This window comes from Pleurodeles waltl, chromosome 1_2, assembly GCF_031143425.1.
Source record: "Pleurodeles waltl isolate 20211129_DDA chromosome 1_2, aPleWal1.hap1.20221129, whole genome shotgun sequence".
NCBI lineage: Eukaryota > Metazoa > Chordata > Amphibia > Caudata > Salamandridae > Pleurodeles > Pleurodeles waltl.
Genome location: NC_090437.1, coordinates 156,849,837 through 156,921,925, shown reverse-complemented (window position 1 = coordinate 156,921,925; position 72,089 = coordinate 156,849,837). Strand labels below are relative to the sequence as shown.

The window sequence follows — 72,089 nt, the reverse complement described above, 5'->3', positions numbered from 1 at the left end:
TGGAGATGGGTTGAACAATTGACATTTTGGACAGTCAGAACAGTGTCTACGTATGTCCCCCAAAACTCCAGGCCAATAGAACCGCCGGAGTATTGCCTCCTCAGTTTTTTCCCTTCCAAGATGTCCCTCTCCAGTATCCCCGTGAGTTAGGTGTAAGACCTGCTGTCTGTGACTTCTGGGAACTACCAATTGTTTCTGCCGCCCTTTCTCTGTATTAAGCATTCTATATAAGAGGTGGTTCTGTATGAGAAAGTGTGCGCCTACTGCATGCTCCTCTGGGTTCAGGGCTTGTTGCCACGCGTTTTTCAGGGAGGGGTCATCTTGTTGATTCTGTCGGAAGTCCCCTGGAACGGTACACACCCTACATGCTACTTCTGGGTTAGGACTTGGCAAAATATTGCGGTTTTGCTTATAGTATTGCCGCTGGTCCCTTTTTTGTTGTCTACTGAGGGTTACCTTTGGGTTTCGGCTTACTCCCTCGCCCCCCCTAAAGGGTACTTCCTCCCACCAAGTCTTAAGGGTGTGCTCCTGACCTGCTTTTGTTAACAAGGTGGAAAAGTCCTTGTAGTCAGTTCCGATGATGATCTCTTCCTCCAGGCGATTTGTATCAGAGCGATCGGGTAATATCTTTGATCCCCATGTACACATGCGATCAAAACTTGTGCCTGGGTTATTACTTGTCCATGTCCTACTAACTCTTGTCGTATTACACTCTGGCTACACCCAGAATCGATCAACGCTGTCCTTTCTACTCCATTGATAATGATAGGGAGAGGGTAAGTAGGTTTGCCTCCACCAGCCCAGAAGACTCTCCCTTTTGCTACTCCGATCTCCATGGGTTCCTCTGTATCCTTTCTATGTGGGCAATATCTGGCTATATGACCCCACTCGGATCAGTGGTAGCACTGAGGACCCGTGGTTGGATAGGTGGGGTTAGAAGGGTTGTTTGATAGAGGACGGTCTTGTCCCTGCAATAACATTGGCCTTTGAGTTGTTCCTCTCCCTACAGTCGGGCGTACGGGGGAAGGGGCTGGATGACTACTGGAGGTGGCCCTGTAATCAGGGCCCCTGTGATACGCACAGGCGAGATCAATAGCTGATTCATTGATCAGACCTGGCTGCTGTCTCACCCAGTTACGGGTGGTACTGGGTACTGCATCCAAATACTGTTCCAAAACTATGATATCGAACATTTCTTCTTGGGTTTTTTCAGTTGGATGCAACCATCTCCCTGCTGCATGTTGAACCCTATAGTAGAGGGTGCGAGGATTCTCTTGTTGTTGCCACTTGGTTTGGCGGAACCTGGAACGATAGCTTTCGCTGTCCAGCCCTACCCGTTCCATATTGTTTTCTTAATATCCTTATAGGGAAGAGTACCACTGGGGTTGATAGCCTGATAGGTGGCTTGTAGGTGCCCTGTAATCAGTGGTGCGATATATTGTCCCCATTTCTCTTCTGACCAACTCGCAGTGCTTGCAACTCTCTCAAAGTTGGTAAAAAAGGAGTCCGGGTCCTCATGTTCCTGATACCTTTGCAGTACGCTGCTGGGCACATTCGGATGAACCTTTGTGTGTGCACTGGTGTCTGTGAGCTTACCCAGGGCTGTTTCATGTACCAGTTGATTGTTTGCCATTATTGTGGCTTAGCTCTTGAGAGCGGTCTGTAGGGCTTCTCATTCTTCTCGGGCTTCCTTCATTTGCTGTTCCCACATCAGTTGCAGGTGGCGCTGACCCTCTACCAGTTGAGCAATTACATTTGCCATGGTGGGTTTCTCCTCCATTATGTTGTGTTCCAAATCCCACTTCTGACACCACTTGTTGCTGGATTGGCGCAAGTAATTTCGCAAGACTCGTCGGATACACAGGTAAGTGTTATTTTATTGGTTGAGCATAGCAGTAGTTTGTAATGGATGGCTTTCTTGTGCTGTTCTTTCACTCTCCGTATATGTGCTCCACGCAGTGGTTCATGGTCTCTTCCTCCTTTCTTTCTGTTCTTTCAGGTCTCTCGGGAAGCACATGTGGGAAGAAGAAGAACAGTCTCGGTAAGTGTTTGTTTTTTCCCCTTTTTGTTTTTTCTTCCTGTTTCTGACTTTCCCTTTTTTTAGCTGTTGTCTCTTTTCTTGTCTTTGGGGTTTGTATCGCTTTCTCTCTGCCTGCACCTCTCCTTTCCCTTTCTGTTCTGAGGTGGCTTTTCTTTTGTCTTTCTGGTTTCTTTTCTTTTCTTTACCACTGGGTGCTTTCTCCTATGTTTCTGGCGCACTGTTACTGCATCGATCACTTCTCGTTATCTTTTCCTATACAGTACCATAACTCCTGTTTCATCACCAGCACACCCCTCTCTTGCAGTCCCGCTCACCCTTCCCTGTGAATTGGATCTTGAAATACTTGCCCGCCAAGTATCGCACTATAATTACCATCCCATCCTCCCTACCCTTGCCCAGGCCACTTCCACGCACCTGACTCTGCCACACTTCTCCCGAAGCGTGGCGGGCGGTCGTGCTCTGCTTCCCGGAGTCTGCTCCTTTTGTCCCCGATTGGGACCACCGACATCCTGGTCTCTTCCCTCCTCCCTTCCCCGAGTGGGACGGACTGCTCCGTGGCCTCCCTGAGTCCTCCGCTCGCGTCTTCGGTTGCTCCGTCTTTTTCCTCCTCGTTTGTCTCCTCCTCGCTCGCCTTCTCTCCGTTCGCCTTCTCTTTGTTCGCCTTTTTCCGTTGCCGGGCTATTTAACTCTCCGTTTTCCTGCTGGTGCTGACGTCGGACGCCCTGATTGGTGTGACATTCAAACACTTCCGGGACAGCAGGGAAAGCGCCAGCACAAGTAGGGGAAAGGTGCAGGCCGGCCCAGTTCGGCCCATCACAGGTGGTCAAAACCTAGGCAAGCACCTCAGCCACCCAGTCCACAGGCACAGTAGTGTCTCCAACTACTCCAGGTGGGCAGCTGTCCGAGGATGCAGGGCATGGGCTGGAGCCTCCCCCCTCCACTGCCAGAACCGCCACCAGCACCGCTACCAGCACCACCACCAGCATCAGCAGCAGTCCCAGTGGGCAGCCATCCGAGGATGCAGGGGATGGGCTGGAGCCTCCCTCCACCACTGCCAGCACTGCTACCAGCACCGCTACCAGCAGCAGCAGCCCCAGTGGGCAGCCATCCGAGGATGCAGGGGATGAGCTGGAGCCTCCCCCCACCACTGCCAGCACCGCCACCAGCACCGCCACCAGCAGTAGCAGCCCCAGTGGGCAGCCATCCGAGGCTGCAGGGAAAGGGCAGGAGCCTCCCCCACCACTGCCACCTCCACCATTAGCAGCACCACTGCCACCACTGAGCATCCGTCACCGCCGGCGGACAGTGTGTAGTCCTGCATCCATGGGCTGCTGTGCGGCCTGGCCCCTGCAAATCCTGTGGGTCTGACACACAGGTGAGAGACTGTGACCTTGCACTCCCCAGGATCTGCATCACTGGGCACAAAGCCCCCTCCAGAAACAGTGGAGAAGCCATCCACTCACCCCATCTTCCCGAGGATGAAGCTCACTGCCACAATGCCCCTTCCAAAACAAGTGGAGAAGCCATCCACTCACCCCATCCTCCCCAGGATGAAGCTCACAGGGCACAATGCCCCCTCCAGAACCAGTGGAGAAGCCATCCACTCACCCTATCCTCCCCAGGATGAAGCTCACAGGGCACAATGCCCCCTACAGAACCAGTGGGCAAGTCACCCACTTGAGGGCCTGTGGCCTTGCACTCCCCAAGACCAAGCACAGGGCATGTTGCCCCCTCCAGAGCATGTGGGCAAGTCACCCACTTGAGAGACTGTGGCCTTGCACTCCCCAGGATCAAGCACAGGGCATGTTGGCCCCTTCATGACCAGTGGCGTTGTACCATCTTCTGGCTGAGGTGCCCCCCCCGTTTGCCGTCCCCTTGAGGTGCCTGGATATTTTCAACCTGATGCCCTTGCAGTGTTCTCTCTGTGTTGTTGCAGGAGTGAGGTGGGGCCTTGAACTATGTGATGAGGCCCGGTGGCCCACGGACATCGAGGTCTGGGCAGTGTCCCTACATTTGTAAATATGTATATACTTGTTGATTTGGATGCACGTAATTTTACTATTTTATCTTATTACACTCACTTTAATCTATTTATTTTGTTCTTTCATTATTCCTGATGGGGTACGGGGTGAATATGTAATGTTACTGCATCTGGTTATGTGCATGGTGTTGGGGGTGGGGGTGTTGCATGTTGCGTGTGGGTGTCACTCTCTTTCCCTCCCTCCCCCTGGGTGCTAGGCGGCAGTACTCACCGTGGTCATCTTTGCCGGCATTGGTGTTCGTAGTGGAGCAGAACGTAGAAGAGCATGGGGAACACATGCAACTCGGGCTCCATGGCAGCGTGGTTCTTCCTTGATTGTCCAGAGGTGAGTCATTTCCCTTGTGTGCAGTGTTTCCGCCAGGCTTTTGATGTCGTTGGTAATGCCCCGGAAAAGGTAGAGGATTGGTGTGTCATTATACAGTGGACGGAACATTGTCTTCCGCGTGGCTGTAGGCGGTTGCCGCCGTGGTGCCTGTTGATTTCACCCTGGTGGTCGGTGTGTTAAAGTGGCTGTCTGTCTGAGCAGTTCAGCCGTGGTCATAGTTTCATATTTATTGCCGCTGGCCTGTTGGCAGTATTACTGTCACTATATCACCGACCGCCAGTGTTGTAATGAGAGCCTATGTTCCGTAGACCAGTCAATGTGCGTGCAGTGATAATCAAATTAGACAAGTATTGATCACATCAGGGACATTGTCGTGCACCTCTCCTGGGCATCGGTCCTTCGTTTTAGTCCCATTTAGCTTTAACTCAATTTTAGGGAATGCAAAGTGAACAGTTTTAACAGATATCAGGAATTGAATGAGAAGAACTGCCAGGAACCTCTCTAACAAGCATCGGAAAGAAAATAGATCCAACTTAAATGTGGTCATGTATACAAACACATGCTTGCATAAAACTGTGCATGACTATTTGTGTCATGTCTCTGTGCTACCTGGTTCTTATGTCCGTGCCCTACATTTTATTCTCCAAGCAGGTTATGCTAGAAATAAAAAAGCAATTATCTGCACACGTTAGAGCTACAAAAAGCTGAGTACAGACATAGAAAGCACAGAAAGAGAAAAGTTGCACAGAATCAGGGCCCAAAAAGTCGGTTCATATTTGTGCATGCCTCTGTTTGCAACTGTAAACACATTAAAGCAAAATATGTTGGCTTTGCCAATGCATGTTGAGGCCTGGGTTGACAGAGCAATTGTCAAACAGACATTGTGCTTTAGAAGTGCATAGAGGGGACTTTGGGTCCACCTTCTTCAATCAATGGTATTTTTGACCAGCCTCTTTCAGTCCTTGGCCTGAGACTGTCATTCACATCTTAGCTCAACCCAGAAGAGTATTTCTCACTCACCTGATGTTTTTGGCTGCTAGGTGTATATTTTTCACATCCAAGGCAGTGTATGGATTGAAGGCATGTCTTTACAATTGTTGCTCTCCCTGTCAGACCCTACTGTCTCCCCCCTCCCCCTCGTTTTATGAGTCTCACTCTTTGTTTATACGCACCCCCACCAATCATTCGGCAAAGAAACAAAATCAGGTCTCTATTAAAGGAAAGAAAGACTTCAGTGTAAACAGGCTTGTGTTTCTTTGTCTGGCTTTAATAAACGTACATAACATGGATTAGCACATTAATTCCTGACATGTTGGCTGTTAGACCAAACAGCCTTAGGGTGGTCACCCCTAACTTTTTGCCTGCCTCCCTCCACTTTTTGGATACTGTTTTTGCTGGTTTTAAGACTTTGTGCACTTCACCACTTCTAACCAGTGCTTAAGTGCATATGCTCTCTCCCTTTAAATATGATAAAATTGGATCATACCCAATTGGATTATTTAATTTACTTATAAGTCTCTAGCAAAGTGCACCATATGTGCCCAGGGCCTGTATATTAAATGCTACCAGTGGTCCTGCAACAATGATTGTGTCACCCACTTAAGTTGCTCCTTAACCATGTCTCAGGCCTGCCATTGCAAGGCCAGTGTGTGCAGTTTCACTGCCAAGTCGACTTGGCTTTTAAAAGTATGTGCCAAGACTAAAACTCCCCTTTTGCTACATATAAGTCACCCCTGCCCTAGGTAACCCATAGGGCAGGGTGCTGTGTGGGCAAAAGGCAGGACATGTACCTGTGTAGTTTACATGTGCTGGTAGTGTAAAACTCCTAAATTTGTTTTTACCCTGCTGTGAGGTCTGCTCCTTTCATAGGTTAACATTGGGGCTACCCTCATATATTGTTTGAGTGGCAGCTGCTGATCTGAAAGTAGTAGGAAGGTCAAATTTAGTATGGCTAGAATGGTAATACAAAATCCTGCTGACTGGTGAAGTTGGATTTAATATTATTAATTTAGAAATGCCACTTTTAGAAAGTTAGCATTTCTCTGCACTTAAATCCTTCTGTGCCTTACAATCCACATCTAGCTGGATTCCGTTGACAGCTCCCTTGTGCTTTCACTCAGACAAACCCCAAACTCAGGATGCTCAGCCTCACTTGCATACATCTGCATTTTGAATGGGTCTTCCTGAGCTGGGAGGGTGGAGGGCCTGACACTTACATGTCAAAGGACAGTAGCCTGCCCTCACACAAAGGACTGCCACACCCCCTACCAGGACCCTGGTAGACAGGATTGAACTGAAAGGGGACCTTGTGCACTTCTAAGCCACTCTTTGAAGTCTCCCCCATTTCAAAGGCATATTTGGGTATTTAAACAGGGCCTCTGCCTCTACCAACTCAGCCCCTTCCTGGAGAAAAAAACCTGAACCAGAATCTGCAACCTGCCCAAAAGAACTGCCTGGATGCCCAAAGGACTCACCTGACTGCTTTCTGTGAAGAACTGCTGCCTTGCTGTTGCCCTCCTGCCTTGCTGCTCTCTGGCTGTGGTGAGAAGTGCTCTCCAAGGGCTTGGATATAGCTTGTCTCCTTCTCCCTGAAGTCTCAGGACAAAAAAGACTTCATTCCTGCAAGAAGAACTCCTTGTGCGACACATCCTGCCAGAAACGACGCACAGCCTGCATCGTGGTGGAAAATTCACTGCACGCCAAACTGGAATGACGCAGCCTGACTTCGCAATGAGAAGATTGACGCAGCGCCAGCGTAACGACCAGAAATTCGATGCGCGGCCCACTGGATCAATGCACAGCCGAGCCGAAACGGCGCAGCCCAACTTACAGAGAGGAATTGACGCAGCGCCTGCCGTGCAGTAGAAATTTCCACGCAACGCCCACCGGATCGACACAGCCCCTGTGACTTCGTCTTGTCAGTGTCGGAAATCCATGCATCGTCCCCGGGGAGTCTGAAAACCCCCGCAACCTTAAGAGGATCCATGACCAAGTGCTGGAAATCGACACAAAGCCTTCCCTGCGTGAAAAGTAAACGACGCATCGCTGTGTTCGGCCCGAGAAATTGACGCACACCTCTCTGTTTTCCACCCATCTCCTCCTCTGTGGTTCTTTGCAGAGATTTTGAATGCAAACCAGGTACTTTGTGCTTGCAAGAGACATTTGTTGCCTTTAAGAGGCTAAAGACACTTTATATCATTTTTGCAGTGATATTTCAAAATATACTCATTGCATCTTAATCATTTTGACCTGCATCTTACCAGCTAAATATTATATATTTTTCTAAACACTGTGTGGTGTATTTTTGTGGTGTTCTACTGTGTTATTGCATGATTTGTTGCACAAATACTTTACACATTGCCTTCTAAGTTAAGCCTGACTGCTCAGTGCCAAGCTACCAGAGGGTGGGCCCAGGATAATTTGGATTGTGTGTGACTTACCCTGACTAGAGTGAGGGTCCTTGCTTGGGCAGGGGGTAACCTGACTGCCAACCAAAGACCCCATTTCTAACATTGGCTTTGCCAATACTTTTAAATTCCTTCCTTCCAAGCCCCTGAAACCAGAGGTAGCAAGGAAGTGACATGCCAGGGAAAACAATAGCTATACCTGGCAAACCCTAATTGAGGTCCATAAATGAATTATTTTGTATGTCCACAATGAGAAACCAAATAGCCTATACTATTCTGCTCTATTGTAGCCGTACCGGCTACCAGTCCTCGATGGAAGGAAGAATAAAAAGAGTTAAGAGATAAAGATGAATTTTTAAGTGTTTCCTGAAACTGGTTAAATTGCCGTTTAACCTCAAACTAGGCGGCAAAGAGTTCCAGAGTTTGGGGGACTCACATGAGAGTAGAAGATGCTTCGAGGGAAAGCACAACACATCAGTGATGTGAAGAACAAATACATGTTTACAAGCTTTTGAAAAGCCACTGCGTCTGGCTCGTACTGTCCGAAAAGATCTGTGGAGAGTCCATGCGTAGCGCCACCTTCGGCGGTGGGGCACAGCGCAGGTCGTGACCAATTAGCTAGGCTGAGAGCCTCAGAGCGAAGCCCCTGGCAGGACAGAGCAACTGCTTCTGCTGCTGACAGAGCTGCTCTGCCTGTGTGCGGTAAGGAACTATTAAACAAATATCCGAGTAATGTAAAGTCAATGGCAGCAAATTAACTTCAGGGGTGCATCACACTCAATACATACAATTCTGCATACACACTTTTTTGCATGTCTTCTATTTAAATGTCGGGTTACCGCAAGTTTGTAATAAGGTGGCAAGATTAATGTATATTGTACATTAAAATATTTAGAATTAAAAAACATATATAAAGTTCATCACATTTCCCCCCAACCTTTCCAAAAGGATGCTTTCCCACAGGGAGACCTCCTCTCAGGTGATGGTGGTCTTCACCAACAGGTGAAAAGTTGCTATTAGTAGCCTCGAATTACAAATATTCTGTTATAGGAGGCTTCACCCACTCATTTAAGGGGTGAAGACCTGTAAACCTGATCCTAGGTGAAAATCTCCATTCAGAAATTGTGATAAGCAAAAATTTAAATAATGACGCGTATGTATAGCCTTAGCTCTACACATGATTAAATATACACATATATATTTTTATCTTTGTAAAAACCATTTATTTATGACACTTTTGTTTTGTGACTTTGTCATACTTATCAAGGATATTATAATCATAGCAGTAACCATGCTTTCCAGAATTATGTTAGCTACTGGTGCAATGTTTTTTTTTTCTTCACAGCGCTAGACAATTGCAATATCTCGTGTCTCGGCACTTCGTGCTTTGATGGAACAAATCGGTTACAGATGTAGAATGTGGCGTTTATAACTGTAGTGGCTAGTATCGTTATTGATTCTTGAAAACTCCCTCAAGGTTGTGGTCAAAATAAATCAAGGAAAAGCTATAGCTTTTCTTGTAATTAACGCTTCACTTCTGACTTATAAACGGAAATGCACAGAGAGCTGGAGTTTTAGGGGATGATATGTTACTTCTTTAAAGTCGGTGTGTCATGCTTCCCTTTTCCCATCTGCTTATTGACAGGAACAAGCTTCTTTCTCAACTGTTTTAGTCACTTCAGTGTAACCCTTGTAAGCTTTGCAGCAGGGTCATATTTTTGGAAGCTATTTGACACTGGACACATTGTTATTTTCAGCTGGGTCTCAGTATCTTTTCACTTCAGATGCCTGACTGTTTTGTCTCGAGAAGTATATGGAACAGGAGTGTTTCCTTTTCTCTTTGAGAATCTGTGAAGAGAGTTTCACGAAGGAAAAGTTGCGGTATCAGGCAAAGCTAAAGAGAGTCTCGGCTTTTATTACAGGATGTCGAGGCTGATGCTGAGAGAGAGGTGTGTGAGAAAGTTGGTAGGAAAGATGTGTCTGATCTAGGAGGGCCTGATGGCTAGGGCAGCTTCTCTCCAGAGGCCAGACGTATGAAGCAGTTCTGCCGATCGCCGTTTGCGACCCGTAAAAGGTTTCTGGCAATGTACCATCCCTATTTTGCGAGTTAGTAACTTGTCACCGACTTGCAAAATAGGGATTGTGAGTCACGACTAGGAAGGGGTGTGCCAAGGGCGTCCCTTCCTAATAGCGAGTCGCAGAGCCATGTAAGAATGTTTTGTGATTAGGAATGTGGTCGCAAAACATTCTCAGTTGCCACTAACTCCAAGTTGGTGGTAACCTATTCGCAAAGGGGAAGGAGTACCAAAGGGTCCCTTTGCCAATGGGGCTGCAAACCTGTTTGAAGAGCGGCCAGTGTTCCACTTTTCATTTTTCTTTTTGTAATGCATGCCATTTTCCTTTAAGGAAAGTGGGGTGCATTATAAACAAAAATGACTGCTTTATTGAAAAGCAATGACAGACGTGATTGTCTGCTGCCCCCAGCAGGCCACCATCCCTGTGATTGTGGCCATTCCCATATGGGTCGCAAATAGCAATCGCCCTCATGAATATACACAAGCCATGTAGCATAGATAGTTTCCAGACACAGCATTGCTATATTTTCTTTATGTCTTAGAAGGCATTGTATAGGTTGGGCTGCTATTATTCTTTTATTATGTGTGAGGCTTAGTTTTCTGGGATGGAATGATATATTGTCGCCATATGGTTGTTTAATGGTATACACATAGGTTGGGCTATTAACAATGTTTGCCACTATTGCATGTCAGACACGCATGGTCTGCTGCTAGATGAGCAGGTTGGTATATTTGTAGTAGTGATTGCATGTTAGACCATTGGCTTGGCTGTCATCTTCCCACAGTCCATATTTCAGCACATTTTCTGTGTTACATCTTCAACCCATCGCTGGACTGCCAACAGCCCAACAGGCTGTGTGGTCTTGGAGCCAGAACCCAGCATGGATTATTGGTCTCAATTTGGATGCAGGACTAATATGCTGGTCAGGCGCCTTACAGAGACCTCCCGCTACATGTTCAAGATACAGATTGGTGTTTGTCCTTCCATTTGCCTGTTAGATAGTGACCCAAAGTATGACAGAAAATTAGCCGATCTCTGTGACATGTTAATCCCCCAGTTGGCAGGCGTCTTTCCCACACCTTGTGTTACACATTACAGGCTGTGCTCTTTCTCACAGCCTGTGTTGCATTTTAGACCCACAGGGTCTCCAGCATCTTTCACACTTCCTGTGTTACACTTTGTTGGCTGCGCTCTTTCACACAGCGTCTGTTGCGTGTTAGACCGGCAGGTTGGCCACTGTCTTTCAAACAGCTTCTACATGTTGTCTGATTTCTTTCCCACCACCTGTGTTACATTTTACACACACACACACAGAACAGCTGCTGTCCTTCCTGCACCCTGTGTTATTGACTAGTTCACATGTTAGTGTTTCACGTTAGACACAAAGCTGGCTTTTAATTTTCCAAAGCTTGTGTTGTCACGTGTTCGACACAGGTTTGCTGACATCTCTACCACAGTCTGTGATAAATGCATGACTCTCAGGTTGGACGGTACATTTCCCACAACCTGTGTTACAAATAATTCATTAACTGCTCTCTTTTTCACATCATGGTTTATGTGGAAGACCCACTGGGTGGGTGATTTCTTTCACACAGTTCGTGGCAAATACTAGGCATATGGGGTGGCTGTTTCTTTCCTGCAGCCTGTATTACATGCTAGGCACGCAGCTTGGTTGGTATTTTTCTCACAGCCTGTGGTAAATGTTAGATTTGCAGGTTTGGTGAAGTCTTTTTCATTGCACATGTTACATGTTAGACCCGTATAATGGTTTGTCTCTTTCCCACAGCCTGTACATATCCTGTTGTAAACTTTCAAGTTGGGTGCCATGTCTCCAACAGCCTTTGTTACTTTAAACCCACAGGTTCTCTGATGTTTTTGGTGTCTTTTTCACAGCTTGCGCGATATGCCCACTGGTCGGCTCAGTCTATTAAATATTAGATCATGGTGTTAGACTTGAAAATGCGTCACTGTGTGAAATGTTAGGCACCTACGGCTGTTTAGCCATAGGCTGCCGTGGCACAATTCCTTGTCAGTTTTACACTTTTAAGCCATAAGGTGGGCCCTCCACCTTCCCACAGTTTGTGATGTCTATCAGCCCACAGGCTCATCTGACATCTTTCCACAGTCTGCATTGTATGTTAGAGTTATATGTTGGGCTGGCATCTTTTTCACTTTCTGTGTCGCATGACACGAGGCTGGCATATATCCCTTAATTTGCATTACATGTGAGACAGACTGGCCTGGCCTTTTCCCACATTCTTTGTTACATCTCAGACTCATTGTGTGGGCTTGCATCTTTCGTACATCCTGCACTGAATTAGAGCTATGTAAATTGAGCTGTATCTTTGCCTCTGTCTGCTACTCCTTGGATCTTTAGGCACCACAGAACGTGCTACATATAGAATATTTGCCTGGGACGGCATCTTTCTCAAAGTCTGTGCCATATTGCATACCCAGAAGCTGGGCTGAGATCTTCCCCATGATCGGTGGAATCTCAGACTTGCAGGTTGGACAGGCATCTATCATTATGGCTGACTTATACGTAGGATCATAGACAGGTCTGGCATTGTTCCCCCAGTTTGGTGTACACAACAAATCAATACATTTGGCATGTATAATTCCTCACAATCGGTGCTGCTTATTAGATCTAGGGGCTGGCCTGGTATTTCTCTCACAGTCTGTGTTTTACCTCTCTGCCTCATTGCTTGGGCTGTCATCTTTCCCCCAATTGGCACTACAAATCTGCACTATATGGCAGCCAACACCCCCTGATCCCCTTATTTCCCCCAAACACCCTGTGCACAATTTCTTGAGTACTCAAAGCTTCATGGCTTCAAGGAGTATTGTCGGCACAAGTGACTGAATTGGTGGCTTTTACTAGAGCATTCTGTATATCAGTACAACTTAAAGTTACAATTTTTACTGACAGCCATTATGGATTTAGAGAAGTGCACGTCTTTGGGCAATTGTGGTCGCAGAGAGGTTTCATGACCTCCTCTGGTTCACCAATTAGAAATCGTGATAGAATTCATGATTTGTTGCAAGCCGTACATTTACCTGAGAAAACTGCTGTGGTTAAATGCAGCGCACACTAGAGATCAAATGATTTTGTTTTAATGGGAAACGCTTGTGCAGATCACGTCGCAAGGTTCTGCACATTAAACTGCATTTCTTTTAATAAGGAATGGAAAAATGGAATTGGAGAATCAAATGTAAATGGGTAAATTAGAATTATTTGCTAACAGTAATTGACACTTGGGGGGCAATCAAATGTTTGCAATAAAACGTACCTGAAGACGAAAAAGAAAGCTGGATAAAATTGAAATGTTTTCAGACAGCAAAAGATGAAATTTGGGTTTCAAATGAATGAGAAGTGTTGAACTGTCTACTGATGCAAATGGCAAGATACCATCATGATCAGACACACATTGCAAGGGATGCAATGATTCGTACATTCAAACAGTCCTGGTTCACTCAGAAATTTAGACAGGTTGCTGAAGCAATTTGTCACAGATGTGTTACTTACCAACAAATGAATGTAGGGAAAAGAATTGTTAATATGAGGCACATTGGAAGAGCAGGAGGTCCATTTAACAGAATGCAGATGGATTTCATTGAGATGCCTGTGTGTGGTGGTTTGAGATACGTGTTTGTGATTGCGTGTATTGTTAGTCACTGGATTGAAGCTTACCGTACACGTAGAAATGATAGTCTCACAATAGAAAAGCTGTAGCTTAGGAAGTTAACTCCTCGTTTTGGGTTCCCAGTCTCTTTAGAATACATGGGCAGTAAGAATCATTGTTCTGAGTACAAATTATCTCATCCCAGGAAGGACAAGAGTAAATAAAGTTACAACAGAGGAACATAACTTTTCCACACTATGCGAACTGCACAGGCTATTGAAAATGTATTTACAAAAAATTTCAAATATTATGTGAGGTCAGCAAGTGTTAACAATGGACAGTGAGCGTTTAAAAAATGCTGAGATGGAAACATATTGCACAAGCTTTTTAAAACGAAGAATTAGCTTTAGTCCTCTTCATGTAGGCCCACATTTAATAAAACATGTATTTTCAAATTTAAACCAAATAATCATTTAATTCATTACATTAGTGTTCATATTAATCTCTATTAATATATAATAAAACTATTCTACAATAATCATCATTGTTCATTGTTAAACATGTTTTGTTTATGGTGTTCACCATCTTTGCCACTTTACACGTTGCACATTTTAAACACACATTTACTTCAAAACAGACTTTTAATACATATTTTACTCCTTCAATTAGTACTTTAATTTTTCCAACTTTTATTAATTGACATGCTCTCAAACACCTCCAGAATACATAGTTTAACGTCAGAACAAAAGACTAAGTCAGCATCTTTAGCACACTCTGCCTCATTAGAGTTATGCTGGACTATTTCCCAAATTCTATGTTACATTTCGATTTGCTGGGCTGAGCTCTTTCCATAATATGAACTACATGTAGGATCTATATTCTGGGCTTGCATCTTTTCCACAGTACCTATTACTTATTACTAAAAACCAGTCAAACAAAAGAAAAACAATAGGTTAAAAAATCACTCTCTCCAATGCTTTACTCTATCTCACCCTGTATCTCTATCAATCTAACCTCTATCCCACTCTCTGACTCGTCCCAAACCGCATTCTACTACTGACTCACTGTAAGGAAATGCCTCCTTGGCATGGTTACCCCCTGAATTTTTGCCTTTGCTGATGCTAAGTTTTGATTAGGGTGCCATGCCAACCTCACACTGCCTATGCAGTATAGATAAGTCCCCCCTCTAGCAGGTCTTACAGCCCTAAGGCAGGGTTCACTATACCATAGGTGAGGGCACCAGTGCATGAGCACTGTGCCCCTATAGTGTCTAAGCAAAACCTTAGACACTGTAAGTGCAGGGTAGCCATAAGAGTATATGGTCTGGGAGTCTGTCAAACACGAACTCCACTGCACCATAATGGCTACACTGAAAACTGGGAAGTTTGGTATCAAACTTCTCAGCACAATAAATGCACACTGATGCCAGTGTACATTTTATTGTAACATACACCCCAAAGGGCACCTTAGAGGTGCCCCCTAAAACCTTAACCAACTACCCGTGTAGGCTGACTGGTTTTAGCAGCCTGCCACACTCGAGACATGTTGCTGGCCACATGGGGAGAGTGCCTTTGTCACTCTGTGGTTAGTAACAAAGCCTGCACTGGGTGGAGATGCTTATCACCTCCCCCTTGCAGGAGCTGTAACACCTGGCGGTGAGCCTCAAAGGCTCACCCCCTTTGTTACAGCACCACAGGGCATTCTAGCTAGTGGAGTTGCCCGCCCCCTCCGGCCACGGCCCCACTTTTGGCGGCAAGGAGATAATGAGAAAAACAAGGAGGAGTCACTGACCAGTCAGGACAGCCCCTAAGGCAACCTGAGCTGAAGTGACTCTGACTTTTAGAAATCCTCCATCTTGCAGATGGAGGATTCCCCCAATAGGGATAGGAATGTGACCCCCTCCCCTTGGGAGGAGGCACAAAGAGGGTGTACCCACCCTCAGGGCTAGTAGCCATTGGCTACTAACCCCCCAGACCTAAACACGCCCTTAAATTTAGTATTTAAGGGCTCCCATGAACCTAGGAACTCAGATTCCTGCAACCTAAGAAGAAGAGGACTGCTAAGCTGAAAAACCCTGCAGAGAAGACGGAGACACCAACTGCTTTGGCCCCAGCTCTACCGGCCTGACTCCCCACTTCTAAAAGACACTGCTCCAGCGACGCTTTCCCCAGGACCAGCGACCTCTGAATCCTCAGAGGACTGCCCTGCTCTAGAAGGACCAAGAAACTCCCGAGGACAGCGGTTCTGTTCACCCAAGACTGCAACTTTGTTTCCAAAGAAGCAACTTCAAGACAACTGCGTTTCCCGCCGGAAGCGTGAGACTTGCTACTCTGCACCCGATGCCCCCGGCTCGACTTGTGGAGAAACAACACTTCAGGGAGGACTCCCTGGCGACTACGAGACCGTGAGTAGCCAGAGTTGCCCCCCCATGAGCCCCCACAGCGACGCCTGCAGAGGGAATCCCGAGGCTCCCCCTGACCGCGACTGCCTGACTCCCAGATCCCGACGCCTGGAAAAGACTCTGCACCCTCAGCCCCCAGGACCTGAAAGATTGGAACGCCAGTGCAGGAGTGACCCCCAGGAGGCCCTTTCCCTTGCCCAGGTGGTGGATACCCGGCGGGGCCCCCCCCTTGCCTGCCTGCATCGCTGAAGAGACCCCTAGGTCTCCTATTGATTTACATTGGAAACCCAACGTGTGTTCGAAGACAATTCCATCCTGGACCCCTCACAATCCGGATTCAGACGAAACCACAGCACTGAGACTGCTCTCCTCGCCGCCACAGATGACATCAGACATCAAATGGACAACGGCGAAACCTCAGCCCTCATCCTCCTCGACCTATCAGCCGCCTTTGACACCGTCTGCCACCGCACCCTACTGACCCGCCTCCAGGAAGCCGGCATCCAAGACAAAGCCCTCCACTGGATCTCATCCTTCCTCTCCGACAGAACGCAGAGAGTCCGTCTCTCCCCTTTCCGCTCCAAAGCCACCAACCTCATCTGCGGCGTCCCCCAAGGATCCTCCCTCAGCCCTACGTTGTTCAACGTCTACATGGCCCCCCTCGCTCAACTGGCCCGCCAACATCATCTCAGCATCATCTCCTACGCCGACGACACCCAGCTCGTCCTCTCCCTGACCAAAGACCCGCTCACCGCCAAAACAAACCTCCACGAGGGACTAAAATCCATCGCCGATTGGATGAACAACAGTCGCCTGAAACTCAACTCCGACAAGACGGAAGTCCTCATCCTCGGGCGCACTCCCTCGGCCTGGAACGACTCATGGTGGCCCTCCGTCCTCGGACCCCCGCCCACCCCTGCCAGCCACGCAAGAAACCTCGGCTTCATCCTGGACTCCGCCCTCACCATGTCCAAACAGGTCAGCGCCGTCTCCTCCTCCTGTTTCAACACCCTTCGAATGCTCCGCAGAATCTTCAAGTGGATTCCAACAGAAACCAGAAAGACGGTGACCCAGGCCCTTGTCAGCAGCAGACTTGACTACGGCAACGCACTCTACACAGGCATCCCAACCAAAGACATCAAACGACTCCAACGTATCCAAAATGCCTCCGCCCGACTGATCCTCGACATACCCTGCCGAAGTCACATCTCCCCTCACCTAAAGGAACTCCACTGGCTCCCGGTAGACAAGAGGATCACCTTTAAACTCCTGACCCACGCTCACAAGGCACTTCACAACACCGGACCCTCCTACCTCAACACCAGACTTAACTTCTACACTCCAACGCGTCAACTCCGATCCGCCAACCTCGCCCTCGCCATCGTACCCCGAATCCAGCGCAAGACATCCGGCGGCAGATCCTTTTCCTTCCTCGCCGCCAAGACCTGGAACTCTCTCCCCACATCTCTTCGCCAGACCCAGGACCTCCTCGCATTCAGAAGGCTCCTCAAGACCTGGCTCTTCGACCGCTAAATCAGCAGCGCTCCCCCCCCCCCCTCAGCGCCTCGAAACCCTGACGGGTACATAGCCGCGCTTTATAAATACTATGATTGATTGATTGATTGATTTGCACACTGCACCCGGCCGCCCCCGTGTTGCTGATGGTGTACTTCCTGTGCTAACTTGTGTCCCCCCCGGTGCCCTACAAAACCCCCCTGGTCTGCCCTCCGAAGACGCGGGTACTTACCTTCTGGCAGACTGGAACCGGGGCACCCCCTTCTCCATTGAAGCCTATGCGTTTTGGGCACCAATTTGAACTCTGCACCTGACCGGCCCTGAGCAGCTGGTGTGGTAACTTTGGGTTTGCTCTGAACCCCCAACGGTGGGCTACCTTGGACCCAAACTTGAACCCCGTAGGTGGTTTACTTACCTACAAAAACTAACAAATACTTACCTCCCCCAGGAACTGTTGAAAATTGCACTAATTGCACTGTGTCTAGTTTTAAAATAGCTATATGTGATTTATTTGAAAAGTATATATGCTATTGTGATTATTCACAGTTCCTAAAGTACTTACCTGCAATACCTTTCATTCAAAGTATTACATGTCAAATTTGAACCTGTGGTTCTTAAAATAAACTAAGAATATATATTTTTCTATACAAAAACCTATTGGCCTGGAATTGTCTCTGAGTGTGTGTTCCTCATTTATTGCTTGTGTGTGTACAACAAATGCTTAACACTACTCCTTTGATAAGCTTACTGCTCGACCACACTACCACAAAATAGAGCATTAGTATTATCTCTTTTTGCCACTATCTTACCTCTAAGGGGAACCCTTGGACTCTGTGCATACTATTCCTTACTTTGAAATAGTGCATACAGAGCCAACTTCCTACATTGGTGGATCAGCGGTGGGGTACAAGACTTTGGATTTGCTGGACTATCAGCCAATACCTGATCACACGACAAAGTCCCAAAATTGTCATTAGAAATTGATTTTTGCAATTTGTGCTATTTTTCTAAATTTTTAAAAGTCCTGCTAGGGCCTTGTGTTAGTCCCTGTTAGCATTTCTTTTAGAGTTTAAAAGTTTTGTGAAAGTTTGAATTAGGTTCTAGAACTAGTTTTAGATTCTTAAAAAGTATTCCAGCTTTTAGAAACATAATGCCTGGTGCAGATGAGAATGTGGTGGAACTCGACCTCACACCTTACCTCCATCTTAAGATGAGGGAGCTAAGGTCTCTCTGCAAAATAAAGAAAATCCCAATTGGCTTAAGACCCTCCAAACAACAGCTCCAGGAGCTTTTGGCAGAGTTTGAAAAAGCCAACCCCTCTGAGGATGACAACCCAGAGGATGATGATAGTGACTTGGAGGAGACTTCCCGCCTTCCAGTCCTAATTAGGGAGATCAGGGACCCTCAATCCCTGATTCCAAATGTGACAGTCAGAGATGCTGCTTCCCTCACAGGAGGGACCAGCACCTCTGAAATCACTGAGGATAGCCTCAGTGAAGATGACCTCCTGTTAGCCAGGATGGCCAAAAGATTGGCTTTAGAGAGACAGCTCCTAGCCATAGAAAGGGAAAGTCAAGAGATGGGTTTTGGTCCCATCCATGGTGGCAGCAACTTAAATAGGGTCAGAGATTCTCCTGACATGTTAAAAATCCCAAAAGGGATTGTAATTAAATATGAAGATGGTGATGACATCACCAAATGGTTCACAGCTTTTGAGATGGCTTGTGCAACCAGAAAAGTAAACAGATCTCACTGGGGTGCTCTCCTTTGGGAAATGTTCACTGGAAAGTGTAGGGATAGACTCCTCACACTCTCTGGAAAAGATGCAGAATCTTATGACCTCATGAAGGGAACCCTGATTGAGGGCTTTCGATTCTACACTGAGGAGTATAGAATTAGATTCAGGGGGGCTCAAAAAACCTCGAGCCAGACCTGGGTTGATTTTGTGGACTACTCAGTAAAAACACTGGATGGTTGGATTCAAGGCAGTGGTGTAAATGATTATGATGGGCTGTACAATTTATTTGTGAAAGAACACCTGTTCAGTAATTGTTCAAATGATAAACTGCATCAGCATCTGGTAGACCTAGGACCAATTTCTCCCCAAGAATTGGGAAAGAAGGCGGACCATTGGGTCAAGACTAGGGTGACCAAGACTTCAATAGGGGGTGACCAAAAAAAAGGGGTCACAAAGCCTCCCCAGGGGAAGAGTGTTGAGACATCCAAAAACAAAAATAGTAAAGAGTCTTCTTCAGGCCCCCAAAAACCTGCACAGGAGGGTGGGCCCAGAGCCTCTTCACAAAACAATTTTGGGTACAAGGGTAAAAACTTTGATCCCAAAAAGGCCTGGTGTCGTAGCTGTAATCAGCCTGGACAACAAACTGGAGACAAGGCCTGTCCCAAGAAAAGTACCACTTCTAACTCCACTCCAGCTAACACTGGAATGGCCAGTCTCCAAGTGGGATCAACAGTGTGCCCAGAGCAAATCAGGTGTCACACTGAAGCTACATTAGTCTCTGAGGGTGGGGTGGATTTAGCCACACTGGCTGCCTGGCCTCCTAACATGCAAACATACAGGCAGCAGCTCTTAATTAATGGGACAAGTGTAGAAGGCCTGAGGGATACAGGTGCCAGTGTCACCATGGTGACAGAGAAACTGGTTTCCCCTGGTCAAACGTATCCAGTCAACGCTGTCAATCAGACTAAAGTACATCCCATGGCTATGGTAACTTTAGAGTGGGGAGGGGTCAATGGCCTGAAACAGGTGGTGGTCTCCTCAAATATCTCAGTAGACTGTTTGCTTGGAAATGACCTGGAGTACTCAGCATGGGCTGAGGTAGAACTGAAAACCCATGCAGCCATGCTGGGTATCCCTGAACTGGTGTGTGTCAAGACAAGGGCACAGTGCAAGGCTCAGTGTGAAAAAGTAGAGCTGGAGCCTGGAAAAAGGGCCCAGCCTACCAAGAGAAAAGGAAAGACAACTGGGAAACCAGCTGCAACACAACAACAAAAAGAGAACCTCTCTTCTCAGGAAGACGTTCTTCCATCTGAGGGAACTGAGCCTATGGAGTTAGAACCTTATCAGGTTGAGCTCTTAGGCCCAGGGGGACCCTCAAGGGAGCAGTTGTGTAAGGGGCAAGAAACCTGTCCCTCTCTTGAAGGCCTTAGGCAGCAAGCTGCTGAAGAGTCCAATGGCAAGAAAACTGGAACACATAGGGTCTATTGGGAAGATGGACTCCTTTACACTGAGGCAAGAGATCCCAAACCTGGTGCCACTAGGAGAATGGTAGTGCCTCAGGAGTTTAGGGAGTTCATACTGACCTAAGCCCATGATATTCCTCTTGCTGGGCATTTGGGACAAACCAAGACGTGGGAGAGACTAGTCAACCACTTCTACTGGCCCAACATGTCCCAGAAAGTCAAGGAGTTTTGTGTCTCCTGTACCACCTGTCAAGCCAGTGGTAAGACAGGTGGACATCCAAAGGCCCCCCTCATTCCACTTCCAGTGGTGGGGGTCCCCTTTGAAAGAGTGGGTGTGGACATAGTGGGTCCACTTGAACCTCCCACAGCCTCAGGGAATATGTGCAAACTAGTAGTAGAGGATCATGCTACTAGGTACCCTGAAGCTATTCCCCTTAGGTCGACTACTGCCCCTGCAGTAGCCAAGGCCCTCATTGGCATTTTTACCAGAGTGGGTTTTCCTAACGAGGTGGTGTCTGACAGAGGTACCAACTTCATGTCAGCATACCTGAAACACATGTGGAATGAGTGTGGAGTGACTTATAAATTCACTACACCCTACCATCCACAAACTAATGGCCTTGTTGAGAGATTCAACAAGCCATTAAAAGGCATGATCATGGGGCTCCCTGAAAAACTCAAAAGGAGATGGGATGTCCTCTTGCCATGTCTGCTTTTCGCTTACAGAGAGGTGCCTCAGAAGGGAGTAGGGTTCTCACCCTTTGAACTTCTGTTTGGCCACCCTGTAAGGGGACCACTGGCTCTTGTGAAAGAAGGCTGGGAGAGACCTCTCCATGAGCCTAAACAAGACATAGTGGACTATGTACTTGGCCTACGTTCAAGAATGGCAGAGTACAAGGAAAAGGCAAGTAAAAACCTTGAGGCCAGCCAACAGCTCCAGACGTTTTGGTATGACCAAAAGGCTGCAATGGTTGAATTTCAACCAGGGCAGAAAGTCTGGGTTCTGGAGCCTGTGGCTCCCAGGGCACTTCAGGACAAATAGAGTGGCCCTTACCCAGTGCTAGAAAAAAAGAGTCAGGTCACCTACCTGGTGGACCTAGGCACTAGCAGGAGCCCCAAGAGGGTGATCCATGTGAACCGCCTTAAGCTCTTCCATGATAGGGCTGATGTGAATCTGTTGATGGTAACAGATGAGGACCAGGAAGCTGAGAGTGAACCTCTCCCTGATCTCCTCTCATCAAACCCTAAAGATGGCTCAGTTGATGGAGTGATCTATTCAGACACCCTCTCTCGCCAACAGCAATCTGACTGTAGGAAGGTCCTGCAACAGTTTGCTGAGCTCTTTTCCCTAACCCCTGGTCAGACACACCTGTGTACCCATGATGTGGACACAGGAGACAGCATGCCTGTCAAAAACAAAATATTCAGACAGTCTGACCAAGTTAAAGAAAGCATCAAGGTGGAAGTCCACAAGATGCTGGAATTGGGAGTCATTGAGCACTCTGACAGCCCCTGGGCTAGCCCAGTTGTCTTAGTCCCCAAACCTCACACCAAAGATGGAAAGAGAGAGATGAGGTTTTGTGTGGACTACAGAGGACTTAATTCTGTCACCAAGACAGATGCCCATCCCATTCCAAGGGCTGATGAGCTGATTGATAAATTAGGTGCTGCCAAATTCTTAAGTACCTTTGACTTAACAGCAGGGTACTGGCAAATGGCACCTGAAGCAGAAGAAAAGACAGTATTCTCCACACCTGATGGGCATTATCAGTTTACTGTTATGCCCTTTGGTTTACAGAATGCCCCTGCCACCTTCCAAAGGTTGTTGAATAAAGTCCTTGCTGGCTTGGAGTCCTTTAGTGCAGCTTATCTTGACGATATTGCTGTCTTTACCTCCAACTGGCAGGATCACCTGGTCCACCTGAAGAAGGTTTTGAAGGCTCTGCAATCAGCAGGCGTCTCTATCAAGGCATCCGAATGCCAGATAGGGCAGGGAACTGTGGTTTACTTGGGACACCTTGTAGGTGGAGGCCAAGTTCAGCCACTCCAGCCTAAGATCCAGTCTATTCTGGACTGGGCAGCTCCAAAAACCCAGACTCAAGTCAGGGCATTCCTTGGCTTGACTGGGTACTACAGGAGGTTTGTGAAGGGATATGGATCCATAGTGACAGCCCTCACAGAACTTACCTCCAAAAAAATGCCCAAGAAAGTGAACTGGACTGTAGAATGCCAACAGGCCTTTGACACCCTGAAACAAGCAATGTGCACAGCACCAGTTCTAAAAGCTCCAGATTACTCCAAGCAGTTCATTGTGCAGACAGATGCCTCTGAACATGGGATAGGGGCAGTTTTGTCCCAAACAAATGATGATGGCCTTGACCGGCCTGTTGCTTTCATTAGCAGGAGGTTACTCCCCAGGGAGCAGCGTTGGAGTGCCATTGAGAGGGAGGCCTTTGCTGTGGTTTGGGCCCTGAAGAAGCTGAGACCATACCTCTTTGGTACTCACTTTGTAGTTCAAACTGACCACAGACCTCTCAGATGGCTGATGCAAATGAAAGGTGAAAATCCAAAACTGTTGAGGTGGTCCATCTCCCTACAGGGAATGGACTTTATAGTGGAACACAGACCTGGGACTGCCCATGCCAATGAAGATGGCCTTTCCAGGTTCTTCCACTTAGAAAATGAGGACTCTCTTGGGAAAGGTTAGTCTCATCCTCTTTCGTTTGGGGGGGGGGGGTTGTGTAAGGAAATGCCTCCTTGGCATGGTTACCCCCTGACTTTTTGCCTTTGCTGATGCTAAGTTTTGATTTGAAAGTGTGCTGAGGCCTGCTAACCAGGCCCCAGCACCAGTGTTCTTTCCCTAACCTGTACTTTTGTTTTCACAATTGGCACACCCTGGCATCCAGGTAAGTCCCTTGTAACTGGTACCCCTGGTACCAAGGGCCCTGATGCCAGGGAAGGTCTCTAAGGGCTGCAGCATGTCTTATGCCACCCTAGGGACCCCTCACTCAGCACAGACACACTGCTTTCCAGCTTCTGTGTGCTGGTGAGGACAAAATGAGTAAGTCGACATGGCACTCCCCTCAGGGTGCCATGCCAACCTCACACTGCCTATGCAGTATAGATAAGTCACCCCTCTAGCAGGCCTTACAGCCCTAAGGCAGGGTGCACTATACCATAGGTGAGGGCACCAGTGCATGAGCACTGTGCCCCTACAGTGTCTAAGCAAAACCTTAGACATTGTAAGTGCAGGGTAGCCATAAGAGTATATGGTCTGGGAGTCTGTCAAACACGAACTCCACTGCACCATAATGGCTACACTGAAAACTGGGAAGTTTGGTATCAAACTTCTCAGCACAATAAATGCACACTGATGCCAGTGTACATTTTATTGTAACATACACCCCAGAGGGCACCTTAGAGGTGCCCCCTGAAACCTTAACCAACTACCCGTGTAGGCTGACTGGTTTTAGCAGCCTGCCACACTCGAGACATGTTGCTGGCCACATGGGGAGAGTGCCTTTGTCACTCTGTGGCTAGTAACAAAGCCTGCACTGGGTGGAGATGCTTATCACCTCCCCCTTGCAGGAGCTGTAACACCTGGCGGTGAGCCTCAAAGGCTCACCCCCTTTGTTACAGCACCACAGGGCATTCCAGCTAGTGGAGTTGCCCGCCCCCTCCGGCCACGGCCCCACTTTTGGCGGCAAGGAGATAATGAGAAAAACAAGGAGTCACTGACCAGTCAGGACAGCCCCTAAGGCAGCCTGAGCTGAAGTGACTCTGACTTTTAGAAATCCTCCATCTTGCAGATGGAGGATCCCCCCAATAGGGATAGGAATGTGACCCCCTCCCCTTGGGAGGAGGCACAAAGAGGGTGTATCCACCCTCAGGGCTAGTAGCCATTGGCTACTAACCCCCCAGACCTAAACACCCCCCTAAATTCAGTATTAAGGGGCTCCCCAGAACCTAGGAACTCAGATTCCTGCAACCTAAGAAGAAGAGGACTGCTAAGCTGAAAAACCCTGCAGAGAAGACGGAGACACCAACTGCTTTGGCCCCAGCTCTACCGGCCTGTCTCCCCACTTCTAAAAGACACTGCTCCAGCGACGCTTTCCCCAGGTCCAGCGACCTCTGAATCCTCAGAGGACTGCCCTGCTCTAGAAGGACCAAGAAACTCCCGAGGACAGCGGTTCTGTTCACCCAAGACTGCAACTTTGTTTCCAAAGAAGCAACTTCAAGACAACTGCGTTTCCCGCCGGAAGCGTGAGTCTTGCTACTCTGCACCCAACGCCCCCGGCTCGACTTGTGGAGAAACAACACTTCAGGGAGGACTCCCCGGCGACTACGAGACCGTGAGTAGCCAGAGTTGCCCCCCCTGAGCCCCCACAGCGACGCCTGCATAGGGAATCCCGAGGCTCCCCCTGACCGCGACTGCCTGACTCCCAGATCCCGACGCCTGGAAAAGACTCTGCACCAGCAGCCCCCAGGACCTGAAAGATCAGAACTCCAGTGCAGGAGTGACCCCCAGGAGGCCCTCTCCCTTGCCCAGGTGGTGGCTACCCCGAGGAGCCCCCCCCTTGCCTGCCTGCATCGCTGAAGAGACCCCTTGGTCTCCCATTGATTTATTTTGGAAACCCGACGTGTGTTTGCACACTGCACCCGGCCGCCCCCGTGCTGCTGAGGGTGTACTTCCTGTGCTAACTTGTGTCCCCCCCGGTGCCCTACAAACCCCCCCTGGTCTGCCCTCAGAAGACGCGGGTACTTACCTGCTGGCAGACTGGAACCAGGACACCCCCTTCTCCATTGAAGCGTATGCGTTTTGGGCACCACTTTGAACTCTGCACCTGACCGGCCCTGAGCTGCTGGTGTGGTAACTTTGGGGTTGCTCTGAACCCCCAACGGTGGGCTACCTTGGACCCAAACTTGAACCCCGTAGGTGGTTTACTTACCTACAAAAACTAACAAATACTTACCTCCCCCAGGAACTGTTGAAAATTGCACTGTGTCTAGTTTTAAAATAGCTACATGTGATTTATTTGAAAAGTATATATGCTATTGTGATCATTCACAGTTCCTAAAGTACTTACCTGCAATACCTTTCATTCGAAGTATTACATGTAAAATTTGAACCTGTGGTTCTTAAAATAAACTAAGAAAATATATTTTTCTATACAAAAACCTATTGGCCTGGAATTGTCTCTGAGTGTGTGTTCCTCATTTATTGCTTGTGTGTGTACAGCAAGTGCTTAACACTACTCCTTTGATAAGCCTACTGCTCGACCACACTACCACAAAATAGAGCATTAGTATTATCTCTTTTTGCCACTATCTTACCTCTAAGGGGAACCCTTGGACTCTGTGCATACTATTCCTTACTTTGAAATAGTGCATACAGAGCCAACTTCCTACACTCACCCCAAACCTCAGTTTACTACTCTGATCTCCCAAACAACCATACTAAATCCCCCCTCATGTATCTCCTCTTTGCCTCATCCCAAACCTCATTTTACTACTATGATCTCCCTAATCCTTTTCTACAGACTCTTCCCTCATCCACCTCTCCTTTACTCATCCCAAACATCATCTTACTACTATGATCTCTCAATTAACACTTCTAGGTTCTTTTCTCTTCTACCCCTCAATTATTCTGTTCAATCCAACTAAAATGTTCACAGGCCCATCACTCAAAATAATTCATATTTCTTTATACTAATACTGCACTCTTATTTCTCTTTACTAATCCACCAATAATCCTTTTGGGGTCTGGAATAGCGTGCTACTCACCAAAAAGCAATTTGTGTCTTGTCAGGGGTAGTAAGTGCTATAGAAATACAATTACAATTACAATAATGAGGGATCCAATCAGGAGTATCCAGTCAAGGGCACAGTGAAGTGTCAGATCTCTTCACCTAGCTGTCACCATTCTTTCTGAATCAGTAATCAGAGACAGGCAAAGGGTAGGCCTTTCCTAGAAACTTCCTCACCATGAACAACAGACAATGCAGCCCCACTAGAACGACACAATGTTCCAAATGTTAGTGGTCAGGAAGAAGTAATCAATAGTCGTCTGCTAACTGTAGGCAAGTAAGGAACTTTGAGGAACCAACAGGGAAAATTGGCCCCACTGCTGACCCTTGGCCCTGGAGTTAGCACCTACACACAGGACTGATACAAAGACTACAGGAGTCAAGGATTCCGGGAAAACAGAGAAAGAAACAAAGGAGGAATTTGGGTAATTACATGCTTGCTACCCCCACAGATCATGCTAGCTCCAAGCAGGAGTATCCAAAACAAAGTGTGGGATCTCTGCACATGGCTGCCATTAGACTTTCTGAAGTAGCAACCAGGGATGGAAAAGGGGCAGTGCCTCCATAGAAATTACACACCTTGAACAAACAGTGCAGCCTCACCCTATACGTTCTACCAAATGGCAGTGATCAGGAAGAACTAATCCGTAGTGCTCTGCTGTCAGGTAACAAGTGAACCAAGAAGGCAAATAGGCTCCATTGGTGACCAGTTGCCCCAGATTTATCTTCTATGCACATGATTGTTACAAACAATACTGGGTCTCAAGGACGCCGGGGAAACACAGGAACAAAAAAAAGGAGGAGTGAGGGTAATAAGATGCTGACCACAGAAAGGGGAGTGATATAAATTGTAAAGGCAGTGATGTACAATGTAAGTATTGGTGATATAACATCTTTGAGTACACAATTTTATTCACAACCAGGAAGTACACTCACCTTTCCTGCTCTGTCAAGAGGCAGAGGATGTCTCAAATTCAACTCAACACAGTAGCGAGTCACTCATAAAATGCAGGGAAGAGGAACAGAAATCAAGAAATACACAAGCACTAATAATGGATAATTTGATGAAGGAGCAGGGAAAAATCAAGAAAGTTGAACAGCAGTGGATGGTATATCTAAACTAAACAAGAATGCTGTAAACCCACCAACATGTAATGTTGCTTGGCAAAGATTTAATGGGACCCTTATCTCCTATACTCCTGCAACAACTCATAGCCTGGAAAAGAAGTGACTGCAAATGGAAGCCACATTTGATAAGGAATGTGTCTGTTTTATTTTCAGAGCATGATGGTTTTAACACAACCTAATATGGCCGACTCACATAGAGACAGGGGCAGTTAAACACGGAGTCTTTCGCGTAAGGCTCTCTCTGTCACCCCGGGCTTCCAGAGTCTTCAAACACCAATATACTTCCAGATCCCAGCAGAAATTTTGTTCCATGGTTTTCCAGTTACATTGCCGTGTGTTAATGCTAATAAAATGCAAAATGTGCAAATAAAGAATTTGATCAAATTCTCACCAAATTTCATAAACCTAAATGCACAGAAGAAACGTATCCCACTGCTCAAGAATTCACTGGCAAACTGGCAAATCATTACACAACCAAGCAGTCATGTTGGAGTCCTACTTAAAACAAAGGGAAAGCACCAGCACCAACTAATTTCCAACAATCCCCTCCAACAGTAGACTAGCTCAGCATCTGCAGTCCTTCAAACAACAATCAGAAACTGAATTTATGGGTATTGTCAAAGCAAGCAGGCCAGCTGGCTTCCCTTTTGACCTTTGTCCACCTCAAATCTTCAAGAACATTCTTTTAACTACATCTGTTGCCATTCCAATAAGAAGAATCATCAATTATTCTGTAACTACAGGAATCTTTCCAGAAGACTTAATAGAGGATACATACGCCCATCATTAAAGAAAACAAACCTTGACCTGCATGACCCCCACAACTACAGACTAATTGCAAATGGATCTTTCCTGGCCAAACCGATAGAAAGAGCAGCATTCAAACAGACGTCACAATTCACTGAAGATAATTTCATACTTCCAGACTAATAAACAGGGTTCTGCCCAGGAAGAGGCACAGAATGTGCCCTCATTGCCATCTGGGATAATCTTAAAAACACAGTAGACCGGAATGGGGTCACTGTACTACTTCTCTCGGACCTCTCATCTGTCTTCAACACAGTTGACGATGATGCTCTAATACAACTCTATGAAGTCGGCAGAGAGGGGACTGTTCTCTACTGGATCACATCCTATCTTCAAAAGAGAAGAAGTGTCATCCATACCCCCTTTCTCGTCCAAACTGTACTTCACAAAAGCTGAGGTACCTCAAGGCTTTATCATCTCACCCATTGTTTTCAACATCTGCGTGAAGTAATTACCAGAATTGATCAATTAATTTCCGCTCATATGCCATAACTATGCAGTGACACAAAAATACTCATTAAACTGGAAAGCCCCAAAGATATTGAAAACTCAAAAATCTTGAGTTTTATCAGAACCGTTGATCAGTGGATGACATGGAGGCATCTCAAATTGAATGCTTCCAACACTGAAATGCACATATGTGGCAAATGGAAAAATTATGACCCACTCTGCTCTTGGCCTAAGAATCTGGGACTCCCTCCTAAAGTATCTAAGGAACTAAGAAACCTTGAAATTACTATGAACTCCGAGTTATCATTGAATGCCCAAGTGGACAAATTAGTAAGAACAAGCTTCAGTACTATGAAAACTCTATGACACATCTTCCTCCACCCAGGATTTTCAAACAAGGTCCAGGCTACTGTCTCTTGTGTACTGTCTTTACTAAATTACACCAGTAGCCTGTACCATTGACCATCTTTATCAACTATGAAAAGACTACAACGGATTCAGGACTATGCTGCCAGACTATCCCTACATGTAAAGCCACGGGCCCACATCTCTTAGGCCTTGAGGGTACTAGATTAATTCCTGGCTGCCAGAAAATCTACCTTCAGGCAGCTTTGTATCACCCATAAAGCAATACAAGGAACAGGAACACTTTTCCTCAGGAATAAAATCACCAAATATATTCAACCAAGAAACTTCCGCTCCAAATTGGCACCTCATCTCAAAATCCCACCATACAGGAAAAAAAACATAGGTGGTAAATCTGTCTCTGTTCAAGCAGCTAAACTATAGAATTCCTTATCCCCAAATATAATGCTCATGGATAACTATCTTATCTTCAGGAGACTACTCAAGAGTTGGCTCCTTCTCACATAATCACCATACTCAAACACTAATGTACAGCATATCCCTGTGCATATATATATTTATAATAATTTGGTTAGATGAATGTATTTAGATATGTGTATTTCTTTGTACAAATATGTATAAAACTATGTTTTTAAAAATATATAAATATTATTTAGCTCTGGTTAACAAATGTTTATATAACTTATGGTTCAATATATATATATTTTATATATGTTATTTTATGCTTAATATGTATTTAGGCTACTGCATAGTTTTCATATGTTATTTGATGACATGTGTATGGGTCTCTGTTTTATTTGTCACAATATGTCAATATTATCATAACTATTTTATCTACAAGTGCTTCACTATTGAAATATTGAGGAAAACATACGTTTTTTTTTTTTTACAAGAATACACAAATAAGTTAGCTTCAAGTACAGAAACACTTGGAAGTCTGAGTTTATACAATACAACTTTATATTGTGATATATTATCTTCCTTATGCTTGTACACCCTTTCTATGTAGATATGTATCTATATATTTATTACTTTATTCCTACTGTAGAAGACAAAATCATTTGACTCTCTCCAGTGAATATCCTATAACACTCTTAATATATCCTCTTCCTCCATTCTCTGACACATCTGAAACGCCATTCTACTACTTTGAGCTCCAAAATAACCCTTTGTAGACTCCTCCCTCCTCTATCCTTCCTTGGCTCACCCTATATCTCATTTTACAATTATGATATCCTAAACAACCCTTTCTAAGCTCTTCCCTCAAGTATCCCTCCTTTGGCTCATTCCAAACCACATTTTATTACTATGATCTCCCTAATCCCTTTCTAGAGACTCTTCCCTCCTCCATCTCTCCTTTTGCAAATCCCATTTATCATCTTACTACTATGATCTCCCAAATAAAACTTTCTAGACTCTTCCCTCCTCTATCCCTCCAACATCCCATTCAATCCAACTAACAGGCTCACTCGTCCATTGTTCATATTAAGTCATATTTCTGTATACTAATCTTCCACTAATCATTTCCTTCTTGAGTAGCGTGCTACTCACCAAAAGCACTTTGAAACCTCGTCAGGGGTAGTAAACACTATATAAGTTAGGTGTGGGCAGTAAACTCTGCTTTTCCAGCAGAGTTTGCGAATTTTGCCCACTCCACCCTCCACTTGGGGTGTGAAGTTCGGCAAAAACTCTGCAACCCTCGCATGGCAGAGTTTACTGGCACCCACCTCTAGCCCTCGGTGCTTGTAGTCAATTCAGAGGACTAGGTAATCAAACCAAACCTGTTCCTTCTTGGGTGTCTTGATCAGGAGGATAGTGATGGGGGTAATGACAGCAGCAGCTCAGCTCAGAACACTACTGCTTCTGACTGCCCTTGCCAAGGCAGGGCCGTGGTTCACCTCTCCCTGGGTGTGTGTGGATGCAGTATAGTCTTCCAAGATGTTCAATAAGGCAGACCTCCGAAGAGCAGAGGATAGAAGATACCAAGGGGATAACAAATATTACACAATAAGGGCCATGTTACTTGACAGGTGATGGGGTACACCCGGGTGGCTCTAGCCCTGCATCAAAATGATGAAATGGACACACCAATCTAGTGTGGAAAAGCTACTACCTGCAGTACCAACAGCTAAAGTGGGCCCTGTCAGGCTACCCCAGACACAAATACCACGAAGAATGCATTTGCTGTACTTTTTGAGCTTTGTGGTACGTGCAGCTAATTGATGGTAGCTTTCAATTTGAAAAGACTTGGAAGCACTCCCGTTGTTGCTTGCATTTGACTCCTGATCTGGGGCAGAAACGAAAATGAAACTGATCATGTGTTTCCACCATTTCCACCTTCTTTATGTGTATGTTGGTGTTTTGTTTTTTTTGCAGTTTTACACAGAATTAACTCGACTGGAAGGTAACGAAGAGCTTTATGTGACCTCCAGTTACATTACACAAGGACACAATCAATTTTGTAGACATGGCGAGATTACGTGATTTGCCCAAAATCACAAAATGTTGAGTCGAACGCTGAGACTCGAATCTGGTGCCCCAAGTCCAAAGTCAGCTGCTCAAATACTTATGCCACATTCTCACACCGTGCCCTTACGGCTACAGTGGCCGTTTGCGACACTGGGAGGCACTAGTGGTCCTCGCAGGGCAGCACCTGCAGCCTGGGTGTATCAAAGTAGTTTTATGAGCTGAAAGAGAGAGAAAAGTGCTCGATATAATAAGTAATTTGAGTAGGGTAATGACAACACATGATAACAGTGTTACTAAACTTTAAGACAGAAGCAACAAGTACAGTGTACAAAAACATGTTTCAGTCAGTAACTTGCAAGTTGCCGACTGAATTGTTTGCCAGGGGCATTAGCCCTTCAAGTTTCACGAATACTGAGAGGGTAAGATGGGAGAAGGCATGCCATGGAAGAGTCTGGTTTGATCTGAGATGCAATCTATAGTGGCACAAAGCCCCATTGACACCCTGCAACCAGATCCCAACTGTTCGCCAGTTTTTTAACCCAGACTATCAGGAAATCATGAGCTGTGCTTATCCGGATAAGCTATTCGGTGCGAAGTGTGTATCGCTCTCCCTTCTTGCGGAAGACGCTGGCTGGTGTTTGTTATGATGTTTGCAACGCTTGGGGTGTGTTTTTTCCCACAGATTGAGACTCACTGTAAAAGGAAAGTTTATCTTTGCACAGGCTGCAGATGGGTGCCCACGAGAAGCACATGCTGGTGTTTGTTCTAAGACTGGACGCATTCCACCGCACGCAGAACTCCACAGAATCTCACAGAGTGTTTGGAAAACTCTGCAGAATTCTGCAGAGTAGAACTGCCCACCTTAATATAAATACAATCACAATTAAAATTACAATTAATATGCTAATATGTAGCAAGATATATGGAAACTAAACCTACACTTCCTAACCGTCTTGGTCCGCATTCTGATACTAACAAGGACTTTGTTGAATTCCTAAGGGTAGCCTTCTCTCCATCATTCCTCACTTCAGTATCTGAGTCTCCAATCTCCAGGAACAATCCACTCGCTAAGAAAAATGCATACACCCTGCATTCTGTGCAAGGCTAACTCATGGGCAATCCAAAATGGATCCCACCGGTCTCAGTTCTCAGACTTTTATCACACAGAGTGTTACTTGATGTGTGTGAATAAATGGAAAAACAAAAACTGAGAAACCATGTTGGAACAAGCCAAATCATGGAAACCAATTTTAAGGAAATACAGTTTTGAGGAAATACAAATAACTAGAAAATTAAAGAAAACATTTTAAAGGAAAGATATTTTTAAGGAAAAATCCAAAATTACATTAAACTTGTGTGGAGTTTAGCACTAGTGCGGGTTTTTGAGTTCCGTTATGTCTAATGTTAATTAGTGGTCAGGAGATTTTAGGTGTCAAGAATGGGTGGAGTTCAGGCACTGAAAGGAGTTTTATAGGATTCAATGATAGGTGGAGTTTAGAGGTGATGAGGTTTATTTAGGGATCAGTAATGGGTGGAGTTTAGGGGTGGTAAGGGGTTTTTAGGGTTCACGGATGAGTGGAGTTTAGGGGTGTGAGGTGTCTTTAGGGCTCAGAACTGGGGGAATGAAGGGGTGTTGAGAGATTTTAGCATTCATGGGTGGAGTTTAGGGCTAGCAAGGGTTTTAAGGTTCAGTAATGGGTAGAGGTTGGGGTGGAGAATCATTTTTAGGGTGGGATTGGGTGGAGTTTAGGGTAGTAAGGGGTTTTAAGGATTCAGGGATAGATGGAGTTTAGATTTAGAAAGTAGGTTTAGGGTTTGGTACAATTTAAGGGGGTGAGGGGTTTTAGGAGTTATGGATGGGTGGTGTTTAAGTGCAGTGACAGGATTTTTAGGATTCAGGGATGAGTGCAGCTTGTGTGTAGTATGGGGTTTTAAGTAGCTACAGATGACTGGGGATTAGGCATAAAAAAGGGGATTTTAGGGTTCAGGAAGGGTAGAATTTAGAGTTAGTGAGAGATTGTATGGTTCAGAGATGAGTGGAGTGTAGGGGTAGAAAGGGATTTTAGGGTTCAGGGATGGATGCATCAATTGTATGTATTTACACCTTAAGAAATAAGCATGCAAAAGCCAATTTCAAGCAAAAACAAATCTATGAATTGGTTTCTATAAAATGGTGAATGACTTTCATTCTCAAAATTTCCATTAAACAGTTTAGGTGTAATGGTTTCTCAGTAATGATCACATATAAACAGTATAACTACCGTACACGTGCTACATTTCCACTGCATATATTCACATTTGATATGTACACGTAATGTCAGTACAAGGATCTTGGGCCTATATATAAATCGATCTGTGTAAGAGAGAGGTCAGTACACTGCACTTTCATTTGACACTGAAAAATAGGTCAGACAGATGATTCACAAAAACTCGGGATGCTCCCAGCACCTCTTTATGTTGCTGCCCCAAGAGATGAGCATTAGTCCCATGTTGTACATGAGAACATGCTTGATGCACCCCCTAAGTCACAAAACAGGTTCTGCGTGTCAGGTTCCCCTGAATAGACCTAGGACTCTGTGACATGCCAAATGAGCATGATAGCAGAACCATGCAAAAGTCACAATACTAGTCTCACATGCAGTTGGGAACTCGCAACAGTGGTACATGCTAGTTTTACGTTACTGATTAGGCACTTGTAGGAGCTCTGCACACATATGCAAAGGAAAACAGAGCCCAGGAAAGGCATACTTGGCTGACTATCTAAAGAACTAGGCAGTACATACTGGGGATGAAGAGAATACGTTGCTGCTGCAATCTAAGGAACAGAAGTAGGTAGACAAACTCTCATGTAAAGAAACTGTCTTATTTTAACCCCCAGTCTTAGCCCGGAGACCAGTGTGCCTTCTTCATCGGAGTCTGTTGAGTCCAGAATCCTGCATGCTTGATAGAGAGAATCGCTCTAGTTTGGGAATTTCAGAGACTATTTCATGGAGGTGTCCAGCTCTCTATATGTAGTTGTTAGAAATGGGGTCTCTAGTTGGCAGTGGCAGTGGTTTGCACCCTATCCAAGTAGGGGCACTCACTCTAGCCATGGTAAGAGACTCATACAGCTAAGATAAGCCCTGCCCGACCCCTTGGTAGTTTGGCTCAAGCAATTAGGCTTATCTCAGAGGCCATGTGTAAAGTATTTGTGCACACACACACAGTAACACAGTGAAAACCGCACAAAAGTACTCCATAGCAGTTTAGAAAAATAAACAATATTTATCTGAGTAAAGCAAGACCAAAATAACAATCATCCAATATTCACAAGGAAAGATACAAATTTTGAAACATTAACTGTAGTGTAGAGTTTAGAAGCACAATCGCTCCAACTGGGGCTATTGATGCATCTTGAAGGAGTTACTTCCAATGGCATTTTCAAACCTACAATTCAAAAGCAAACTTCACCAAAATATGTATTTTTAAATTGTGAGTTTAGGGACCCCAAACTCCACATCTCCATCTGCTCCCAATGGGAACCTACACTTAAAAGGTATTTCAAGGCAGTCCTCATGTTATCCTATGGGAGAGACAAGTCTTGCAATAGTGAAAACAGAATTTAGCAGCATTTCACTATCAGGACATGTAACGCACACCAGTACATGCCCTACCTTTTAAATACAGTGCACCTTGCCCATGGAGCTGCCTTTGGTCTACTTTAGGGGTGACTAGGAAAAGGGATGGTTTGTGCCTGGCAAGTGGGTGCAATTGCCAAGTTGAAATGGCAGTTTAAAACTGCCCACACAGACACTGCAGCGGCAGGTCTGAGACATGTTTACAGGGCTACTCATGTGGGAGGTACGATCGGTGATGCAGGCCCACTAGTATCACCTGATTTGCAGGCCCTGAGCACACATGGTGCACTATACTACGGACTTACTAGTAAAGCCAATATGTCAGTCATGATTAAACTAATCACCATTACAATTTAGGCAGAGAACACTTGCACTGTAGCACTGGACTGCAGTGGTAAAGTATCCAGAGTCCCAAAGCCAGCAGGAACGAAACTCAGCACAGGATCAAAAAAAGGCAGGGGAAACCAGTGCAGGAGCTGACTGGTCTCGCAGTAGTATACACTGTGGTCTGTCTTGCAGAAAGATAAACAAAATTGAAGCAGGCAAACCGTAAAGACTATGTATGTATTCTTGCACAAGTATGGCACGCTTTATGTATGTACTACCAAATCCTAGAATAGCTGAACAGCTGTGACAACAAAGCAACCAGAGTGTCGGGGTGAAGCTGGCAGGAATACCATCTACATTCCCCACTGGCAGAATCAACAGCTTTTTTAAATATATTTTGATTGATTTTATTTAAGTTCAGCACGGAGCCATTTTCAAATGTTATTATAATCATCAACTTTTTTGATCACAAATAGCATAGATTCATTATAATAATCTATACTTTAATTTTATAATATCAAACTCGAGTCACTCTATTTGTTCTCCACATTTTGTACCAAACTTGGAATGCTACTTAGGGAGGAAATTGAGGGACGCAGGGGGGGATGGTTGTAAAAAGTCTGTCCTGAAAACTAAAGTTGGATTGCTTCTTACAATATATGACCAAATGTTACAAATGAGCCAGGAAATGGCTACGGATGAAAGCCTTGCGGTAACTTTGAAACCGAAAGTATTGTCTATCATCCCTCTTCGAGGAAATCACAAAATTCTGTGAAATAAGAACAAGTGGTCTACAGTTATTGGGGGTTTCCCTGCAAAAAAATGTTGCAATCCAAACATTTTCCATCCAATCGGGACGCAGGAAGTGTAAAGGATTTGTACGATAAATATAATCGCAAGAAGGCTTTTGCTCTCACTGTTCTAGCCAGTGTTCAGAAACCCGGAAGAGCGGTCAGTGCGAGGACTCTTCGGTACACCTGTTGGCATGAAGGGGGCGCTCCTGCTCTGTGCCCTGCTGCTCCTGGCAGCAGAAACTGAAGGTAAAGGGGACGCGACGCGGGGAGATAGCGAGCTCTGTCAGGCGCATTATTACTTATGGTGAAACTGGGCCCTATCTGCTTATTGCATATGCATTTACTTTGATTACAACTGTGGCGCTTTTAAGTCATTTTACTGAAAGAGCACGTTTTACAGCATAGTCTTCTTTTGTGTCGGAAAACATTAAACTAGTAGGAAATAGAACTATTTTGAGAACCTATACTATGTGTATTGTCACCAGTAACTCGGCCAGTGTGTCGCCTCCTGGCAATCAATTTTGCTTCCAAGTTAAAAGCCATTTATTGCACATGAAGTGAAGGCGTTATTTTTATAAGAGGGATGCTGAGACGCTGTTTTGATTCTACCGACACTTGTAAACGTTATGCAATAAATCTGACCCACAAATATCTGCTACTAATCCTCATGCATGTTAATATGCGCACGGAGTTGGAAAGCCATATTTGTAATGGCCAAACTAAAACCACAAATCCCAGGATGCAAAGTCCTGTTGCCTCAAAAGTGCAAACAAGATCTAAGCATAAGATATGACATGACATGAGGTCATTTAACAATAATGAAGTATTCTGAAAAACAAATTGACTTGGCATAAAGGGCTCACTGACAATGAACACCGGAGACCCATTCTATGGATTAACTATCCCATGAGAACAAATGGAGACAACACATGGGCAGACTCAAGTAAACAGTCCGTAGCATTCGTCGTCTTCTTCGTATTATTAATATTAGTAGGAGAAACCGTAAAGTAAACGCGCTGATTTCAAATCGATTACATACCGGGATTTGGCATGAGATAATGTGAATACAGTGTCCTTATAAGTAATAATAATAGCATAACAGTTATGATTATTAGTATGAGTAGTAGAATTATAGCAAAGTGCCTCTGCACATTATTATGCTTTTGGGAGGCAGTGGGCCGAAGACCCTTCTAGAACCGTTACCCGGCGTCATATTGAGTGGGACCTCCCTCCAAAGGCCATCCATTTCCTTTCTTATGATTGGTGCGTTCTGGTGTCAAAGGTTACCATAAGAGCCACATTACAGCAGCTGTCATCTGCAATAAGCTAGCACAGGTGTGCCGGAAAGCCACAAAGCCCTTGCGCTGGTCTGCCAAACTCCCGGGTGCGAACAGTTTCCTCAGCTGGATACAGCACAAGCAGGCGGAGTCGGGCCGTTTTCCTAACTTCGGCACGGACCGGGCAGGTCGTGCATTGATACGGCTGCCAGTCCCCCAGGTGCACATCCGCTGTCATGCGGGCTGGAGGAGGCGGCCAACGGTTCGGCAGAGCCCGCTGGTGCCACTGCTGCCAGGCAGGGCCAGCCCAGCATCAGCCCAGGTATAGGACACTAGCGGAGAGGGTTAACCTGCACCCTTACCCCTTCCCGGAGCCGGACATTGGCTTGCAAGCTCTCAAGAAGGATAGGCTGAGGGAGGTAGGAGACTCTGCTGGAACACATTTCGACACTTGTGTTACGCTATGGAGTGCACAGTAATTAACCCCTCCCATTAAGTCCTAGGCTAAACAGTGGCGGTCTTCCTTACTCCTGACCATGGCTGACAGAATGATCCCAGACACAAAATCTCAATGAAGGATGCACAGGACTCGACTGTTATAAAGGTTAAGAAATCCCCAAACTGGATGTGTACAAGGTTATCGAAAGGCAGCTTGGAGTTCTCTGATTAAAAAATGCTGTGGCCTCAGGCTTCGTACTTCTCTATGGTCTCTGAAGCTCTCCATTGCTTTTCGTACGCTTAGAATTCATAGCTGGCGGTGCTTTATCCAATATATTATGGTATCAGGGATTTAATGGATTTATACTACATTATGGTGCTTTAGGTTTCTACCGCACATTTCACCCGTTGGGGTGCCGTTGCTGTGCTACTTCTTTCTATGGGTGTGAGACTTTCCTGCAGATCAAAGTCTTTTTTAGTGGGTGCTCTCTCTTTTCTCTGAGTGTCAGTGTCCGTAATGCTTGGTGCCAGACTCTATGGGCCTGATGTACAAAGAGTTTTTGCGTCCGCAAACCCTCTGATTCGGTGAGTGAGCGGGTCTGCAAATGCTAAAACCCTTTTTGAAATGGAACTAAGCCAATTTAACAATTCAGAAAGGTTTTCTGAATCATTAAAGGGCTCAGGAAACCAATAAATAATGGTTATTTGAAGTGGCCGTTATTTGCATCCCTTCCAAATACCCATTCCTTATGGTTTTATTCATGTTTCGCAACCGAAAGATGAATATTTTACCACCACTTTGAAGGAGGTGGTAACCCATTTGCAAATGTGAAAGGTTCCCAAGGAGATCCTATCAAATTTTTGAGTGTGGATAAAAACGGTTGTAGGAGCATACAGTAGTACTTGGGACCACTGACCGGTCCTAAAATGTTTGTAAAAGTTTTCATTTCCTTTATCAAATGCATCCCATTTTCCATTGAGAAATCAGGTTGTATTTAAAAAAAAAAAAAAAGATTGCTTTATTTAAAAGCAATCACATACACGGTGGTTTGTTGATCCCAGCAGGCCACCATGTCAGTGATTGTAGCCAATTGTGCTGGGTTGCAATTTGCGACCTACCTCATTAATATTTGTAAGGTAGGTTGAATTGTGACCCACTACGATTCTGCATTTTGTGAACCAACCTATCAAAACATAGGTTGGCTTTAAAAATCAAAATGCATTCTGTAAACGTTTGTGCAGCAAGGTGCGGCCACTTTTACCAAATACATTTTTAGAACATGGAGCCCTATGTTTCTGAGATCCAGTGTCTTCGTCTCCCAGTGTACGGGTCTCTGACACGTGACACTACTCCCCCCTGTGTCGTAGTTTATCCATGTTCCAATATTTCTCAATGGTGGGGATTATCTCTCTGAAGAGTCTTCCTGTTCTGCTCCCTGTGTTTCCCTTTCCCATTTTCCTTGTCAGTCTCTGTGGTGTCCCGTGTGTGTCCCTACCTCAGTATCTCCCCTTCCTAGTGCTGGCTTGTGCGAGTATTCTTGCCTTGCAGTGATTGTGCGTCAACGTGTCAGTGTCTTGTAATGTCCCAGTGTTGCTCTACCTGCCTTCACCGGCCCTGGTGTCTCCGTGTCCAAGTGCAGTGGGGCAGCGAGAGTGCTCCAGGCCCCACTGCAAACACAGAAAATAGGCTCCTCTACCACCAAGCAGGGCAGTACAAGATGCCCACAATTGGGAGCAGTGCCTCGGACCCAAGTGCACTGCACATCCTGAATTCACGACAGCCCTATCCTTGTTCTGATGTCTCTCTACCTCGGAGTCTGCAGGTTCTTCGTCTCTCAGTCCCAGGCTTAGTGGCCCTCGGTCCCTCTGTCTCCTAATTCAAACGCCCCTCTCGTCAGCGTGTCCTTGTCCCATAGCTCCTTCTCCCAGTGTCCATGCCTCACTGTTCCTGTGTTTGTGTCTTCCTGTCCCAGTGCCTTGTCTCCGGAGCACAGTGTCTGTGACTTCCTGTTTGTGTCCGTGTTTCCCAGTCAGAGTTTTGTTAAAATATATTTTCCTCTACTTTCTGACAAACTGTACTAGTAAATGTATCTTCTGCCTCCTTTTCCTTGTGATTATGATCCTTCTGTATAATACCAGCCAGTTAGATCCAGTGCTTTAACTGGGCCGGCACTGTCCGGTCCGCAGCACCAACACTTCTTTCATTTGAAAGGGAGAGTAGCTGCACTTCTCAGCTCTCCTGCAACACATTTGATGGGAGAGTACCTGCAGTTTTCAGAAGCCAACAGGTAATCTGATGAGTGAGTACCTGCACTTCTACTTCTCCATTGTAAGCACTGGTTAGATCTGCAGTTTCTCTGAACATTTGCTGCTTATTGTTCTGTGCTGCTTTTGGCTTGAAATTAGCACATTAAGGAGCAAATCGTTTGCTTTGATTTGACTTTCCTCAACCACGAAGACTTTGCACATTATTGGGTCATTTGGCTACTCTGCCAACATATGTGGCTTCTCTGCCACTTAATTTGTTAGCGGAAAGTGAAGAACCGGTTACCATTGCTCAATTTGCTCTTCAGAAACCTGATACTCACTTGTTTGGGAATAGTGTGCGTTTTGTGGCAGCACAAATTGTGCATTGTTGCTCGCTTGGAAACATTTTTTTCATAAAACTAAGCAAAATCACCCCCACGTTGTCATCCTAGGAAAATCACTTAATATGCTTGTGTCTGACCTTCCCAAGTGCCCATCAGGACCAATCAGAAGAGCCGAAATTGTCTTTAGCATATATTCTGTGTTGTAAACTGTATTGTAAATGTCTTGTGATTTGGTCATCTGTGGAAACGTAGCAATTGTCTACAGGAGACTGCATTCCTAATGTTCTACGATATTATCATAGAGACAGCCAAGCTCCCTGACGACCAGTTTCTGTCCCTAGCTCTATGCTCTGGCACTTTAGATGGACATACAGATGCTGTCTACTAAACCATGTTTTATTCCCTCAGGATCATCGATCAACGGCAAAGGGCGCTGTCTGTGCCCTGGACCTGGCTCCAATTTTGTGCGTCGGAGTTTAGTAAAGTCCGTCCACTTCTATTCAGAGGGCCCAGGATGTGAAAAAAATGAGGTCATGTAAGTACACTTTTAAAGAATTGTAAGGAACTACAGATATTCGTAAATAATTTGTAATCTGTACTTTTAGGCATTTAGAAATCAACTTTATGTATTTATTTAAGGTCCAAGGGGAGTATATATATATATATATATATATATATATATATATATATATATATATATATATATCCCATGGGTGTTCTCTCAGTCCCCTGGCAAAAGTAAAATCCGGCAGAATATGAAATGTTAGGTGCAAAGCGTGGAACTTTCTAATTTAATTTTAACACCTCGCGAAACTTGGCAAGCATTTTTTTTAAGTGCCATAATTTGTAATTTACACAGTTGGGCTTTATAGGGAAACACTTAGGTTGTGATACTTGTACAGTCAACGGCCTGTTCAGTTTGGTACCAGAATTCTGAGATACAAGCCCTGCTTGGGGCAAAAGCACATGTTGCCATGTCATGAAGATGTGCTCAGCTAACACCTGTCAAATCGAGAGAGAAAATACAGCAAAAAGCTAGTTTGGGCACCTCAGAATTGAGGAAATCGTGTGCAGCTTATTTGTTATCAAGCATTCTGAGGTCCTAAAACTCCCGAAACCCACGCAAATGGTATTTATCGAGGGCACACTTTGTAGCCAGCATGGCCCCAGACTGTAATGTGGGTTTGCTCTGTTATCCTATAGGTCTGCGCATGAGCTGCAGACAATGCCTCAGAAACAGGGAGCAGTGACTGTCGCTGTACATTTCTGAGCTATGTTTCCTACTGCTATATTTATACACACTCATTGCTCTTTACCGATCTGCACTCTAGATCCAAGCTGTATTTAGAGGTAGGCAAAGTCTTACTGTCTACCATTGAATAAAGCCAAAGCCACTGGAATTATGTGATTCTGCAGCCCCAGTTTTTTCAGCCTAATTTTGGATTAGCCACAGTTGCCACACAATCTATCTTTTGCTGATTTTAGCAAAAAAAACAAAAAAACTTTCTAGCTGAAATGGATTCAAAAGTTAATAAAAACGTGGCAACATGCTTTTGCATGCAGCATAGGTTAACTGGTCATCCAATTGGTGCTTATTTCTGTATTTGGATGTTAAACTGGTACTAACGATGTGCATTATTTGCGTAGAGTATCCCCATGTAAAATAATAATAAAATGACGTAATTCTAGAAAAAATGTGCCCCATTATGCCACATAATTTGCCTTTCCTTGCATAATTTAGACAACCTTGATATATAATTTGATGACCCCCCCCCCCCCCACTCATAGTTCCAGCAGCCCTGAATATAGTATGGTGGGCCCCATCAAGATGCTACTTAAAGGGCGCCAAGAAGCACAAGGAAGTCGTGCTGATGTTCTTGCAACAACTAGCACAGTTGGTAGCTCTGTGAGTCAATACCTGCACAGCGGAATGGAACTGGTGAGTTCAGGAGCTAGTGTGGTGGGGGCGCTACCCCCCTTAATAAATTCATTCTCCAATGAATAGTTGTGTACAAGTGCCTTCAGTTGGGCATTGTGCACAGCCTGTCGGATTTCACCTGGGATTTTTTACATACAAAGACAAAAGAACACACACAGACACACACACTCTTGTGTCTCCGTTTTGAAGATCTTAAAACATATTGGTTATTTTACAAATAATGAGTTTTACGTACTCCTAACAACCCCCACTCCACTTCCTTTCCACTGCCCCTTAATTCCCCCTCTTGCCGTGCTAATGTATTTTAACGTGATAAGTTTGCATGATTGTTGTAAAATCTGAAGCTCACCCCAGGGCTTTCTTTGTGAAATAATAAGTGCTGGTGCCCAAAGCGCTGCTCAGACAACAGAGACTGGCGCTATAAAATGTCAGAGTGCAAATAGCGAGGGTGCGCAGACCAGAATCCACATCAGGCCTCATTAAATCACTGCCAGGCAGTCCCTTGCCTGTTAATTCACTCTTACACGAGTTTGCTGTCTCCCTTGGTGACAGCTTTTTCTGTATTTAATTTCCTGCTTGTTTCGTTTTGTTTGTTTTACCTCTTTTGGCCTCAGGAAATGTCTGACGTGGAGACATTTCCAGGGGCCAAACTCGGGGTAACCCCAAAAATAAGTACCGTACCCCCCATCGGAAGACACCGGCTCAAATTTAGCACTATTACCCCTGACCCCCTCCCCCACAACCCAGACGAATCTTACCGCCCAAGCTACGCCCCGAGTGCCTTAGACCATAGACTGATAGGTAGCTTAGCGAGTGCTGGTTAAAAATGGGTGTACAGCTCCCCTCTGTGTGTGCAAAGCATCAAGATGCAGCCCCTGATGAGGCAATGGATGTTGTTCCTGCGCAGGATAAAATCCAAGAACAAGACCACAACAAATGTGCTGACAAGGCCACGATTAGGGAAAGTAGGTAACCGGGGTCTGGATACCATCTGTTATGCATCTTCCAGTGTCTCTAAAATCGCATCTGAAGATGCCCAGCCCGTTAATACATTTCAGTATTAATAGACCATCAACAAAGATTCATGCTTCAATCCACATAAACACTACCTCTCAAAATAGTTTATTCTTAAACCGGTTCCTTTGCCATGGCGATGTAAAATGGCTGAACGCACCCAAGCACCTTTATGCAGAGATAGCCCACTGCCTCCACCATGGTCTAAACAGGGGGGCTGTGCACACAAACTTAAAACTGCAACACACAGCCCAAGCACTAAGACGTGTCACATATAGCCTCTGTGAAATACACCTTTTTCTGGGTAAGAACATACCATACATGGTCTGGAACCTGTACAGCCATCATCATCATATAACCGTGTCTCCCAACGGTAGAGAGGCCAAGGTATGCGTACCGTGAGTTACATTTCCCTGCAAACTGGGTTAGCAGACTAACAAAAAAGTTTAACTCAAAAAAATGTGTACCATCCCTCCCTGGATGAGCTCATGCAAAGTTTTTACCATTCACTGCTTCTTAGGATCCACCACACCCTAGTCTTTAGAACAAAAACACCAGCACAAATAAGGCCCAGTCCTGCTCTGCACTGACCGCCTCTAATGAAGCTAGCACTGTGGGGCTGGTGTAGGCCACTGCAAGCAATGCTCTCGTTCTTCTCTTTCAGCGCTGTCATCAAAAAGGGTGGAGAGAAAATATGTCTGGACTGCAACTCGAACAAGGTGAAGAAGCTGGTACTGAGTATGAAGAAAAGGTGGGTCTGGGTCAGTCTCTGGAGGCATTGTCCCACAAAATGGCGGCGTTCTCAGAGTAATGCTAGTGTGTTCGACTTTTATTGACTGGTCTTTAATATTGAATAACCGCACAAAAAGGCTGTACTTTTTGGCCGTGCAAATGTATAAATGTGGAACACTTGAGGCCTCTATGTACATAAATATCTGTCAGTGGGTCTACCAGCCATCCTGATTCACAGTGCTTTCCGTGACCTCTGCTTGTAGAAGGATGTGGTTAAATGTGTTACTATGGGTGTGAGTGGCTAAATGTGTTTCTACGGGAGAATGTGTGGCTAAATGTGCTACTACGGGAGGATGTTTTTCTATATGTGTTACTATGGTGGTGTGTGGCTAAATGTGTTACTACAGGATGGTGTGTGGCTAAATGTGCTACTACAGGAGGGTGTGTGTCTAAATGTGCTATTATGGGAGGGTGTGTGGCTAAATGTGTTACTACGGGTGTGTGTGACTAAATGTGTTACTACTGGAAGGAGTGTGGCTATATGTGTTATTATGGGTGTGTGTGGCTAAATGTGTTACTACGGGATGGTGTGTGGCTAAATGTATTAGTACAGCAGACTGTGTGTCTAAATGTGTTACTATGGGTGTGTGTGTGTCTAAATGTCTTACTACAGGAGGATGTGTGGATAAATGTGCTACTACAGGAGGGTGTGTGGCAAAATGTGTTACTACGGGAGGGTGTGTGGCTGTATGTGTTTCTATGGGTGTGTGTGGCTAAATGTGTTACTACGGGATGGTGTGTGGCTAAATGTGCTAATACAGGAGGGTGTGTGTCTAAATGTGTTACTATGGGTGTGTGTGTCTAAATGTGTTACTATGGGTGTATGACTAAATGTGTTACTATGGGAGGATGTGTGGCTAAACGTGCTACTACAGGAGGGTGTGTGGCTAAATGTGTTACTATGGTGGGTTTTCTATGGGGGCTCTTCTTCCACTAGAAGAGATGGCTGCAGTACAGCTCACCCAAATTCCAACCCAGGAATGAGAGAAGAGGGTGTATTACGCATGCACCCATTTAAACCTTTCCTTTCGATGTGCACCTTTCTCGTTTTTCTCGCTTTCTTCTCTCGTGTTCCTTTTGTACAGACTTCTCCCATCTGTTTCTTTCCTTCATTGTATCTCCACATGGAGTTACCATCTGGCCATCATTTTACTGGCATGACCGGTAGTTTAATGTATTAATGTGCCATCCGTTACAAAAGTTAGGAAAATCACTTAAAGCCGGTGATTTTTCCCTTGTCGGTACATACTGTTAATAGTTAATAAGAAGAAAACACTTTAACGTGTTCTAGAGCTGCTTTAATTTTCCTTGACTGATAATTTAATTAAACAAGGAGTGAAAGGCCACGCTAAAAATGAATACATACCATTTTATACAAAGTGTCAAGTATCATACCCAAACCGTTGCAAAATCTTAGACAAACGGTGAGTATTTTTCTCTTCGGGCAGTGGCAATCCTAGCCTTTTGATGATTTGTCCATCTTCGCTGTAAGAAACACACCCTCTTGTTACTTTGCCACCTCGTGGCTTCTGAGAGCTCCCTGTTCAGCAAATCTAATGCCATTATTCCAGTTCTCTTATTCTGTTCCCCTGTTTAACTGGATTCTGGTCACTTGGCATTGTCTTACCCAGTGCCAGGCAAAAAGATACCTGGGGTGTGCAGTGGTTCTCCATAGCATTGCCACCGCTAGCCCTTGGTGGATGTGAGGCTCCTTAAAAACGTACAATACCAATACCATGCCTGCAACACAATACATGACACTGACACTCTGGATAAAATATGTCCAAGTTTATTGATTACACAGATTTCCATAATGTCCTCCTATGCACTGCAATGACTTGAGGAATCTGATAGTGCATTAAGGTGAGGGGTGAACATGGCCTTGATGCTTCCACGCTCTGGTCCTCACTCCAAACTTTAATTGTTTGCCCCTGTTTGCAATTTGAGCAATAGGTGCTGAACTGCTTTACTGTTTTCAATCTACCTCAAGTAACGTTTGTATGGTCTATATTTGATGTGAGGTGAGTTAACAGTTATGTGAAATCTCATTAAAATGTTCAGCTATAGCCAGTGTTTGAGGCTAGAGGCTGCCCTAAGAAACATGGAAAGATTTGGAGTAAATGGTGGCACCGCTGTGGACTGGGCAGATGATGTTGCACGTGCGGAGGATTTCTTCCCTGATGTATCTATCGTGGACTTGCTGCATTATTTGTACTGATACGCTTATAATTTCCTCTATTGATGCCCAGTGGTGGTGGGTAATGGTGTGGACTGTTTTGTTGTTTGGAAACAATAATTCTGTCTATACAAATGGTTCAGCTATACTATAGAATGTACCCATTCTTGCAGCACCTAAACATGACAGCCATACTCTGGTGCTGCAGTGATTCTGGTTTACACAGTATGTGGCACAGCCCGGGGTGCAGCTGCAATTGGATTCTGTTGGGTCTTCTGAGCTGGCTGCAGTGCAAGACACAAGTAAGATTTGTGCTGACTTGTGTCCTGCATGTATGATCCGCGTACTCTATCTACACAGGGACATAGCGACTCATCACAATTCAGGGCTTTAAATGAGCCGGGTCCTGCTGGTGGGGAGCAGCGGCAGGTCTAGAAAGAAGGTGCTGAGACGGGCCCTACCGGGTTCTCCGTTTTTGCCCTCACGCTCAAGGTTAAAAAAAAAAATCTTAAATCTGCAGCAGTACCACTCTTCTCTGCCTTTGATGTAATCTCAAAGAGATCCGTTATAGTTCTTTCACAGTCTCATCATTTCAGAACTGACACATTTTCAATATTTTATACAACAAAGCCATTGTTGTTGCTTATTTACCTTATGCAACTAATGACCATTGACAAAACCAATGGTCCTGGCTTGTTTCAGGTGTAATGTTACTTGCTGTATTATATATCTGAGAGCGATGACAGAAAGAAGCAGCAAAATACCAGTGAGGTGGTGCACTATGCTAAGCACAGATTTTTAGCTTACATGTTTTTAAGCCACGCACTTAATTACATCGTCACACCCCCTTCGAGAGACCCTCCAGTTTTTTCATCCCACTAAAAGCCCTAATCACAGTGCCTATCTCGTCTGAGACTGGTAAAAAAGTGAAATCCTGCTTAAAATACTTTTATTTTATTTTGTAAATTACTTATGCTTGGTGGGAAATGAACCTGTGTCTTCATTTTTGGTTTCATTTCACTGTAGCAATCTGGCAGAGACGGGTGCCGTCTAGCCCTTTAGACAAGTTTGTGAAGCTTTCTTAAGAAGGTTTCGAACTTGCCAAATGGATTAGAACATATAACTTTCATGCCTTTAGGACTGATTGTCAGATCAAAGATGCTTTCATCTACACATGGGTATTTGATCTCTGTTGTAGTCACTTAATGATGTAAAGAATAAACGGCCCTCATGAATATGTACTGAGGTCTCATCTGTACGGTTTGCAGTTGCGTATAAGTGGGTAATGCAAGGGAGAGATGTGGCCTAGTGTTTAAGCTGCTGACTGTGGGACCTGGGGACTATGTCTACTCCTGACTCCGGCACTTGATAGACTCCTCCGATTCTTGGCAAAGCACTCAGGGCCTGATTCTGACCCTGGCGGTCTATGACCGCCAGGGTAGAGGCCGGGGGTAGCACCGCCAACAGGCTGGCGGTGCTACATAGGCAATTCCGACCGCGGCGGGAAAGCCGCGGTCAGAAAAGGGCAACCGGCGGTTTCCCGCCGGTTTACCCCTGCCCAAAAGAATCCTCCATGGCGGCGGATTCCGACCCCCTTCCCGCCAGCCTGGTTCTGGCGGTTTTAACCGCCAGAACCTGGCTGGCGGGAACGGGTGTCTTGGGGCCCCTGCAGTGCCCATGCCAATGGCATGGGCACTGCAGGGGCCCCCTAACAGGGCCCCACAAAGATTTTTAGTGTCTGCCTAGCAGACACTGAAAATCACGATGGGTGCAACTGCACCAGTCGCACCCCAGCAAATCCGCCGGCTCCATTCGGAGCCGGCTTCATCTTTGCTGGGGCTTTCCCGCTGGGCCGGCGGGCGATCTTTTGAAGATCACCCGCCGGCCCAGCGGGAAAGTTAAAATGGTCCCTGCGGTCATTTGACCGCGGGGCGGTGTTTGGGCGGATTCCGCCCGGCGGGCGGCGCCCGCCGGGGACGGAATGACCCCCCCAGTCTCTTGTGCCTTAAACTGCAGATGTGCGTGAAACGTAATACAGTTTTGGAAATACAATTTTAATTGTATTTATATAGCACTTACTACCCCTGACGAGACGTTGAAGTGATTTTTGGCGAGTAGCACATTAGTGCGGAAGCCAAAGGCTTTAGTGGTGGGTTAGTATAGGAAATATGAGTACAGTATTAGTATTAGTATAGGGAGGTATGAGTTAATTGGAACGGAGGACACGTGAGTCTGTTGGTTGGTTTGAATAGAATAATGGAGGGATAGAGGAGGGGAGAATCCAGAAGTTCTAACTGGGAGATCATAGTAATTAGATGAGGTCTGGGATGAGCAAAGTAGTGATGGAGGAGGGAAAAGTATATATAAAGGGATTAGGGAGATCAGAGTAGTGACATGGGGTTTGGGATGAGCCAAAGGAGAGATAAGTGAGGGTGAATTTAGAAGGGTTGTTTGGGAGATCATAGTTTTAAACTGAGGTTTGGATGAGCCATGAGGAAAGAGTCTGGGAAGAGTTATTTTGGAGATCACAGAAGGAAAATGGGTTTGGGATGAGTCAGAGAGTGGAGATAGAGGTTAGACTGATAGAAGTATAGTGATGGTCAGACAAATGTAAGCTTTTGAGAGTATTTTTTTTCTCGTACAGTAGGATTAGAGTAGTAAATATATGGATACATGGTGACATAATTAAGGGAATAAATGTGTAAGGAATATAATATATTGAGATTTAAAGTTGTATCATATAAACACAGGCTTTCAAGGTTTACAGTACTTGAAGTTAATTTATTTGTGCACTTACTATGTTATCTTTCCTTAATATTTCAATAGCAAAATGCTTGTAGATGAATAGTTATGACAATAGTTACCTACTGTGATAGTTAAAATAAAACAAGGCTTATAAGCATCTAATCAAGCAACTTATATAGAAACTATGCAATGACCTATGAACATGTCAAGTGTTGAATAATACACACACACACACACACATATATATATTCAGGAACCACAAATCAGCAATAATTAACAAGAAACTTGACCAGCCTGTAGCCAACCATTTTAACCTTGTGGACAATTTAATATCCGATTTGAAGATTTTCCCTGTGGAACATGATTTAAAGGAAGAACTACTGGACATCAGAGAAAATTTCTGGATGTACCGTTTAAAATCACTGCATCCAGATGGACTGAACATCACTGACAATACCACTTGATTTCTGCATATCTGAAGAGTTCTCAGGACTGCATTGATTCCACATTCCAATTGGAATCTTCACTCATGATGCTTTTTGAAAATCCACCAGTGTCAGCTGTGCAGCCACTGAGCAAACCATCTTGTACTACCTGAAGAAGGCGGAAGCTGAAACGTTGTAGTAGAAATATATTTTTGTTCTTTAGTGAGATCATCTGTTTGAGTCACTTCTTTCTTATATATATATATATATATACAAACATATACATATACACATACAAATGCATATTATATACATTTAGCTGAAGTAAAATATACATTTGTTAGACAGGCTTAAAGAGTATTTATATATGTTAGGATAAAATAGGTATTATAGGTATTTGTACAAAGAAATACACATATCTCGATACATACACACAATCAAATTATAACATATTTACATACACGGGATATGCAGCCCATTTCTGTTTGAGAATGGTGGTTAGGTAGGAAAGAGCCAACTCTTGAGTTGGCTTCTGAAGATAAGATAGTTATCTGTGGATCTTATATTTGAGGGTCATGATTTCCATAGTTTGGCCGCTTGAACAGAGAAAGATGTACCATCTCTTGTCTTTTTTGTATAGTGGTGTTTTGAGGTGGAGTCACAATCTTGAGCAGAGGTTTCTTTGTTGAATGTATTTGGTGATTTTATTCAAGAAGAAAAACAGTCCTGTTCCATGTTCTGCTTTGTGGGTGATACAAAGCAGCTTGAAGGTGGATCTTCTTGCAACAGGTAACCAATGTAGGGTCCTCAAGGCAGGGAAGATGTGGGCTAGTGGCTTACTATGTAGTAGTAGTCTGGCAGCCGAGTTCTGAATGCGTTGTTGTTTTTTCATAATAGACAAAGATGATCCATGGTAAAGGCTATTGGTGTAAACCAGTTTAGATAGTACAAAGGAGATAGTAGACTGCACCTTATGTGGAAATCCGAGGTGGGAGAAGATGCGGCCCAGAGTTTTCATGGTGATGAAGCTTGATCTTGCTAATTTGTCCACTTGAGCATTCATTGTTAGCTTGGAGTCAATGGTAATTCCAAGGTTTCTTACTTCCTTAGGTAGGTTAGGAAGTGGCCCCAGATCGTTACGCCAGATGCAGAGTGTGCCATAATTTTTGCAGTCGCCACATCTGAGTATTTCCGTTTTTCAAGCATTCAGTTTGAGATGGCTCCGTGTCATCCACTGATCAATGGCTCTGAGGCAACTGAAGATTTGTGAGTTTGTAATGTCTTTGGGACATTCCAGTTTAAGGAGTATGTCTGTGTCATTACATAGTTGTAGCATGTGAGTTGAAATTAATTGATCATTGTCGGTAATGACATCATGTAGATGTTGAAAATCATAGGTGGGATGAAAAAGCCTTGAGGGACCCTTGCTTTTGTGAAGTAGGATTTGGACGAGAAAGGGGTATTATGGATGACATTAGTTCTGCTTTGAAGGTAGGATGTGATTCAATCGAGAGCAGTCCCCTCTATGCCAACTTTGTAGAGTCATTATATTCCTGTGTCATGGTCAACTGTGTCAAAGGCACCTGAGCGGTCCAGGAGAAGTAGTGCAGCAACTCCATTTCAGTCTATTATGTTTTTAAGATCATCCCAAATGGCAAGGAAGACAGATTCAGTGCCTCTTCCTGGGCGGAATCCAGGCTAGTATTCTGGAAGTATGAAGTTATCTTCAAGGAATTGTGACATGGGTGAATGCTGCTCTTTCTATCAGTTTACCCAGTAAAGGACCATTTGTAATTGGTCTGTGTTGGACTTTTGGCCATACGCATGGTCATCCCTAGTCTTTTTGCCTCCTTCCTCCTGGTTTTTCTGACCTTTCGCTGTTGGCTCTAGGACTCTGAGCACTTTATCACTGCTGACCAGTGCTAAAGTGCAGGTGCTCTCCCATCTAAAGTTGGTATGATTGGCTTATACCTAATTGGCATATTTAATTTACCTATAAGTCCCTTGTACAGTGGTATCTCTATACCCAGGGCCTGTAAATTAAATACTACTAGTGGGCCTGCAGCGCTGCTTGCGCCACCCACTGAAGTAGACTTTCAAACCTGTCTCAGGCCTGCTAGCGCAGGGCCTGTGTGCACAGTTTTCTGCCACAGGGACCTGGCATCTAAATTTACTTGCCAGGCCCAGAACTCCCCTTTTACTACATGTAAGTCACCCCTAAAGTACGCCCTGTGGGCAGGGTGCCATGTATGTAGAAAGGCAGGACATGTGCCATATTGCATGGCCTGTCCTGGTAGTGACAAACAGCCTAACTTGGTGTCTCACTGCTGTGAGTGCTGCCTTCTCATAGGATTGCATTAGAAATGCCCTGCCTTATGTGTAGGGGTATTGTCTGATTTATGAGGGCTAGCGTAGGCGTGTTTGGTATGGTTGTGATGGTGATAATAAATACTGCTTACTGGTGTGGGTGTATTTTTTATTACTATCACAGAAATGCCACTTCTAGAAAGTGCGCATTTATCTGTGCTTATGATTCTGGTGTTTTGCAGCTTGACTCCAATCCACGTCTGGGCAGAGTGACAGTTGGGGCTTTGTGCATACTTTTCAGACAGCCTGTACACAGGGAGGGTGGAGGTGTCACTGAGGTGCATCTACATACTGAATAGTCTTCCTGGGCTGAGAGAAGGGAGAGGCGGGGCACACCTACATTTGTAAAGGCTGTGCCCTGGCCTCACACAATAGGGTCGTTAACCCCCCACTGATGTTTGGAGCCTGTGCTGAAAGGAGAGAGGGGGCACTCCCAGAACCAGTTGTAACTGGCTGGAACCTCCTCTCCCTACCACTGTAAAACACTGTAAGAACTGACTATAAGTACAGGGGAATTTTCCCCACAATTTGAACACTCTTGGAACTTGAAGCTGGACACAGAACGCTGATGAAGGGACTCACCAGGAAACCGCCATGGACTGCTGCTGCTGTGCTGACCTGTGACCTGCCTGGTCACTAGGAGGAACTGCCACCATCTGCACCCCTTGTGCTGGCCTGTAGCTCGACCCACCAGCCCTGTGCTCCTTCTTGTGTAGCTGTTCCCAGGGGCAGGGTGCTGTGGCCCCTGACCCCTGCAACGATCTTCTACATCTTTGCCCAGGATGCTTGAAGAGAAAAAAGGCATTCTTGGTGTTGCTGGGGCTGCCGATGTGCCCTCGCGCTTTGAAAGCGCTTTTCTGTGATGAAAAGAAATCACCGCCGCAGCCCGGGCTTTAAATTATGCCTTCGCGCTTCCTGGAGCGCGTTTCTACTAAAGTGGATCACCGCCGCAACCCGGGCTCATAAACTGTGCCCTAGCGCCTTGAAGAGCGCTTCCCTGCTGCCAAGTTCACCGCCGCAGCCGGGTTCGTTGGTTGCCTCTGAGCGCGAGGAGCGCGCTCAGCTCTGTGCCCCCGGGGCACAGGAAGGATCACTTTGTTCGGAAATCGGAGCTGGCACGCTCCTAGCGTGCTCCCGGGGGACGCGCCCTTCTCAGGGCGCCCCCGGGGCACCAAGAGGCCCATCCCGGGCCGCAACGTCATCCGAGGGAGAGGCTGCGCCTCTCCCTCTCTAGCAGGAGTCCCGGAGGACTCGCCTGCTCTGCCAGGGCCGGGCGCAGCCTCACCGGAGGCTCGCCCTGGCCCCCTGGCTCTCTGGTTGGCCCCCTCGCGGGCCAGGAGTCACGAATTTAGGGGTCTCCCTCCAAGAAAGGGCCACGGAGGCCCCGGGAGACCCCCGACGGTAGCGGGACCCCCGGAGGGGCCCGCCTTTGTACAAGGAGGGGGTGCGAGGCGCCCCCCCTCCCCTCTTTGACCATTGGGTGACCTGGGCCCCCCACAGGAGGGCCGGTGGAGGCCCGGGGGAGCCCCAGTGATCGCGGGCCCCCGGAGGGATCCCACCGCTGCCACCAATGTTAGAAATGGGGTTTCTGGTTGGCTAGGGTATGTACCTCAGCCAGGCAGAACTTACCCACTCTAGTCAGGGCAAGGGAGTTACACGTCCAAGATAACCCCTGCTCACCCCCTTGGTAGCTTGGCACGAGCAGTTAGGCTTAACCCGGAGGCAATGCGTAAAGCGTCTGCACAACACACACATACATGTGACGCAATATTCCCACCACCAAGGAAACACAACACTAGATTATATGAAAATATCCTGTATTGTACACAACGTAATTATCAGACAAACATCACATAACAGTACTATCCTGCTACCTTAGCAGTTGTCAGAACACGTTACACATTAATTACTCTGCAAACTAGCAGTAGTCACACATAACACACAGGTTACTCAGTATTCTGCAACATAAGCAGTAGTCAGGAAACACGTTATCACATTAGCACACTTGTCATAAGAATATCATAAAACGCCCATAATAGGAACATTAGAAAATCTATGGCAAGTTAAGCAAACATATTAGCAAGTCATGCCCATAAAAGGAACATGTGCACACATATGTCAAAAAACATCAAAGACCAGGTAGGCAATATAACATAATTACAAAAAGTCTGTAGCAAGAACTTTAAATCAACGTTACATTAGGCCCCTTTCTTCTTTGTTTTAGGCACTGGAGGTGCCTTTTCATCATTTTCAGGTACTTTAAAAGGGACTAATGTAACGTTGATTTAAAGTTCTTGCTACAGACTTTTTGTAATTATGTTATATTGCCTACCTGGTCTTTGATGTTTTTTGACATATGTGTGCACATGTTCCTTTTATGGGCATGACTTGCTAATATGTTTGCTTAACTTGCCATAGATTTTCTAATGTTCCTATTATGGGCGTTTTATGATATTCTTATGACAAGTGTGCTAATGTGATAACGTGTTTCCTGACTACTGCTTATGTTGCAGAATACTGAGTAACCTGTGTGTTATGTGTGACTACTGCTAGTTTGCAGAGTAATTAATGTGTAACGTGTTCTGACAACTGCTAAGGTAGCAGGATAGTACTGTTATGTGATGTTTGTCTGATAATTACGTTGTGTACAATACAGGATATTTTCATATAATCTAGTGTTGTGTTTCCTTGGTGGTGGGAATATTGCGTCACATGTATGTGTGTGTTGTGCAGACGCTTTACGCATTGCCTCCGGGTTAAGCCTAACTGCTCGTGCCAAGCTACCAAGGGGGTGAGCAGGGGTTATCTTGGACGTGTAACTCCCTTGCCCTGACTAGAGTGGGTAAGTTCTGCCTGGCTGAGGTACATACCCTAGCCAACCAGAAACCCCATTTCTAACAGTCTGTAGTTGTTAGGATCAAGCGGCTTCAGGTTTGTTTGCTTTAATAACTGGCCTATGTATGTCTTTTTAAGATCTTCAGGAAAGGTTACCATAGTTAAAGAATTATTGATGATTCTTCCTACTGGTGTGGCAGCAGAGGTAGATAAAAGAATATTCTTGAAGATATGTGGGGGACAACGGTCGGAAGGCCTGCTTGCTTTGAACAGATCCATAAATTCACCTTGTGATATTTCTTTGAAGGAGTGAAGAGGTTGAGTTGGCTTACTTTTGGAGGGGATTTTTGTAAACAGGTTGGTGCTAGTGGTTTTCCTTTGTTTTAAATAGCAGTCCAATGTGTCTCCCTTGGTTGTGTAATGATTTACCAATTTGTCTGTGAAATCTTGATAATGGGATGAGTTCCTTCCATGCATTTAGGTTTTCGAAACTGATTGAGAATTTTATAAAATTCTTTATTTGCAGATATAGCATTTTGAATCCTGTCTGACTAGTCCCTTTCTTATCTTTTTTGATTTGTAAATTCTGTTTGCATAGCTGAAGTTTGTCATGAATGTTGTTTGATTTGAGTCAGCTTCATTGCAGCCTTCCGATTTGTTGTTTTACCTTTTTCAATTCTGTTTTTCTCCGAGGTGCTTGTTTAATTTTGTTGTGTTTTATTTTTCTTCATGGTATTAGGATTGCAAAAGCTTCCTACAGCCACCCGTAAAGTTTTTGAACAGAAGTTATTGTTTACAGATCCGTGTTGGCTGTTCATTGTGTTCATAATTTAGTTTGTTCCCGTTATCGATAGGTGGGTGTATGTAAGGTGGTCTTGGATGTGTTGATGTGTGGTGTTTTCTGTTGGAAAGTTACCAAATAGTGGTTTGACCATGTGACTGATGTGATTCTTTGAACGGTAACTAGTCCAGGATTTGCAAAAATGACATCTACCATGTGTCCAGCAATGTGTGTGGCATTGTGTATTATGTATGTTCAATGTGACTAGGCCAGTGATGATAGCTTTTGGCAATGCCAATGTGCAGTTGTGTTACAACCCCACACAAATGTACTGACCAGTATACGTCCCAACATCCCTATTAATGTGTAACACTCTGTAGCTACCCAGCTGGGTGGTGATTTATAACCATGGTTTCAAAACTGTCAAACATTTCAAAATCTGTCTTTCTTCCCGGTGCTAGTGTTTGTATTAGAGTCCTTCTGTTATTTTGGTCTTTGTCCGCAATAGAATAAACTGAGTCACGAATCTCCTGAGATGCTGCGAGATATATTTCGCCCCTCCAGTGAGTGGCAGAATGTGAGTGAAGCAGAGACTGCACTTAGGGGTTCCCGATTGATAATATTCTCGTCGTTAAAATGGCCGCAAGAAACGCACGATGATCGATCTTGGAGTCTATTTTTTTTAAATACGCACTTGTAGAAACAGAAGTGAAAGAATAAATGAGAAAAATAACACGTTTCTTTGATTTCTATAGATCATCACGAGGAGCAAATAAGAAGTCAAAAGGGAAGAAGTCGGCATAGACAGAAAGTACAAACAATATTTGAAGAAATGTTTCACGTGCCTAGAAGCTACTGTACCTGCAGTCTCCAAAGCTATTCGTCCTTGCTGGGTGATATGTGAATATGTGTTTCACAAGAAGACCAAATGACCCTCCTTGTATGTTTTTATCTAATTTATAAAAAGCGTAACTCGTATGTACATTTTACACACACACACACACACACATATAAAATTAATTCTTGATCTGTGAATGTAAATCTCCATCTTAATATTTTTGTATGTTCTGTAAATAGGAGAAATATATATCCATAAATATATATTTAACTTAATTGTGAAACAAATAGACTCATACAAAGTATTATTCTTTGTAGAAAAACCAACTCTTCGAATAAATAATCATGCGACAAACCATTGAGTTTCTCAATTATTTTAACTGTTAGTATGGCCCTCTTCTGTGCACATGATGTGTTCAGAATCGCGACACTGAGCTCAGGATTATACCACAAGCAGCGACGCGCAGTTTCAGTCATGTCTTCACCAAATAAGATTACATTTGTACATATTTCTAGTGACTATAGGTGCCAGAAAATTGAGCCAGTTTACAAGCGAAATTGCACTTATATTTTATTATTTTAGTGGGTTTTCATAGAATTTTCCAGTTTTACAGAATAGGCCATAAACAAGGGGAGAGAAGCACAAGAAAGTAATTCAACTTACATTTTCTTTAATGACAGTTTGAGAGGTTCTAGTAATTATTATTTTTTTTTTTTTAAACTATTGTAATTCAACACGTCAGCTTGTCGTTCTATCCATACAACTTTTAAATGCTGACGCGAGAGAATGAAGTGAAGGAATATCACAAGGATACCATGAAACAAAGATTAATAAATCATGCGTGAAACCCAGCCACCATTTCACATGTATTTGTTTGTGGAGCTCTATTTGCTTGTCTCGCAGGGCGATGGTTCTGTTAATCAGTATTTGGGACCCTCAGCAGGTTTTTATAGACAGAAAGCCTGCTCCTTTGCAGTCTCGCCCTCTCGCTGATAAACTGCAAACCACAAAAAGATTACTTAGCAAGGCCCCAGAAATCATCTACATTACATGCCCTGCAATAACCAAGTTTTTCTGTCTCGTCTCCTCTAGACTCGACCTCCCATTTCTTTGGTAATACCGTCCCTACATGTGAACTCTTTTCAGAGTTAGGGGCCAGATGTGCAAGATACGTACACTTTGTCCATTACAAGAGTACAGATTTCAGCTCGATAAGTGATCTCTTCCATAATCTTCACAAGTCATAGTGAATATTGTGCTAGGAATAACTATACTGTCGAGTGAGACAAAAAGAAAGTGCAGTGGTTCTCTTAGGACCAAATGGTGGTTCTGGTTGACTTAGTTTAGGCGGAAAGGCATCACAGATGTTCCTTGAAGAGGTTTTATCTGCCCCCAACTGAGGGAGGCCTGGGGTGCCCGATATTGAATCATATTACGTGGCAGCTCAGCTGCAGGCCTTGGCAACGTGGACAGCAAATGACGCTAATGCTGAACTGCAGTATTTGAGAGAAGAATTAAGTTCAGGCGAGGTAATGAAGCACCAGGATCGGTATTCTACCACGTTTGGTTATGGGAGCTACATCCTGCTGGAAGCTCGCTTTACTGTCCTCAGGGGTGAAGCCCCATATGCACAGCAGATATCACTGTCGTCACTACCGAGATTCAGGATACTGACAGACAGGGTCGAGGTTTGTGTGTGGACTCAGGCGGGGTGAAATGTATACATGACTCACTCAATAGACGAAGGCCATGCTGCATCCTTTCACAAGTAGGCACAACAATTTGCTGTGCCTATTGGCCAATTCGTTGCACACAACGCACTCCTCAATGGCATTAGTGGGACATGGGGGGATTGTTAGACTATCCCAGACACACACACTATAGTTTACTCTGTGCCAACAATTGGTGATTATGGTCTAGGGCCCACTTATATAACCAGCTACCGGAGCAAATAAAGACATCTCAAACCGCACTGAAAGCTGCCTGGGAAGCAGAGGGGAGCTGTGAAATCCTTGATACTGATTAGAAGTAGACAGTGGGTTACCTCAAGGGGATCGCTAGCAACTGATTCAGTACCATATAGTACACCGCTCCCATTTAGCAGTCAATAGGATGGATCCGTGGAATATTCCCCACAGCGTTGAATATTTGCCCTAGATGGAACGCTATTAACACAGGTATTTTCCATGTGTTCAGTGCATGCCCAAACCTCGTCTCTTACTTCAATGTCTTGCAGAAAAAAAGGTTCCTGATTTGAATCATATTACATGGCAGCTGAGCTAAGTTGTGTATGCTGATTATCCCTAGGATCTGCCTGCTCAACATACTCCTGTGGCCTAAGAAATCTGGGGCTTATATATAAATCAAACTGTGTAAGAGAGGGGTCAGTAGATTTCACTTTATTTGACACTGAAAAATAGGCCTGTCAGACAAATGATTCACAAAAACTCGGAATGCTGCCAGCACCTCTTTATGTTGCTGCCCCAAGAGATGAGCATTAGTTCCATGTTGTATACGAGAACATGCTTGATGCACCCCACTAGGTCACAAAACAGTTTCTGTGAGTCAGGTTCCCATAAATAGACCTAGGACTCAGTGACATGCCAAATAAGCATGATAGCAGAGCCATACAAAAAGTCATAATACTAGTCTCGCATGCAGTTGGGAACTTGCAGCAGTGGTACATGCTAAATTACCATGCAGGGGAAATTTCTGTCTCAACATAAGACATCAACAAGTAGGACAGGATAAATGTGAATATGTCTCCTTTGGCTTATTCGGAGGTCATTTTATTACTTGGATTAACCTTTGCTTAATTTGAACTAGCTGAGAGACAAGATGGCGGGCGCACTCAACAAGCGGCTGTTGGTGTTTTCATCCCCTCTCGACCCGGGGAGTGTCAGCGAGCCTACCCGCTTTGGGGAATGCGGGAATTGAAAGTAGCGATTTTGTTCGCATTTTGGTGGTGCGTTGCCGGCTGTATAGCAGGGTCGGTTCACACCGCTGCAGCCACATTGGATTTTCGGAAGGCAGCCGCGCAGACAGCCGAGGAACATGCTTGCAGCAGTGGAACTGGCTTTTGGGACCTCCTAGGTGTGGAAAGCCCCGAACTGGGCGACGGGAGCAGGTGAATGTTATGGCCGCGAAAAATTCGCACAGCAATCAAATGAAGCCTGGAGTTGGCGAGCAGAGACTGCCCCAGTCCCTGTCTCTGGGGGCAGCTTCTAACGCTGGGAAGAAAATGGCCCTTAAACCCCAGGGGGCCCCGGGCAACAAACAATCAGGCCAGATCGGCACAGACTGTGGACGCTGGCTCTGGGACTGGGACTAAGGGTGTCGTGCACCATGGGGGAGGGCCAAATATTCTGGTTATGTTTAAAAACCCTCAACCCATAATCCACCCACTCCCCCTAGCCGGTAGGACGGCTATTTCTACAAGCTTGATGCAGTCGCCGAAGTTAGTGGAACGCAGTGACTTTAACAGCGGCTTGGGGTCCTCTGCAAGCAATAATGCCCTTTCTCAGGTCAATGTTGATGGCAATGAATGTCTGGATATGACTGTAGCCTCGATGGACCTTACTCTGACTGGCTTATGTGTCTCCGCTCCCAGTTCTAATTTTGAGGGCTTATCGACTGTGATTGGGGAGGGAGAGAGCTGGGCCACGCAGGGGCCCAGCTTAGTAGAAACTACAATGCAACCACAAGGCTTTGAGAATTTGAGATGTAAGGGTAGAGCGGTGCTGGTTCACTCTTTGGCAAGGGAAGGTTCCCGGAGCCAGGGTAATACTCATGTGGCTGCCTCCAATATTAGTGTTGGGAAGGATGTTTTTTCCAGGACAAAGTGATGTCATAGAGAACTTCTTCTCAGACCAATCCAGGGATTCGGATGATTCCAGTGCTAGCTCGTCAATTGATTCCCAGTCTCATAGTAGCCTTACCGCCTCTATAACTTCTATGACTGGGCAGACTGTGATAAAATGTAGGGAAGGAACTACGGAAGCTGATCATGTGAAAATTAAGCCAGACAAATTTAAAGAGAAGAAGAAAAAAGAAACAATCTTTTAGTAGAGTAAGAGCGATGTCATGGGATTACACAGATACTCAACAATTTCAACATAACTCAGACAATGTATTTAAAGGATCGGGGGATTTCGCCACTGGCTCCGCTGGTGATGGTGGGCCTCCATCTTTGTATCTTATCTACCAAACTATGATGGCACAGCATAAACAGACACAAAGCGATAACAAGAAAACCAGGGTTGCTAGCAAGCAGCTGCAAGTTGTAGTAAGTAAGATTGCAAGGACCTGTTCAGAGATTGGGGAACGTATTGCTACAATTGGAACTCATACCGGTGTTTTAGAAACTGAGCTGAAGACAGTGGCACAGCAGTCAGCTATGCATGAATTGCAAGTCACAGACATTCAGTGGAAAATGAAGGACTTTGAAAATCGACAACGACGCAACAATCTGCGCATCTTGGGGATTCAAGAAGGGGCGGAAGGCCAAGACGCAAGGGCTTTCATAGTTAAAATATTTAATACTGCCTTTCCTGAGCTGGCTAGCTGGGACTGGGAGAAAGAGATACAAAGGGCCCATCAGTATCCATTGTACCTGAAGAAACAACGGCTGACAGGAGAGGTCACGGTGAATCAGCAGCAATTATTTGCTGCGTCAAGCAGTCTTTCAGAAATCCTGTCCTGACTTAAAAATCAACTGTGAGAGTCTTACTTTTTTTACCAATCCGGACTATTGTCATGCCACAGTGGAAAGGCGCTGATAAACCCTTTTCATGAGAAGGGGGCAGAGGTTTATTTATTGAACCCTGCTCGTCTTAAAACGATTCATAAAGGTACAGTTCGGTCTTCTCCTCCGAAATTAAGGCCAAAGAGTATTTCAAACCCTGACTTGATTGAGCTTAACTAAAAACTTTTAGCTTATTTGATTATAAGGCCTATGTATTTATGTGGGTGGCTACTGGCATTTGGATGTTATTTATTTTCTTATTTTTTCACTTCTTCCTGGGTGTTTAATATTAGCTGTAATCTTATGTTATAATATGAATTAAGGATTGTTGGATAGAAGTGAATTTTGTTTCTCTGGGTCTTCTGAGGAGAGGGGGCCTCTCCATCTTACAGACCATCAGTCTGGCTGTCTCATTTGGTAGGAATGGGGGGAGGATCTGGTGGGGGTAAGTGGGTTGTGGAGAGAGTCGGTTTGTGGGTTGGATTGGGGATGGTGGAGGGGTGGAGAGGCACAGTAGAGGAATGTTTTGAATGTTGCATATTCAGGATCTGTGTTGTTACGATTCAGGTGGTTGTTACGATTCAGGTGGTTGTTGACAGAGACTTAAATGGGATACTGTAACAATGTGCAAATGGCTACAATAAACATTAGTGGGCTAAACGATGCTACGAAAAGGTTCTTTGTAGCACACGCTTAAAAACACTGAGAGCGGATATAATTTGCATGCAGGAGACGCATATCATTGGCTCTAAAAAATATCTGCTGGAATTTCCTGGGTATCAATTACTGGCCCACACTATACAAGGAACTACAACAAAAGGGGTTGTAGTAATGGCACAACATAAATTGTTAGAAGTTAAGAAATCCGTGGATAAATTGGGTCGATGGGTGATTCTGGAGTGTATTATTGATACATCTAGATTCAGTCTGTGTTCAATCGATGGATCTAAATTTGATGAGCCGCAATTTATTAACTTCCTTAACATAGAGCTTGCAGCCTGGGCCTTCCCGGTCATTATCTGTGGGGATTTCAATATACATATTGATAGTATCACCCCCTTGCAGAGTCAGGAACAGTATGTGGGGAGAAAACCAAAGGTTTTTCAGGCTTTTCAGGTTTTGGTGCAGAGTCATGGACTTGTAGATGCCTGGCAGCATTGTAAGGCTCCTGACCCTGGGTATACTTTTTTCTCCTACCTACACAGGAAGTCTGTTAGTTTACTACTTTTTATGGTCAGCTTCACTCTGTGAGGGGATTTTTGTTGAAAAATATCCAAGATTTATGTATGACCATAGCCCCTTGGTGATACAAACTTTTGGATTAAGTAAGGAACAACATTTTAAGAGCTGGTCATTTGACCGGGGACTATTGCTGGATCAGGCATATGTTACATGCATGAAAAAGTGGATACCTGAGTTCCTGAAAGTTATTTGGGGGTCTGCTCCTCCTGTGGTGGTTTGGGATGCCCTAAAGGCAGAAATCCATGGGGAAACTTTAAGCCAGAGTTTAAATAAGGAAGAGCGGCGCTCCATGGTCATGAGCACTGCCCAGACTGAGCTGGTTTTATTGGAGTCACAGATCACGGAGCTGGTCAGGAATAATCTTCCTATGCAAGACATTTTAAATCAAATAGCAGAGGTAAAAGCCAGAATTTTTCAGATTTATTTAGAGTGGGATGTCATTAAGGCTCAGCCGTTTAGGCAGGAATTTAGCGAGAAGGTGTACAAGCTTTTGGCTTATAAAACTAGACAAAAGGTGACTCAAGATTTTATTAGCTCAATCAAGGATAAAGATGGACAGACAGTACAGGGGAACCTGGCAGTGCTAAGGGTTTTTAAAGATTATTTTTCTGCATTGTATCAGCAGGAAGCTCAGGATCCTTATGACTTAGAACAGAGGATTAATCAATATGTGGGCGAAACTCTGGGACCGAGACTACATGAGGATGAGAGGTGTTGATTAGTTACCCCCATTACGCTGGAGGAGATCTTTGTAGCATTAAGCTCCTTGCCCAGTGGGAAGGCCTCCGGCCCAGATATGTGGAGTTGTTTAAGCCCTTCTTTAGTGAACTGAAAGACAAAAGTCTGATATTGCTTAAGACAGTACGAGATGGCTCACAGGCTCCAGCCTCTTGGCTGGCTGCTAAAATTACAGTATTTCCAAAAAAAGATAAAGACCCACTGCTACCAGGCTCTTACCAACCTATTTCTTTAATAAATGGAGATGCCAAGCTTTATGCTAAGGTTTTGGTTACTTGACTGAATCAAGTGATTAGCAAAATGTTTTCCCCATGGCAGCATGGTTTATTCCTGGGCGAGGGACTGCTGATCATGTGAGGCGGGTTATTGCCATGTTAGATGCATCTCCGGCTACAGCGACACTGATGTCATTGATTTTACTGGATGCAGAAAAGGCCTTTGACCGAGTGAATTGGGTATCTTTGTGGGAAGTACTTCTTAAATGTAATATAGACCCTGGTTTTAGCAGGGCTATTCAGGGATTATACCAGAATCCCACTGCACAAATACAGATGGCTGGGGTGGGCTCTGAATTTATTTATATTACAAGGGGCACAAGACAGGGGCGTCCTTGCTCACCTCTGCTTTTTGCATTTTATATAGACCCACTTATAAGAAGGCTGCTCGATTGTAAACTAATTGCTGTGATGGAAATGGTCGAAGGTACGTTTAAATTATTGGGGTTAGGTTAACAACTAATCTTGATCGGATTGTTGATAGCAACCTTGCCCCAGTATTAGCCAAAACTAGAAAGGAATGACAGTGTATGAATAACTTGCATCTCACGATTGTCGGGCATTGTAATATTATTTAAATGCCCTTCCTGCCTAGGATTTTATACTTTTCATTGGAAATCAGTAATGATTGGCCCAAACGTATGGAAAGTTTAGCAAACAGTTTCATATGGTCTTTTTCCAGAACGCGCCGTGCATTTAAGTATTTGGTACTTCCAAGAAAAAAAGGGCGGTGGGCAGCTCCCAATTTTCACCTATACTATTGGGCGACTGTCCTGCAATACATTCAGCCATTATTTACACAGGATTATGGCAGTAAAGGGGGTGGCAATGCTTGCCCAACCATTTATAGAATGATATGGGGTAGCATTGCCAATGCTGCCTTTATGAAAATAGTTGCGCCAAGCTACTTTAAAAAAGTTAAATTTAAGACTTTCCGGTCTGCATTTAAGGTTTGGTCTTATGTAAAATATAGAATTGGAATTGGGCGGCTCAACTACTATATGCCTATACGGAATACACTAATTCTTCCTGAAATTTTTAATGACAAATGTTGCACTAAGTGGACACAAGGGGGTGTTTGGAAAATTGGGGACTTTTACGAAGATAGACAGATAAAATCATTTAGTGAGTTGAAAGATTAATTTTCTCTGGATAGCAAATATTTTTAAAATGTTTTGCAAATTAGGGACTTTCTGCTGTCCTCATCTAGGAATGGCTTACTTGGGGATAGAAATGTAGTTATGGAGGTCCTTGATAAGTCCGCTGACTGGCAGGTTCGGTCGCTTTATCCACTTCTATTGGACCTTATGTGTGATGATCTAGGGAAACATATATAGAGATGGGGGTGAAGTATAGGTGTTTCAGAAGCTTCCTTTATATCCTCCTTAGACATGGCCCAACAGATTTTTCTCTCTGTTGGCCCACAAGCCCAACATTATAAAACAATATTTCATTTATACTATACATGTTTTTTAGGTGTGACATGATTCAAGTGTTTTTTACCGATATTGCTAAGTATCTGTCAAGGATCATCCACCAGGAAATAGTGATAACTCCTCAACTTGCATTGCTGGGGATTGATGGAGAGGTGTGCGTTGGCCAGTCTCAGAGGTTTTTGTTTTTGGCCATGTCTGTAGCCCGCTGCTGCATTGCTTCAGATTGGTTGAAATTGGCATCACCCACTTTTAATCAATGGTTAGCTCGTCTTTGGTCACTGTATTATTTGGAGATGGGTTTGTATGCATTTAGGGTAATGCCCGCAGGAAAATGGGCAAGATAATTTGGGCTCTTTTAACCCCACAGGTGCCTGGGGCGAGCTGGTCTTGCCCAGGCACACGGTTCCCACCCCTGCCTAGTCGGGGATGGAAGGGGAATCACTTCCTCTTCCACCCCGACCCCCCCCTGTCAATCTGATGACGCCAGTACGCTCACAGCGCGCCAACGTCATCAGAAGCAGCCGAGGACGTGCTGGAAGCCATTTTCTTCCAGTGCGTCGGCAAGAGAGGACTTCTCTTGGTAAGTCTCTCTCTTTTTTGGGGGGAAAACAGACACGGAGGAAAGGAAAGAGTTTTCCTTACCCCCTGTGCCTGTTTTCAGTGTATTCCTGCTCCACGATCATGGGCGGGGCCCGCGATAAAGGAACAGGAATCCCCACTAGGTACCAGGGATTCCTTTTCCATGTTATTTAGGGGAGCGACCCCTTGGGCAAGTGTCGCTCCCCTGGGGGGCAATTATAAATCCTGTTTCGGCCCCCTCTGCCCCCGGGGGGGGGGTCGAAACCCACAAGACCACCAGGGATTTATTTCATTGAAGTATTTAGGCAGCGACCCCTTTAGGTAAGGGTCGCTGCCCCGGGGGCAATATTTTTTTTTTTATATGTTTCGGCCCCCCCAGGGCTAGATCGGCCATGTTTTTGGCCGATCTCGCCCCCGGGGGGGATGAAACCCACTAGGCCCCGGGGATTGTGTGGAGTGTGTGTTTTGTGTGTTTGGGGGCACCCCTTGGGCAAGGGTCGCCCCCCCAAAGAGGGGGAAATTAGTATTGGCCATTTCTACCCCCCTTGGGGGATGATGGGCCTATTTCTTTTAGGCCCATCTACCCCCAAGGGGGGCAGAAACAACCAATACGCCAGGTTTTTTTTTTTTTGTTCCCCTTTTTTTGTTTTGTGCTGGGGGTGCCCCCTTTTGCTCCCTTTGACAAGGGTTGCCGCCTAAAGGGGGCACAGAGCTGTTGGGGGAAGATCGGCCTATTTTTTTTATGTCCATCTGCCCCCAAAGGGGGCAGAATCCACTTAGGCTCCGGGGATCCTGTGTGTGTGTGTGTGTTTTGTGTGTGGGGGTGGCACCTTTGGCAAGGGTCGACCTCCCAAAGGGGGAACGTTACTGATGGCCATTTCTGCCCCCCTTGGGGGCAGATCGGCCTATTTTTTTAGGCCCATCTGCTCCCAAGGGAGCATAAGGCACTGAGATGTCAGAGATTTTTTTTTTGCTTCCCTTTTTTTTTTTGTGTGCTGGGGGCGCCCCCTTTGACAAGGGTCACCCCTCAAAGGGGGCACAGAGCTGTTGGCCATTTCTGCCCCCTTTGGGGGCAGATTGGCCCATTTGTTTATGCTCATCTGCCCCCAAGGGGGGCAGAATCCACTTAGGCACCAGGGATCTTGTGTGTGTGTGTTTTGTGTGGGGGGGCGGCCCCTTTGACAAGTGTTGCTCCCCATAGGGGGGCATATTACTGATGGCCATTTCTGCTCCCCTTGGGGGCATATCAGGCTATTTATTTTAGGCCTATCTACCCCCAACGGGGCAGAAGCCACCAAGATATGAGGGAATTTTCTTTTGTTCCCCTTAGTTTTTTTGTGCTGGGGGCACCCCATTTTGCCCCCTTTGGCAAGGGTCACCTCCCCAAACAGGGTACAGAGCTGTTGGCAATTTCTGCCCCCAAGGGGCTAATTTTCTTTAGGCCCATCTGCCCCCAAGGGGGGCAGAAGCCACTTAGGCACCAGGGACAATTTCTAAGTTTTTGGTGGTGGAGTGTTTGTCAACTGGCGAAGTATTTGTATTTGTGATTATAACAGTTTATTTCTTCTTTTTGTTCTAGTTCAAAGCTTTTGCTTCCTTTGCTGTGGATCCTTGCGGTTTTGGCAGTAGTTGTCCTGTGGTTTGCATAGTTGCATGTTTTAGGTAAGTAAAAGCAATTTACTCCAAAGGAGTATTGTTGACATGCATGAATGACATGTTTGTAGGTGGTGTACTGAATGCAGGATTGTGTGTGAAATTGTCCTTCGATTTGAGCACAACGATATTTGTGTTGTCATGTGTTAATTTCCTGTTTTCTTTTTTCTTTTTAGTGGGATATCATTGGTGATTGCTGTGTCTGTGCAGAGTAGTTGCTGGTGAGTAGCTTTTTCAGGCAAGTGAGTGGTATAGTTTTTTAGTACATAACTCTTTGTGATAAAGCTACATTTTGTTTATTACTTATTTTAGTGCTGGTTGTTGTTCGCAATCCATTTGTTGTTATAAAGGATCATGGCTAGCCGAAGGGTGACCGCTCAGCAGGTTGTTGGCATGCTTTTTGAGTCGTCTTCTGATCATGATTATGAGACTGACTCTGCATCTGAGGCAGATGAGGAAGTGAGAGATTCTGGGAGTGAGTTTTCTGTCAGAGAGGATTCTTCTGATGAGGAAGCCACTCTCAGTGCAGATGAAGGGCCTGTTTTAGAGAATGACATTGATGAGCCAAGAGTGCAGCAGCCTGGAGCTGAAGGGTTTCCTATTAGAAGACCTGAAACCTGGATTGCCCCAAACATGGAACAGCCACAGTTACCTGCATTTACTGGTCTCTCAAGGGTGTAGAGTCAATACGGAAAACTTTTTGCCTGTCAATTTCTTTCACTTGTTTATGGATGATGTATTTTTGGAAGAGACTGTGGAGCAGACTAATTTGTATGCGGAGCAATATTTGAGGGACAACGCTGCCAGACGTAGGCCTCAGTCTAGAGCTACTCAGTGGGTTCCCACATACCTGGAAGAGTTGAAAACGTTTTTGGGTTTGACTTTTTTGAAGGGGTTGATAAGGAAGCCGCCACTGGCTTCTTATTGGTCTACTAGTCTCATGATGGCAACGGCTATATTTCGTGCAACTATGACTCATAATCGCTATTTGCTTCTTCTTCGTATGCTGCATTTTGTACACTGGTAGGGATTCCAGTATTGACCCTCCTGGTTGTCCACCCACTTTTGAAGCTAGCGAGAAAATTGTGTGGGAACTTGGTAGACGACTGTTTCACAAATGTCACCATTTGTATGTAGATCATTTCTACACTGGAGTGCAGTTGTTCAAGGAGTTGTTTAGAATAGACACTCCTGCTTGTGGTACAATCCGTTCTAACCGGAAAGGCTATCCAAGGGAGCTTGTCTGTAAAACACTTGAGAGGGGACAGTGCAGTGCCTTGCGGAATAATGAGCTGCTAGCTCTGAAATTTTCAGACACGAGAGATGTGTATATGCTATCTACCATCCATGATGAGAGTACTTCCCCTGTGACTGTTTGGGGTCAGGTTGCTGAAGTGCGCAAACCTGCGTGCATTTTGGACTACAATAGGCACATGGGTGGTGTTGATAGAGTATATCAGAAGTTGGAACCTTACACTGCTCTTCGTAAGTCTTACGTATGGTATAAAAAGTTGGCCCTACATTTATTTCATTTGGCAACTTTTAATGCTTTTATTGTGTTCAAGGATTGTTCACCTGAGTTAAGGATGAAATTTGTTAAATTTCAGGAGTCAGTGATAGAGAGCCTTATTGTGGTGGAACAGGCAAGCATTCCAAGAGTAGCAGTGGTGGAGGTTGTGGCTAGATTGAAAGATCGCCACTTTCCAGATCACATTCCTCCCACTCCCAAAAAAGACTTGCCCACTAAGAAATGTAGAGTATGTGCCCGAAAGGTATCCAGATGGAGACCCGGATGTACTGCCCCGATTGCCCTTCAAAGCCTGGGCTGTGTGTGGCCGGCTGTTTCAGGAGTTACCATACCAAGAAAAGGTTTTTGGAAATACCGTGAGCATAAACTGCCTATTTTATATTTTCATATGTTCAGTTTCACGGTTGGCATTACTCTCATGTATTTAGTTAGAGCTTTTGTGTTTGTAGTTTTGTACTTATTTTATAATTAGTTAGTGGTTTCTTTGCTGTTTATAAACAAAAAAAGTGATGGCGGCGTGTGTGGGGTGGTGCTTGGCTGGCAGTGTGTGTGGAGTGGCGCTTGGCTGGCAGTGTGTGTGGGGTGGCGCTTGGCTGGCAGTGTGCAAGGGGTGGCACTTGGCTGGCGGTGTGCGTGGGGTGGCGCTTGGCTGGCAGGGTGCGTGGGTTGGTGCCTGGCTGGCGGTGTTCATGGGGTGGCGCTTGGCTGGCGGTGTGTGTGGGGTGGTGCTCGGCTGGAGGTGTGCTTGGGGTGGCACTTGGCTGGTGGTGTGCGTGGAGTGGCACTTGGCTGTGGGTGTGCGTGGTGTGGTGCTTGGCTGGTGGTGTGCTTGGAGTGGTGCTTGGCTGGCGGTGTGCATATGATTGCGCTTGGCTGGCGGTGCCAGCCAAACGTCAGTCCACACAACCACCTCAGCTAGTGTGATTGCTGTATCAGGCATGTGGGCGTATCTAAGTGATGGGCCCTTGAGTGGCAGTGTCTGTCGATGCAGGTGTTGTAATGTGCTGGGCCCGTGGCTGGTGGCGTGAATGGTCATGTGCATGCCATGTATGAAATGTGTGGAATGGACTGTAAAACGGTTGGTGCCTTGACACGGCTTTACAGCTCACGAGCTGTGAGTCATTGGTTCAGTTTTTTGGCATTTGAGTTATTAACAGTGCATTTCACTTTTGTGAAATCTCTTGTTAATAAAATTTTATCTACTGAACCATCACTCACCCTCATGCCAAATCCAACCATTTTGTATGGTAAAAATGACAAAACCTGCTCTTCTGTAATCAGGTGTTGCAGCACACTTCTGACACGCTAGGTGTCTCAGGTGGGACCCCGATGATGAAGCATGCCACCAACTTGGTTGGTGGGTGAGGGGTCTTTTTCACATAACCTAAGTGCGTTTCTTTTCACAATTTTAGTGTTTGGCACATCACAGACGTACGTGGACACATCAAAATGATATATTACAAAACTACCTGTGTTTGGGGGTTAGGTGGCACCTATGTTTTTGGTCCTGGGTGCGGCCTTCATCTAGGGAAATCTACCAAACCCAGACATTTTTTTAAAACTAGACACCCCAAGGAGTCCAAGGAGGTGTGGCTTGCGTGGACCCCCCAACATTTTCTTACCCAGACTCCTCTGCAAACCTCGAAATTTGCTTAAACAAACATATTTTCCTGACTTTTCTTTGTAGGATCACCACTCCAGCACAAAATTCCTACTCCCCAGCGTTCCCCTCATCCTCCCAAGTAAAATGACACCTCACTTGTGTGGGTCCCCAAAGCAGAGTCAGCCTAAAGATGTATAAAAGAAAAATAAGTGCTTATCAACTCGTGGTGGTATTCCCTCAATCTCTACAGGTTTTTGGCGTTTTTCTGTTGCAGGCACACAAGTGAGGTATCATTTTTATCTGGAGACTTCGGGGAACGCTGGGTGGGAGGAAATTTGTGGCTCCTCTCAGATTCCAAAACTTTCTGTCACCAAAATGTGAGGAAAAAGTGTTTTTTAGCCACATTTTGAGGTTTGCAAAGGATTCTGGGTAACAGAACCTGGTGAGAGCCCACCAAGTCACCCCATCTTAGATTCCCCTAGGTCTCTAGTTTTAAAAAATGCACAGATTTGGTAGGCTCCCGTAGGTGCCGCCTGAGCTAGAGGCCAAAATCCACAGGTAGGCACTTTGCAAAAAACACCTCTGTTTTCTTTGGAAAAATGTGATGTGTCCACGTTGTGTTTTGTGGCATTTCCTGTTGCGGGCACTAGGCCTACCAACGCAAGTGAGGTATCATTTTTATCAGGATACTTGGGGGAACGCTGAGTGGAAGAAAAGTTGTGGCTCCTCCCAAATTCCAGAACTTTCTGTCACCGAAATGTGAGGAAAAAGTGTTTTTTTAGCCACATTTTGAGGTTTGCAAAGGATTCTGGATAGCAGAACCTGACGAGACCCCCACAAGTCACCCCATCTTGGATTCCCCTAGGTCTCTGGTTTTCAAAAATGCACAGGTTTGGTAGGTTCCCCTGAGCTAGAGGCCAAAATCCACAGGTAGGCACTTTGCAAAAAACACCTCTGTTTTCTTTGGAAAAATGTGATGTGTCCACGCTGTGTTTTGGGGCATTTCCTGTCGTGGGCACTAGGCCTACCCACACAAGTGAGCTATCATTTTTATCGGGATATTTGGGGGAACGCTGAGTGGAAGAAAATTTGTGGCTCCTCTCAAATTCCAGAACTTTCTGTCACCGAAATGTGAGGAAAAAGTGTTTTTTTAGCCACATTTTGAGGTTTACAAAGGATTCTGGATAACAGAACCTGGCGAGACCCCCACAAGTCACCCCATCTTGGATTCCCCTAGGTCTCTAGTTTTAAAAAATGCACAGGTTTGGTAGGTTCCCCTAGGTGCGGGTTGAGCTAGAGGCCAAAATCCACAGGTAGGCACTTTTCAAAAAACACCTCTGTTTTCTTTGGGAAAATGTGATGTGTCCACGTTGTGTTTTGGGGCATTTCCTGTCGCAGGCGCTAGGCCTACCCACACAAGTGAGGTGCCATTTTTATCGGGAGACTTGGGGGAACATAGAATAGCAAAACAAGTGTTATTGCCCCTTGTCTTTCTCTACATTTGTTCCTTCCAAATACAAGTGTGTGAAAAACTCATCTATTTGAGAAATGCCCTGTAATTCACATGCTGGTATGAGCACCCCGGGATTCAGACATGTACAAATAACCACTGCTTCTCAACACCTTATCTTGTGGCCATTTTGGAAATAAAAAGGTTTTCTTGATACCTATTTTTCAC

At 45.2% G+C, this 72,089-nt stretch overlaps 1 protein-coding gene across 1 annotated transcript; it reads left to right on the top strand.

Annotated features, from left to right (window-relative positions):
* The first annotated feature begins 36,513 nt into the window (after positions 1 to 36,513).
* Positions 36,514 to 56,958, top strand: LOC138295394 (C-X-C motif chemokine 11-1-like). Its single transcript, XM_069233666.1, has 4 exons — positions 36,514 to 36,641; positions 41,110 to 41,236; positions 44,319 to 44,405; positions 56,531 to 56,958. Exons 1-4 carry the CDS (start codon positions 36,587 to 36,589, stop codon positions 56,577 to 56,579), a joined length of 318 nt encoding a protein of 105 aa, XP_069089767.1. The 5' UTR covers positions 36,514 to 36,586; the 3' UTR covers positions 56,580 to 56,958.
* Positions 56,959 to 72,089: the final 15,131 nt, after the last annotated feature.

What these genes read in the sequence shown, in the direction of transcription:
- LOC138295394 (XM_069233666.1), top strand. Translation starts at nt 36,587, where the DNA reads ATGAAGGGGGCGCTCCTGCTCTGTGCCCTGCTGCTCCTGGCAGCAGAA. An exon ending in TGTGAAAAAAATGAGGTCAT is followed by an intron (nt 41,237 to 44,318) that starts GTAAGTACACTT and finishes CTTCTCTTTCAG; the next exon opens with CGCTGTCATCAAAAAGGGTG. An exon ending in GTACTGAGTATGAAGAAAAG is followed by an intron (nt 44,406 to 56,530) that starts GTGGGTCTGGGT and finishes TGATTTCTATAG; the next exon opens with ATCATCACGAGGAGCAAATA.